At 43.4% G+C, this 62,584-nt stretch overlaps 1 protein-coding gene across 3 annotated transcripts; it reads right to left on the minus strand.

Annotated features, from left to right (window-relative positions):
- Positions 1-44,397: 44,397 nt before the first annotated feature.
- On the minus strand, positions 44,398-60,569 carry POLR1D (RNA polymerase I and III subunit D). Of its 3 annotated transcripts, none has more exons than XM_057399554.1 (3): positions 60,447-60,569; positions 53,190-53,264; positions 44,398-45,739 (listed from the first exon to the last, which is right to left on the minus strand). In XM_057399554.1, exons 1-3 carry the CDS (start codon positions 60,470-60,472, stop codon positions 45,454-45,456), a joined length of 387 nt encoding a protein of 128 aa, XP_057255537.1. In that variant the 5' UTR covers positions 60,473-60,569; the 3' UTR covers positions 44,398-45,453. The 3 variants fall into 3 exon arrangements, with proteins under 3 accessions (XP_057255537.1, XP_057255538.1, XP_057255539.1); XM_057399555.1 differs by having other exon boundaries at positions 53,190-53,260; positions 60,447-60,552; XM_057399556.1 differs by lacking the exon at positions 60,447-60,569 and adding an exon at positions 59,971-59,988.
- Positions 60,570-62,584: the final 2,015 nt, after the last annotated feature.

A 62,584-nucleotide genomic window follows, 5' to 3' on the forward strand; every position in this document is an offset into this window, starting at 1 on the left:
GCTGCCAGTGCCTGGCACTGGGCAAGGGCATTGCCTGGAAAGAGGTCCCTCAACATTTTGAGGGACCAGCCACTGCCTTTTGCGGCAAGGCCCTCACTTTCCGTAGCACTTGCCATTAATATCTGGGGGAGATGACACACACCATCAGTCCCTAAGGAGAGGTGCATTAGTTTGAGGGCAGCAGGAGGTGAGGATGGGATCGTGCTGGGCTGAAACAGAAACACCATTTCCACAGAGCCATGCCCTTGGTAGCTAAGAAGGGCTGATGATTTGTGAGTGACTATGATATACCCCAGCCTAACCTGAGAAACTATTTTCTAATGGCAAATAACAAAACGAGTCAATCAATTCTGAGCCACAAGCCACACTGTGTGTTAGGTTGTCCACAGAATGTGCCTTTTTACACTGGACAAACACACCCAGGAGTAAGCCTGTAAGGTACCTCTGCCCCCCCCTTTAAATAACTTGATCACAGAATGAATCTGAGTTTACTCAAATAACCAGAAATATTTTTTTTTTTTTAATCACTGTTTTATCAGCAAAATTGATTTTCATGGCTGCTGCACTTTCCTCATTGGTCTCTTGCTTCACTGAACAGGACCAACAGCATGAACAGATATAAAAAACATCTTATTTTTGGCTCCTGACTCAAACTGTATTCTGTACAGAATGAATGTTTCCTCGTGGGCTTATCTTGCACACAGACACAACAGTGCCTGCATCACCAGCCGTTTCTGCAGTGTTTATTTCTAGCATCTCAGAGGAGAGGTAGAGCAAGCTTTGTTCTGCTGATGGATCACCAATGTGAAGTGATGAGGGCTGGTACCAACCTGGAACCAATAGAAGATAATGCTTGTGGAGTGCTCATGTCACTCCATGCTTATGTGAAGCTCAGTGTCTGAAAACTGCAGTGTGTATTTCATGCTCTGACTTAGGTCAGGTGCTGGAAGAGTTTGGCAGCCTCAAAGCCAAGATTCAGGGAAGGAAAACAGTGAGATGGTGAGAAGAACACAGGTATTGAGTATTGGCAAGAAAACTCCCCACTTTTTATCACATGCTTAGTGATCTACTTCACATTGCCTGTGAATACCATCAGAGAAACAGAAATAAAACCCACTCTGAACACAGGCCACATCGCATCAGACCAGAAGCCCACCTACAGCCATAACTTCTCTGTAGCAGTGTCTGTAGTGGGAATATGAGGAAGTCTATGGGAAAAGGACAAGTGTAGAGTGATCCTTCCATGGTTTACTCCTGGCCTCTAGTGACCCACAATGCAAAGGCTCCCAAAAACATAGGTTATGTGTTTGTGTTTGATACCAGTTCTTCCAAAATAAAGGCAAAACCTCAGCTTGCTTCATTATGAAGTTGCCCTGTGTTTTCCTTCAGCTCTTGTTTTATCTATCAATCCCTTCCAAATTTATCATTATAAAAATTTGGCAGCCTACCAGCAATGGCCTTCACTATGCAGCCCTGCTACATTTTCACCGTGGTTCATCCAGTTTCATTTAATTTCCATCACAAGCTATCAAGGCGATAATTAAACTATGCCAGTAAAACCTGTGCCACAAGAGGACTAAATTAAAGCTGCTTGTTTGAGGACGTGTATTTTTTCTTTGGTCACTTTCAACAGCAGGTATCTAGGGTAGAGATTTGCTGTTTAGCTTTTCTTCAGTCCTATTGCTTGCTAACAGGATGGGTCCGTAAGGGAATCCTGGAATCATCTTCTAAGAAGATGACAGTTTGCTGCTGTTTCTCTTCCTTAATTTGACCTTTCACTCAAGAGGAGCTGTCAAAGAGTTAGCTGGACAGAAATGGTGAAAAGTAACAGGAAAAGCAGAAACATGTAAACCACACAATTTGAAATAGCCTTTTGCTTTTCTAGAGAGACCACACTTTAAATTGCTGGTGAACTTGAAGACAAAAGGGCATACAGGATGCAGAAGTCCTTGAGAGTAATGAAGATAAGGAACTGCAAAAAGAGCTGGGTATGAGTTCTGCAAATGCAGTTAAATTAATAAATTATTATAGATATTGTCCTTCAACCTCAGAATGCGCTAGATTTCCCAGTCATTTTTTGGTGTTGTCTTCTCCAGAGTTCTCACCTTTATGTATGCCAAGTCCTTTACAAACTGGAGATGTCTGAGGTTCATCTGCTCTTTGAGAACATCCAAAGGGAAATTCTACTATCTTGTATGGTAAGAGACTATATCATATCTGTTATTTAAATGAATTGTTTGAATAGTTTTCTGCAGCCTGATGAACTCCTTGCAGGTTTTAATCACGTTCGTGCCCCAAGTGCTCAACAAACTATATTGATATGCAGCATGTGTGCTTGGGATTATGGATGCAGTGGTTTCAGTGTTGGCTTCTTGTCCCCTGCCAGGCGGATTTGGAGAGTTCTGCAGTGATTGTGGCTATTGCTGAGTGAGACATCTGGTTAGTGCATTCTGCGATGGAAGAGATACAACTAAAGGTCTTTTACAGTTGCTGTTCAGGATCTTTTTTCAGCTTCTTCTAAGTGAAGTTCCACAGGGAACTGATAGGAAAAAAGGAAAATTTTCCTGTCATCTAAAAAAGAATGTCGAATTGCTGAAGGTGTTGAAGTCAATAAAGGCACTCAAGATCAAACTGCTTGAAAGACTCATCACGACTAAAACTTTCCAGAGTTCTCCAACACACAGAAGACATTTCCTAGATCGTTTTGCAATGCTGCTGTACAGCCACATGAAGAAACACACTGAGAGTTGCCAAAGGTGGACTAAGGCAAAAGAAGCGGGGTGTTTTGCACTGGATCAATGGCTGGTAGGTTGTGCATGGTGAGTGGCAAGGTTTGTGAGAAAAGAGGGAGGCTTGCTTGCTGCAGCAAGGTTTCCTGACAGCTGCTGGTGGCATCATCACAAAGACTGAAAGTTGCAGATCAGAACCATGCAGTTCGATTCCTTCTTTGATGTTGACAAATTCATGTTCCTTAAGTGTTTATCACATGTGAATATGATTATCTTAGATGTTTATTCAGCCTGTGCAAAGCAGACCTCACCAAGACATGTTAATTCCTCTAAGTTGCCAGTTCTGGCACCAGACTTAGAAGAAGAACATTCTGAACTGACAAAATGATTTTTGAATACAGTAGAGAATCCAGGACATATTATGTTACATGTGCTTGTATCTGATATCTGGATATAAACTTGTATGTTATATTATTAAATATATCAACCTATCTACCAAGTGTAGGATGGGAGTATACAGACATACACAACAATCTTGTAGTAATTTTACAGAAATTGTTTCCTGGAAGATGAGCACAGTCATTTGTTGAACCCCTTGTATTTGCATGGAAATCTTCCAGTACACAGCAGAACAATTTTAGATACACAAAACAATCATTAATTAACAAAACACCAGCAAGGATACCCATGTCAGTGCATGTCAAACATGTTGCTGGCATTGTATTTTTTGTGTATTTCAAATGCAAGTAAAGCCTGCAAACGTCATTCTTCCACTTCCTTGTTTTTGTAAGTGCAATAATCCAACACATACAAAGTTTAGATCTGCAGTTGTTATAGTCTGTCCTGGGCTAGTAACAGACATGGCAATTCTCCTACTGAAAATGTGAACCTCACAAATATGAATTCACTCCCTTTTGCCACTAGACCTTTATCTTCCGTGTATGGGGAGTGGTGTCAAAGGCTGTCCTCTCCTGTGGGCCTGTGTGCAGAATCACAGCTGAGCTACTGCTGGGGATGTGGACAAACAAGGAGGCTCTTCTCCCAAGTAACAAGTGATAGGACAAGAGGTAACGGCCTCAAGCTGTGCCAAGGGAGGTTTAGGCTGGATATTAGGAAAAATTTCTTACCCAAAGGGTGGTCAGGCATTGGAACAGGCTGCCCAGGGCAGTGGTGGAATCACTGTCCCTGGTAGTGTTCAAAACACGTGTAGTTGAGGCCCTTAGTGACATGGTTTAGTGGCAGTCTTGGCAGTCCTGGGGTAATGGTTGGACCTGATGATCTTAAAGGTCTTTTCCAACCTAGGTGATTCTATGATTCTCTCCCATCACTTGGTTCCCATGAGGGCTAAGTTGGTTCCCTCCACTGTGCTCAGCAATACTGTCTTTCACATGATACCAAGCAGAGTTGTCTTATGTTGTGAGAAGATAGCCCAGAGTTGTGTGCTCTGATAGCTCTGTGAAAAAGGCTATCGCAAGATACAGGCCTTATGCCAGTGAAGTTCAGTGGGAAGACAGCATATTCCAAAATGCAAGTTGGATATCATGGACTTATGGAATTCCACAGAGCTTCTCAGACCCTTGAACTTCAGCTCTTGCAGTTTGTGTGAAAAACTTACCTGTGAAAGGATAAATTTGTGGCAATATAAATGCTTATTGGCAGCCAGACAAAATATTCTTTATCCACTGTGAGCAACTAAGTAAACTTAGTGAAACTTTATTCTCCGTGTAGTGCTACTGTGGGTACATAAATTTTTCCCAGTGTGTTACCTTCCACTGTACCTGTTAAAGACATACAGGGAATGTGCTGTTTTAAGAGTAGGCAGTTTACGCAAGAGCTGGTCACCTTTGTAGGTGGGGAGAAACATGCATCTGCAGGGAGGAATTCATTTGGCTTGTTTCAGAAATTCTTAAAGATATGCCACCAGAAGCACCTATCTGGTGCTACAAGGTGTCCCGAAATGCCTAACCCAGATACATGTGTGCAGGGGAAGCCCACTCATGCTGTCTCTTTACGCTACTCTGTCTCAGCTGTTGCCTTTTCTCATGGATGAAGGCTTTAACTTTTTGGAGCATGATCTGTCTAGAAGCCATGGGCTATATGATGTGGTAGCCAGGAGCAGGCCTTGTGGGATCCCCTTATGCCATGGCTTCTCGCACTTTTGACTTCTGTGTTTGAATCATTGCTCTTCTGATACCTTTGGCAGTTTGTACAGGTGAGGTCAAGCTTTTTAACTCCACTCCTGACACACATTATGAAAACTAAGTTGAATTCTGTGTTAAAATAGTGTCCTGGGTGGCCAAAGTGATTTTCATCAGCTATTCCTCCTTACTCTGAATTTTCTAATTCTTCCCTCCATTTTTCCAACTTCACCTTTTCTTTGTATGGTCTCCTTTTCCTCCTCTTCTTCAGAACATTTATCACTTTTTTCCATCGCCATCTTCACTTACTGTCTGTGTTTTCTTCTATTGAGCCAGATCACTATCTCAGTAAATGGAACAATTCTAATAGCTTTCCTTCCAGAAGTGTGAGAGAAGAGGTCAGTCTGGATGAATGAAATCTTCCAATTATCTCTACCAAAAGGTCAAACTAGGAGTGAGGACAAGCAGGATTGTTGGCATCTTCTCCAAATTTTTCACATTGCCCAGACATCAGGGTTATTAAAAAAGAAAAAATAAAAATGTCATAAACAGACAGCATTTTGTTGGTCACAGGCACATAAAATGAAATGATAAATTAATCTTGCCACAAAGAACAGGCTGGGGGGTTGTGTGTGTGTGGGTGTGGAATCAATGTTGCAATCAAGAATCAAGTAAGACGAGGAGAGGAATTCCAGAAATTTCTACAGAAGTCAGGAGACTAACTGTGCCCAGAGATGAATAAATACGTAAACCCAACCTTCAGCATCAATTGAAAAGACTCGGCAATTGCAGAAACCATACCCTTTTCTTTGATAGAGATTTTAACCAAATCTCACTTGTTCTTTTTTCATGACCAAGCTTAGATTGAACAATGAAATAATGTCCTTCATGGTTAAAACCAGCTGGAAAGGGACTGGAAGTGGGGAGTGTGTGAGAACCCTCCAGATGCAGCCTGGCTTTTGGTGTGTTCGTCAATATGCTTAATGTACACACAAAGCATGTAGCTTTTCTTTACTAAGTGCAGTACTGGCCAGGTTGCCTAAGGAAAAGACAGGGGACTCTCTGCAGGTGGAACATCATTATTATGGCAATGTCTGAAGGGCAAACCTATGGCCAACACATGTCCTCCAGCTGTTTTGTTACTAAAATAGCCACAGATTTGGCTTTACCAATCAGAGAAATCAGAGGAATAAAATAAAAATAAAAGAACTTAAGCTTCCTGGCAAATGCTCACCAGTATCGTCATCACATAGACATCTCTGGTCCTTTCAGGAAGCATGCAGTACAGAGTCCTCTCTGCAGCCTTTCTGCTACCCACGAAGACTCTCCAATACTGACAAAGGCACAGCAAGGAAAAGTAGCACTAAACCTCCTACTTCCATTGTCAAAGTTTTATCCCCTTTAACAAACAGATGAGCTGTCCTACAGAAAGAAAGAAATAGACTGGAGTGTGTCTTCCATGAGTTTTCATCTCAGTTGTCCTATGGACACTGTCTTAAGATATTTAATCAAAAAACCCTTCTTCTCCAGCAGTCTTATCAACCTCATGTTATGAAATATCCTTCTCCCTTTCAGAAGGAATGGGAGTGTTTTTGCCACTGAAGGCCGCAAAACATCATCTTCCTTTCTGGAGCTGAGACAGAAAAGTGGGGCTTCTGAGCCCAATTTGATTTGCTGTTTAGGGTAGAATCCTGCAGCTTCTCTCAGTATAGGAAGCATTTTGCTCTTAAGTAAAGGCAGCAATGTTTTGGAGGAGGCTATGACCAGCCTGAGTACTGTTGGGCTTCTCTGTCTGGTTCTGTAATCATTTTGGTAGCTGTAGCTCGCAGGTCTTGCGTTTGCCATTATCCTCTTGATAAAGATGCTCTGCTCTATCTTCCCCTTGCTCCAGCTAATTGACTGGGCTGTTCTGTTTCTGAGTACCACCTATTTCATCAGCTGGTCCATTCCTGCTTTGGCCAGAGCCCTGGTTTTGGCTTAAGAAGGCTCAGTAGAGGTAACAACCAGATCATTTGCAATGTTGAGTGCTTCCACAGGGAGAAAGAAGTCCCATAGCTCTCCCTTAGTTTAGATGTTTTGGGGCACTTGCTTTTAGGTTTGATTGCTATTCATTTCACTTCCACCTACCTTTGGCTTCACTATAGTACTTCATGTGAAAAGTTACTTCAATATGCAGTCCCCTGTCCAGCCCTGCTCCCATCGCTCACCCTCCCATATGGCCAGGCAGGAATTTGTGCCCATGGTGGCTGGAGACACTCTCTGGGAGTTCCTGCTGTGCTTTCCCAAGCCATCTCTGGAGGGATCAGCAGTCCTGGAGCCAAGGATGAGGTCAGAGTCATTTGTTTCTCCCTGCAAGTTTGCAAAGAACAAGCTGTGCTTGGTGTTCCCCCAGCCCTGTGCTTGGCTGGGGGGTGCAGCCCTCTTGTTGCCCCTTGGCCTCTCCTGATGACCTTTTTCTCTGCTGTTGCCTTTTCTCACACAGGGGCTGCTTGTGTGTGGCTGTGAAAAGGGATCTTCTGTTTGTCCCGTTGCTGTCACCATGCAGCACACACTGAAGTGAGCTATGGCAGGGTGAGGGCATTGCTTCAGGACAGCCTCTGAGGCACCGGCTGGAGCCAGCAGCCCTCAAGCTTTGTGTCCATGGTGGCAACAGCTCCACAACGTCTGTGTTGCTGCGCATTTCAGGAAGAATTCTGCGTCCTCATAGAGTGACACAGTTCACATCAACAGTAAAATCTCCCTTTGAAGGGAGACCTGCTGAGTGAATTACTGTATTGGTTGCATGAGATGATAGGGAAAAAAGAGCATGAGAGTATACGTGCTGTTCCTGTCTCTTCAGGACTGTTCTGTCTGTAAATGAGATGCTCCTTTGAGGCAGGGGTTTGCAATCTCAAGTAGATGCCAAAAATACTTTGCAGACATGACAGATAATCCAGTGTAAAGCATGCTCAGAAGTAGACTGAATGCCTGATGAAGGCTGCTAATACAATGTCATGACAAATGTTTACCTCTCCCTGGAAAACAAAGTCAAAGGAATACCAAAGATGTCAGTAAAATATTTATGTAATTAAATAAAAATCCAAACCACAAACACACACACACAAAAATACAGTGCCTGAGGATGAAAACCACCATTCTGGGCCCCATGAAACCTACCAGCATGCAGAATTTAATTCAGCTTTTTGTTATATTATCTCAGTTTATTTGTCAAGGATGAATATAACATTCTAGCGCTCTTCTGAGCTTTGCTGCTGCCCTGTGAGAGGGACAAGCACAGACACTGTCTGCAAGAATGCAAAGGGAAAGGGTGAACAGCTGTGGTGGCTTGACCCTGGCTGGTCACAAGGTGCCCACCAAAGCTGCTCTATTACTGCCCTCCTCAGCTGCACAGGGGAGAGAAAATATAACAAAAGGATCGTGGGCTGAGATAAGGCCAGGGAGAGGTCACTCGGCAATTACCGTCACAGGCAAACCAGACTCCATTTGGGGAAATTAGCTTAATTTCTTAATTAATTAATTACTACCAATCAAATCAGAGTAGGAAAATGAGAAAAATAAAACCTAAATCTTAAAACAATTCACCACCCCTCCCTTCTTCCTGGGCTTGACTTAGCTCTCAATTTTCATTTCCTCCTCCCACCCAGAGCCACAGGGATCAGGGAATGGGAGTTGCAGTCAGTTCATCACACACTGTCTCTGTGCTGGAACCCCTGTTCCAGCATGGGGTTCCTCCCACAGAACTCAGTCCTCCATGAACTTCTCCAATGTGAGTCCTTCCCATGGCCTGCAGTTCTTCATTGACTGATGAACTGCTCCAGTGTGGGTCCCTTCCAAGGGTGCAGCCCTTCAGGAACAGACTGCTCTAGTGTGGGTCCCCTGTGGGATTACAGTCTTCTTCTGGCATCCCGCTGCTTTGACACGGGCCCCTCTCTGGGCTGCAGGTGGACAGCTGCTCCATCACGGACCTCCGTGGGCTGCAGGAGGACAGCCTGCCTCACCATGGTCTGCACCATGGGCTGCAGGGGAATCTCTGTTTCAGTGTTGTTTCTCTTGGGTATTCTCACGCCTCTCTCCAACTGCAATTGGTCTTGTGCAGTAACTTCTTCCCCTTCTTGAATATGTTATCCCAGGAGCCCTACCACCATCACTGAAACTTTAAGCAGCTTCTCACAGAAGCCACCTCTGTGGCTACTGTGCTACCAAAACCTTGCCACGCAAACCCAATACAGCAATGTCATACCCAAAGATGAGCATATCTGCCTGCCTGAGCACAACATCTCCTTGATAAACCACCTGCATGATGCCCCAAGGTCGCAGGTGGTGGCTTTCTTGGTACTCCAAGTAAAAGAGAGCTTGAGACTCCATTAATTGACTTCACAGCAACAGTAGGTGAACCTGTAAAGGCTGAGGTCTTAATCCATCAAGATTAAGGTCTAGCAAAATCAGCAGATGAGTACTAATAATTAAAATGTAATAATGAATATTATTGATCAAAATTAGACCAAATAATGAGAGCCAAACACTGTATGTTTCTGAGGCTTCCTTTATTGCTTCAGGTTGGCAGTGTCAGACAGCATAACAAGTGCCAAAAGTTGCTTTTTCTAGAGTTTTCACGTCTTAAAGTTCCTTTTTTCATTATAGCTTTACAATAACCCACCAAAAAAAAAAAAAAAAGCCAGCTAACACAAATCTCCCTTTTTCAAGCTGGCCATTGATCACTACTGTTTTCTATGTACCCAACATCACTTTCAAATGAAAACTGGCACTTTGGTAAATTGGACAGTGAGAGAGGAGTAACCATCGGTTTTATCCCATTGGAATTTATGGGTTATGCTTTCTTGCAGAAAAAAACAATGCTCTGAAGAGTTTAGTGGCAAATGAAAGTACTATCAAATATATTAAATCAAATAAAATTAATTAAATTAAATTAAATTAACGCATTCCTCACAGTTTCAACAAATACTATATTTACTATTGAAAATTTTAAGGTAAAAACATGGTAACGATCAAGAGAAATTCTTCCTTAGACATGGAAAAATGTCCCCAGCAAAGTCTCAGAGAATAGCTCAGGAGAGAGTGGCATATCTTTCATTAGAATTAAAAACTAGCAAAGGACACAGTGAACACCCAAACATGTGAAAGTTCAAACAAAAACATAACAAAACATACCCCATTCATTTGACATTTTGAAAGAAATGGTGCATCTGGAAAAAATAAAAAAATTTCCATGAAAATGTTGCTGTTCACAATGCTTATCCCACTCGTTTCTCTTTTCTCAGACCATCTTGTTGTACCTGCTCTGTCACTGCTCCTCTCTGTTGCCTCATCAGCCTCTGTGCAGCCGAGCATGGTGAATGGCTCCTGGCATTTCCCCACCTCTCAGCCTCCAAACAGGACCAGTGCTGAGAGACTGTGTATCTTACAATGGAAAAACCTATTACATCTGTGCTTCCTTGCTTACAATTAAAGTTTATTTCTTAACTATAACCATGTCTTCAGGTTCATGGTTGAATGTGCTTTGAAGTCAGTGGAAGAACAGCCATTGCTTTCAGTGGCTTTTGAATACCTATCACCTCGCAATGCTTTCCAGTGTTTTATTGTTGCCCACGCTCCAATGGACTTGTTTCATACTGTTCTCCACACCAGCACGAGGAATAAGGTTCAGAAGTCTTTTCTCCTTCCCCTCCATGGTGTATTTTCACAAAGCTTGATTTTGCATTCTGGCATCAGGGTGTCCCTGGAGCACAGACCAGCCATCCTCCCCATGTCCTGAAGGTGCCAACAACAGTAACAGCAGCTGCTGAGCACTTTAGGGGCCTCCAGACAAGGTGAAGTCTTGTGTGACTAAATCCAAGGTAGGAGCTCCTGTTAGGTGATCCATCTTGCTTAGGATGTGTTCACATTAGCATTTTTGTACAGAGCAATGGCATTATTTTGCAGTGAGCACATGACCATCTCCTCATATCACGCTTGGGCTTGGTCAACAGAACAGTCTGTGTGTGAGTCGGGTGCCTTCTGGAGAACAGCAAAACAGGAACCTCTGCCCAAGACACGCGTTGAGTGGGGGGGCTACAACCTGTAGAGGTGAACCCAAGGATCTGAACCAGTTACTGGCCCCTTGAGAAGCAGCAAAGCAGAGGCACGGTGGAGACATTAGATCCAGGGGACCGCTCCAAAGCTCATTCAGAAGGTAGCCCCTCATCTGAAAATGAATGTAGAAGAAGGGGTTGCAGCACCAGAGGCTTCAGGCTACAGACCTGCCTCTGGTACTCTGCATTACTGCTGGGGTGGGCATAGCCTCAGAAGGAGAGTGGTACATGGGGACAAACACATCTTCCATGTACCCAAGCCATCCAAATTCAGTGTGCTCAGTCTGTGAGTTGTTTCCAAGTTACCAAGTTGAGAAAAAAAGAGAAAGCTGAGCTACAATAGAAAAACAATGCATCTGAAACCTAAATACTATATTTTCTTACTCCTAATAATTGTCCAATGTTTGACTTTGCTGAACAAATAACAAGGATCTGAAACTCTAAACTCATCCTTCTCTGCTAGGAAATCAATGACAGCCATGAGTGTGATTGCACAATGCACACATCAGTCCTGGAGCAGAGGAAGCTGCAGTCGGTGCATGGCCTGTCCCCCTGTACTTGCACACTTGTGGTTATTTCCTGGAAAGACACTTTTCTGAAGACTGACCTCCAAAAGAAGAGCATGAAGCAGAGAACATACCCACCGCTATGTGCCATGGTTCTCCTAAAGGACAGTTACCTCACAAGCTGTGCACAATCCAGCATTTCTTCCACCACAGGAGGCTAAATAAACCCCATAGAAGGAATTCTGAGATGCGTCAGTCAAGTTTGCTACTTCCTCATCCATGAGAAAACAGTGAACCCAGAAGCGGGAAAGCACATAAACAATTTCTATGTTAAGTCCAGTAAAGTACATCCACCGTACTATACAGACTTGGTAAGGTAAATGGTTATTTTTGCCTCCAATGACACTAGTAGTAGAAGAAGGCTCTGAATTTACAGGGTTTGCATTGGCTGACATTTTACAGGTTTTGACTATTAGTTTTATCATTAGAATAGAATGAACAGGTTTGTGAGAGATAAGGACACGAGTGCAATGTAATTAATTAATACAATTAAGAAAAAAGAGACTTGTCTTTCTATCACACAAGAAAAAAACCCCAGACACAAACATATTCTTGAGCTTTTTTTCTGTATATGAAACTGACTCAAAGCTGGTTTTGCCTGCTCTCTAAATTTCTCTTAGAAATGCCTTTCTCAAGCTGTGATTATTCATGGTTTCACAATAAACACGGAGGTCACTATTAGAATCAAAAAAATTAAAACATCCAAATATTTCTTTTACCATTAACTTCAAATATGGAACAAAAAAGGTCTTTATTTCCATCAATAATAGATAAGGGTCAAAGGTTACACATTAAAATCCCCTCCATTAGGCACAGTCAATTGAATTTTGAAGTTTGGTTTTCTATTCTGGAGTCTTGGTTGGGAACTAAATGTAAGACGAAGCCACATTTCCTGGAAAAAAAAAAATGCCTGGGGACAAAGGGACCTGCTGATGAGTGTTCACACGGCTCTGGGCTATGGCAGCAATATGACCAGGTTCTGACTCCTAGCTCTTAGGAGGCAGTGATGGATGACATCCCAGTGTGAAGGCTGAGCAGTGATAAATGAGGCAGCCACACTGAGCACACTCAGGGCAGCATGGTAGGCTTACAACACATCATAAACCAATGCTGGCTGCTGCTTTAATGGACAATACTCATGGAGACCGGAGGGGAAATATCAGCTGTCTGTGATAAGGCCTTGGGAAGGTCTGGCTGGCAACTGAACGCCAACAAGAACACCTTTGCTGGTGCTTCTGCTGGGAGGGCAAGAACAGCCACTTGGTAGGTAAAGACAGCTTATGCCTCTGCTCTGTGGATGGCCATAGAAGAGCACTGAGCAACATGGGAGAGAAAACCTCTTAGGTATTTCGAGCTTTGGTCTCAGACACACAGGTAAGGTGGGACATTTGGTACCTTGCTCCTGGACTTTGAAAAGAGACGGATGCCAAAACAGGGTGGGAAACAAAATCAGAAGTAAATCGAGTGTTCATGTAGGCATCAGTCCTTTGAGTGGATTTGCCACATTGAAGATATAGTCCCTCAAGCCCGAATGAGAGGACAGTGGTCAGAGAGTACATCTCTGTGACCTGCAGCTCTGCAAAAGCATGCAGGGCCAGAGCTGGGTCTGGCTGAGACAGGGAGGTGGTGTGGTCAGTGGGAGGCAGGAGGGAAAGCGGTGTTGAAGAGGGTTGAGGTGAAATCAAAGTAACTGCCCTTTGCTATTGCCCATGCCATTGTCTCAGCTGTTGGCTATGAATGGCACAAAGCAGCACAGTAAGTAAGGAGCCCTGGCACAGTGAAAGCACCTCAGGCAGTGGGAGTTCAAGGCACTGAAGCACAGGCTTAGCAGAGCAAACACTGACTAGGTTTGTGGTGGAAAATGACACCAAACATAGAATCTCCAACAGATGGAGACTGGAAAGGGGAAGTGGGAGGAAGGGGAAGGCTGGCTGACCCTCACTGCTAAGCAAGAACCAGAAGTGGATATCCTCTGAAGGTGTCCCCTGCCGTTTCCTGGAACTACAGGAGCATTCTCCTCTGCTTGACCATTACTTAAACACAGCAGGTACGGACCTTCACAGACATCCAGAAACACCTGACATGTTGACTATGTAAGAGTGGAAATCATCACATCACCCGTGACTGCCCAGAATGTTGGAGTCAGGAGGAAGCAAGTCAGCTGGGCTCCTGCTGTAGCTGGTAGAGGGAATTAGGCATCTCCAATTGGCAACTAATCCCTGGCTAGGGCAACCTCATTTCCCTAAGACCCCACCCCAGAACTCAGCCACATACATAATGTCAGAACCACACTCCACCTTTGAGTAATGACTGTAACCATGCTGCAGTTACGTTTCAAGGCTGGAAACTCTCCTGAACATGCCTGGCCTTCCGTGTGTGAGCATGTGGTAACTTCCCCATGAAGTTAAGAACATACATCAGTCATTGCATTATCATCAAATCATAGAATAGTTAGGGTTGGAAAAGACCATAAGATCATCCAGTTCCAACCCCCCTGCCATGGTCAGGGACACCTGCCACTAAACTATGTCACACAAGGCTCTGTCCAACCTGGCCTTGAACACTGCCAGGGATGGAGCATTCACAACTTCCTTGGGCAGTTATCAATGACTAAGTTAATGATCCTGAATTATTAGTACAGATCCTATATAAAACCTATGAAAATAAACAGGATAATGCAATACAGAGGTCACATGCTGAGCCCTACAATGATCTTGAATGATTCTTTTTCATATTAATGTTACTTTTTTTTTTTGTTAATTTTGATATATATGACAATTTGCATACACTGCACAATCTAACAGGTAGGTCATAGATCACCTTGGGGGTTGGAACTAGATGATTTTAAGGTCCTTTCCAACCTTAACTATTCTACAATTCTATCTTCAGATTGTGGTTGAATATGCGGATCAGTGAAACGAATAAAATGAAACAAGTTTGGAGGAGGAGAGAAAAATCTTTATTTTTTTATAACTTTCTTTTTTGTTTTCTTTGATCCAAAATTGCCAATTCAGCAGCAGTTTTCAGAGAGAATACTGAAGAAATAAAGACTTTAAGACAACTTTCATTTCTTTTTGCTCTCTGCAAAGTCAAAGTGTCTTTAAAAAGGACTCATCCTTTATTCAACTGAATAATTCTATTTATCTTATTTGATTAAATTTACCCTGTGTAATGGGCTAGATAGATGACCTAAAGTATTCCCGGAATATTGGCCCTTTTTTTAATCCCTAACTTCCTTGATTCTGTAAATATATATATCATTAGGGTCCAGATCCAGCCTGAAGACAGCATACAGCTCAACTGAAAAAGCAAAATTTTCACCAGAAACAATATAGAGATGAGGAGCAATGCAGCAATTAACAGCGATCCAAGAGGATCAAATGTAAGTGTAAGTGTAAATGTAAGTGAGCTCAGAGGAAGACCCCTACCAGAAGTATCTCACCCTCCTGCCCAGTCCTACCCAGCCACCTACAGCAGCGTGGTCCTAAGAAACGTATGTCATACCTGAAAGGGGAAAGATTCAAAAGTTGTACCTAAAAGGGGAAAGATTCAAAAGTCGTATCTAAAAGGGGAAAAACCCCAGTGGTGGAATGTATCAGAAAACAAACTAAAAGCAGTGCTATGTCCTGTACACAGCCTGCTGTGCCTGCTGGCAGAAAAGTTCACTGATAGGCATGTCCGTATCACAGATTGCTTGGAACCTCTCCTTTGAAGAACTGTCAGTCCCACCTCTTATCAACCTGCTGTCCTGCAACCCTGAAGTTTGGACTACCCAAGCGTGTGTGACATGTGTGACTACACATTATCAAATAATAGCAAGTTGGACATTTCTGACAAAAATACATTTTTCTGCCCATGTCTGGTATTTTTATTCACTGTGAAGCTGTACCATGTGCATTGGAGACAGGACTTGGAGGAAGGAAAAAAGTGGTGTTATTTTGCCTTTATTCTTTCCATTAGCTATCACTTCATTTTGCCCCAGGCTCTTGGAGCACATTTTGGACATGCTCAGTAGGCACTGCAGGGTTGAATAACTCTTATTTACTGAACTGAACTCTGTCTCAGGGCCAGATGGGGCCACCCTGGGATACAAGTTCAAAGAGACTCAGTCATGTCTGTGAACTCACTGCTGCGCTCAAGGAGGACCAGGTAGAGAATGGATTGGGCAAGAGCTGGGCAGAAGGGTATGGATGGGAGGAGTACACTGAGCCAGCAATGCTGCGAAGGCAGGACTGGATGTATAGTGAGGATGTGAAGACTGTGAGCATGTGTACATGGGACAGCCTGGACAGCTACACAGTCTGGATCAGAGAGTCACAGACTGAGGCAGAAAGGCTGGAGAGGAGCCTGTGATGGAGACATTGTCACTAGCCTGTGACAATGACTGACAAAAGACTTGAAGAGAGGCAAAATGGAGAAAAAAATGGCCACAATATGAATCATCTTGGTAAAGAAAAATGGGATGAGGAGGATGGTCAGAAACAGTCAGACAAGAGCAAAAGAGCCTTATATCCCAGCACAGAAGGTGCACACATTGATGGGTGAAGCTGCCATGAACTCTGAGCATGCCTTAGTACCCTGGGCTCCCATGTATGCAGTGGAGAGCTTTCTCTGTACAAAGCAAGTGGAGAAAACCATACTTCAGACCCTTGAATTGTTAAATTGCAATTCACTGCAAACATTGCCCTATGGCTGTTGAAGCTGAATGCAGAGGAATAAGAAACCTGGATCCAGTCTCAGGCAGGGTATGTTTGGTCTGATGCAAACAAACGGGGTTGCATTGCTCTGGACCTCAAAAACACAACAGGATACAAAAACAATCCCCCCACACAAGGACATTAGCCTGCCTGATTCAAGACCAAGACATAAGAAATGCCGAAAGGGCATTTATAGTAGCAGCTTTCCTACTGCTGGTAGCAGTAGACCTCAGAGCTACAGCTGTTGGCCATTGCCTGCATCACATTCTGCATCTGTCCTGCTGCGGGTTTCTTAACCTGCCTCTACTATAGCTTTGCAGTGTACTCCTCTGTGTAACCCTGCAGTGTCCGCCATCAAGCTGGACCTTTTTCCCCCAGAATACTCAGACTGGCTTTGTAGTTTTCCTTTCTTTTTCCCTTGTATTTTGGGAGGCATTAAGGTCTCCTGTGGCACATTTCCTTTTGATCAGCACCACTGCAGTGAAGCATACACCTGCAAACTCCCTTCTTTGTGTTCTGGGGAGTTAGCTCAGGTTTCCCAACAAGACTGTTTTTGCAGATTCAGGATGCTCTTCAGGTTCAGAATTAGCATAGAGATCACTGCTGCATTTCGTCTCCAAGATAAGGAATGTAGGGAGCTCCAGGCCACCAGACCTGTGAACTATATGTACATCTCCCAGAAATTATTGAGAGAAATTTGAGTTTGTCTTTTTTGTTTCTGCTGTGTTTTATCCAGTAGTGGCCACCTTTTCAAACTCTACAATCTGGGCACCACACAACATGTTATAGTTGTTTCTTAGCCCAAGGTGAGAACACTGTGTAACTCAGAACTGTAGGAACTGGAGCTAAGAAGAAATAGACACCAAGAGACATCCATCAAGTCTGCCAAACCCGGTAAATGATGAAGTTCATTGTTTTACTTGCTGCTGCTGTCACATCAACCTGTCCCATTTGCTATGCTGATCTGGCAGAAAGTAATCCAGATGAGGACCTTCTGTCCCTTCTCAGACTCCCTGCACAGGGCTCTTCCCCCAGACTTCTTGTCCTCCCTGCTCCTTTTCATGTGGTCCCTCCTTCCTCTTACCTTGGACCCAACACCTGTGATTGTAGCTTCTTCTGCTTCTCATCTACAGGACAAGAACAGCAACTAATCATCAACCCTGAGTGAAGTCTATTTTTCTCTCCTCTTTTCTTTCTTTACTCTTTACTTTGTTTTTTCTGATGTGCTCTAAAAATTCTTTGGGCCTTTTTTCATAAAGAAATAAACTGACGCATTTAATTAAATTATGCCAGAATTAAAAAACACAACTATCACTGCTTTCACCTTCCCAAGTGCAACAGCCTCCAGATTTCCATATTCTGTTGAATGGATAACAGTGATAACTGAACCTGGATGAAAACTTCTAACAACGATTTTCTATCATAAAGACTGCTTTGGCAAAATCAAAAGGTATGTGAGGAAGATAGATAACTGAATCATACACAATCAGAAGAAGTGCTTTAGTTTTCCTGACTACATTATTCCATACTAATAATATTGTAAAATATTCCATGTCAATAAAGTCATAATATAATGGTTTGATATTTTTATCCCAGTACTGGTGCTATTGTAGTGCATATATTTTATAATTACACTTTATTATAACGCTTTCACTTTATTGAAGTCAAATGAATTGTAAAATTAAAATGTCCTGGATTACCAAAGCAAAATCTTTCCTAAAACACACTTTTTAAAAGTTGAATGTGCACTAAGCTAGAAATTTAAAGTGTTGTTTTGTGTTCGGATATAGTTCAATATGAAATGCTAACCAGTAACATGCCTTTTCTACCAGATTTACTAAATCTGTTTAAATCAGTGTAAACTGATTTCAGGCAAACAGTTCTGTCATTGATGAGGCCTGAGCTATATACAGAAGGGAGATGTCTCCAAGAGCCTGCAAAGCTGGAACATGAGTGGCCAAAACATGTTATGCTCCCACTGGTCTGCCAAACGTTTGCCTTCTTGACTTTAAAGTAGAAGCCTTTATAGTCAAGCCCTTGTTTACATGCCCTTAAAGAACCTGCTTGAACAGCACATCTGGGAGTGACAATACATTTGAGGGTTGTTCATCTATTCTGCAAACACTCACCTGGAGGAATAGGAAAGCCAAGCATTGAGTTCAGCCTCTGTCTAAACAACATGCTTATTTGTGGCAACAATTAACCAAGTCAAACTATCAAAGAACAGAATCAAACCCCAATGCAAGCTAACAGAGCATCTCTGACTTCCACAGGATTATAAGAAAAGATCCAAACCATTATTTTGATGTTTATAACACCTTGTGTCTCAGTGGAAAAGTATTAACGTACCATAAATATTAAAACCCCCTAATTTTGCTGCCCAAGCATTGTGCATCACTTCTCAGGTCAAGATAATGTTTTTCAAATCTGTCTTTATGAAGTAATGTGAACTTTTTAGCTGGTGAGATGGAAAGTCTAGGAAGGAGCCATGGGCAAATTACTATTGAATTTCTTATTCATGGGATAACCAAACAGAGATTGCCTGCAATATTCTCTGCTCCATGTGACCTGTGAATGGAGATGATGTGGCATTTTCCCTTTTTTTCCCCTCAGAGCCTGTGATGCCGGTCTGTGTTATGCACTAATTCCACATTTTAGCCCTGCACAGGTAAAAATCAGTTTCATGAAATGCTCACAGCCCTTTAACTTATTCTTGTGACCTCATCCGAAGAGTCAGCATCTGACTGAACCCCCTGCACTTGCTCACCAATATCTGCCTTGGCACAGTGGAAGCAAAAAAACCCTATTTTCCATAAGAAAAAAAAAACCCACATCCTCTCCTTCTCAATAAAATAAAATACATTGTGAGAAACTTGTCAGTGGCCCAGTGAAAATTCTCCCGTCCTCTTTTCCCAGTCCACCTGCCATGAGCAGTAGTATTTAACACTGAGGCTTTGACTCCAGTCAAATGCATTGGTGTCAGGGTTGGACCCTGCCTGACTCTTCTTCACAGTCTGGGAGCCCTGGAGGAGAGCAGTTACCATCCATGCCCCGCGGAGCCGAACAGTAGGGACAGCATGAGCATTTGGCTATTCCTTTTAAAAACCTGTAGTAGCTGTTCTTCCTTTCCATGCCTTCTGGAAACAGTCCATCTACCTTAGTTCACACCTGGCCCTCAGACATTACAGCAGAGAAAATACACTGCCCAGCAGACCTATCCACCCTAAAGCTTCAGCGGCAGTGTCTTAGCTGTGCCACTGCTGCCATCCAGCTAGGATGCTAGTGAGGATGATCAAGAGAAAGGTGAAAGGACCATCCTTGTGATGCTCATTTCCACCAGACTTTGGTTCCGCAGTATTTTCCTTTCTTTCATGGGGAGTTGTGACAGGACATGAAATACTGGGCAGCTGGAAGGTGTATTTCTCCCTGTTGTGCATCTGTGACTCTCAGAGACCATAAATTGCTGAAGATGTTGCCTTCTTGAATCTTATATCCTTCTCCTTGCTGATGGATGTGAGGATAAGTATAATACCCCGCTGTCTGCAGTCCTACACGATACAGGCACTTGCTCGCTACTGTATTTGGCTGGATTGTCTCCTCATGAGTGCGATTAATATACACAACTGCCATCATCAGAATGGAACTTGTTTATATTCTTAACATTTTAAGTGACTAAGTTGTTAAAATGTTTGGAGTATAGGTTTACGTTTTTTAATGGAACTTCAACTTGTGAATCTAACATTTTGGGAGAAAGCTCAGATTGTTAAGGAATCAGCAGGACACATCACCAAGCTACAATAGGTTCACTTTCATGTGGATGCTGTAGCAGGCAAGCCTTCATGGAAAAACTCTGAATGTGAATTTAGCTAGTTTTGGATAAAGACGCCTTTCAGCGTCAATAAACACCATGAATGCAGCCACGGTAGAGTTACAACTTAATGAGATGAGGGGAAGTGCACAGGGTCAGGCCTCATCTCCCGGCCTCTGTCATGCTAATCAGCTGGGCAGCCTGCAGCTGAAAAACTGCTGGAATTTTTATTTGCATTTCATTTAGTTGGAAGGAAATTGACCCAGATGGTCCACAAAGGCAATAGAAGGCTGGCAAGCAGTCTAGTGCTGCACACTTTTCCGAGGGGCTGCACTTGTCCGCCCGTCCCTCTTGGAGCCCAAAACATAAAAGATTAAAACAGCGTAAGGGAATTGATTTCATGATTTTTAGATAATTTCCCTAAGATTTCAGAAAAGACCTAAAAACCCCTAATTTAATCAGCCAGGAGCTCAATAGTAATTAAATGGAAGAAAAGCTGAGATAATGAAAGAGGTGGTAGGGATTTTTGCTGTTGCTGGTGGGAACCTTTCTTAATTAGAAAAAGTCTAAAATCTAAATGATGTTAATGATGACAAGCATGAACATTTATTGCAAAGACACTGTATCCTTGGTTAGCTTCAATGATTGATTGCCAAATCTGATAAACTTCCTTAGAAAAAGCTAAAATGATTTGTTCTGTATTCGTCCCAGCTAAATATTTCCATGTGTTTGCTCAAATGAACAATATTGGTGTCACTGTTAGTCATGTGGCCAAAGCTTTGATATTTGCACAAGTGATGTGCAATTCCATACCATCTGCTCATGGTTTCACCTATTTTGCTTTGAAAGCTTAGCTAAAACTCTAACAAAAATACAGGCGCTCCAGATTCCACCCACTTTTGCATTGTAATCTTAAAGATTATAACATTTCAAAACAAGTGCAGCATGGTGGGCCAGTTGATGGCATATCTACTTAATTGGAAGATATAAACCATAACTGTAATCACATTATATAAAGAATTTCATAACGGCAAACTTTCAGCCATAAATTGCCATGACACCCCAGAAGCGCATGGAGCTGGAGTAAATGGCTGGGGATCCCTGATCTGCCGGTTGCACCCATCAAAGTGCTGCCCTTTACCTCCACCCTGCCCTGAAAAGGGTGGAACTGACCTGTCTTTCATTTCTACCAGCATTACCTCAGTCAGGGTGAAGCTTCATCTGCTTCTATCAGCTGTCTTCCTAGATAGTTCTGTTGCCTCAAACAGCAATGTGATAGCCCCTCTGTTCTGTGTAGCTATTGACCATGTGCAAACAAGTCTTCCCAGTGCAAGTCCTGCAGAATTAAATCCAGCAACTTCAATGGAATTGCTTCCAATTTCCACTTGTATAAAGTGTCTGGAAATCTGGATTGACTCCCTTGAATTCATGGGCTCACACAGGCTTTCGTTTTCATGACAGGAATTCTGTCTTTGGGGAAATGTGATAAAAAGAGCCTGAGGTAACCACAAAGCCGCACAGCAGTGTGGGCACTCTGACAGCTTGTGCATAAACAGAATGATCTGGGATTTTTCAGCTCCTCCTGGTTCTCTGAGGACTTGCAGTCGGTTCAACTTGTGGCAGCTCAGCTGCTTAGCAGTTGTGTGAATATACCAAGTCGACCCAAACATATCACCCAGACCCTGCTGCAAGCCAGAGACCTGGTCTGTGTCTTCAAAGGACTCAGCCATGAGTTATCTCGAGGTTTGCTCCTTCTGACAGTTGTGACAGTCACATTTGAGCTTTGATTTTGCAAAGCTTACATAAAGCACTTGTCCACAGTCCTCTATGCAACGCAAATTGGGACAATTTACATTTCCAGCACAGTCAGAAGTCTCATACTGCTCCTAATGTCACTGTTAGAAGTTCAGTAGCTAAGAAAGAATGGAAGAAAGGTAGGAAGTCATTAATTCTTTTTTTTTTTTTTTGATCTGGCAGTGGCCTCTTTAGTAGCCTAGAGTGACTTATAGGAGAAATGTTTATCATGGAGCCAAGATTTCTGTGGTTCTGAAGACCAAATACTCAAGATGTAACACCTAAAAATTGTACCTGAGCAGCTTGCATAGCCACTGTCCACACCAAAGGTTGCTGAAAGAGCTTTTGGCACTGCAAGCCCTCAAACTATCGTCTCTGAAAGACAGGAAGAGATCAGTACTTCCAATGTAGTTTTCAATACCCCTGCTTGCCCTCCACTGTAGAAGGGAAAGATGCTGACTGTGAGCAACACCTGCATCACAGGGCTGGAGCACACTGTGCAGGTGTGGTCTTGGTTTTCTTGAATGAACAAACTGGTTAAGAAACCATACATGCATGGTTCTCCCTTTGCATGCATCCTCCTATCTACTTAGGAGCCTGGAGGTGAGAGGACTTGATAGAAAATACAGAGGGATGAAGCATTCACCTGATGTGCTAACTGCATGAAACCCAAAAGCACATGAGAAGCCCCGGATGAAGTTTAAAGCAGCTCTTTCCAGTAGGGGTAGCAATGGCTTCTCTGCAGGATGCTCCCTTAGAAATAGCAGCCGATTCAGCAATGAAGATGGATAAAGGACTTACAGATGGACATTCAACATCACTTGTGCAAACTTACGTGCAGATAAGGGTTTCCTCTGGAGTATCCTCAGTGCAGATACAATTCAACTTTGCAAATGAAGGGAGGCTCAGTGCTAGAACTGAATATGACAGGCACTGTTTAAGATACATTTCGGCTAGTGACTGAAATCTGCATATAAAATTCAAATTGCCTCTTCTTCGTACGGACAAGGCAGAAGATAAAAAATTAGAGGTAAACCTGGAGCTTTTTTATTTCAGCTGTGCCACTGCTGACCCAGTGCTGTCCCACCTGCAGTGTGGGTGGGATGCTCACAGCAAAGTTGCCCATTTTATCTTTCAGTGTTTCATGAAATCTCCTTGTTGCCACTGTCTGTCTGGAGTAGCTGTGTTGTGCAAATAGACTAAATCCAGAAGAGCATATATGAGGGCAGCAGTAGGCTGTGCCTCATGAGTCCCACTCATTAACCCTGCAGGATGCTCATAGCCACATCAGGGCAGATGACGGACAGAGCTGGCTTTCTTTCCCATCATGCTGCTGAAGCTTATGGATGAAGGAGTTTGGATGAGCAAAAGTAAACATGGAAGTTAAAAACTGAAAAAAAAAAAAAAATTAAAACACATGAGAAAACTGTCAATTTCTTTAGGAATCATTCATTGTGGTTAAAAAGGCTTGTTATCTTCTTGGCATGCATTTCAGCAGCAAGGATTACCAGAGCACGAGCTGTAACTGCTAGAGGAAATGGAAAGACTGATTTCAAAGTACAAAGTGTAGCCCTCAGAAGAACAGTTAGGAATAAAACTAAGCTGTCAGATAAACTAGATGCAGTTCTAGGACTGGTGAATCCAGTTGGAAATCGCTGCAGGCCGCTGAATGCTGCTGGTTTCTCAGATAGTTTGTTTTAAAGCATTTTCATGTCCACACCACATTTTACTTGAAGACTACAAAAGCCAAAATTTGCTGCTTATGCTGAAATCCTGAGAAGGTCTCAGCAAAACAGGAAATGTTTATTCAAACATCTGGCAAGGGAGCGTACAGGCTGAACTGGACCCTGGCTAACTCTGCTTCCCTGCTCAGCACTGGTCCATGCTGTGCTGAGACTCAGCTTAGGACTTGCATGTCTGGGAATCTGCAGGCAAAACAGAGAGCCCAGATGAGGTTAAGGAGTATGACAGTAAGTCCAGAGAGTGTAATATACTATGAAAGAACAGGGGTTGCTCTAGTATATGCCAGGGATTTCCTGATAATGTTTTTCAAATACTACAAGAGCTGTTGCAAAGAAGGAGCAACATGCTTTTCATGCCCATATAGGACAAGAATTAAGGTATTTAGGTGCAGTGAAGAGGTTCCAATAAGGCACTAGAAATACTTGCTAATGGTATGGACAGTGAAGGAGTGGAGCTGTGCTAAAGAGGTGTGTGTTGTCCATCATGGGAAATCTTTATGAACAGCTTGGAGAAACCTCTGTCCATGTGGTAAGGGTGATCATGTCTTGTGGCTATGGTATTGATTAAAAGGGCTTGAAAACCTCTCCAGTCTTATTCTGATATTTTGCTTTTCTTGTAACCTTTCAGAGTGAATCTTCTTTGATGACTTAAGCTCTCTGAGCTCTCTAGATACTTCTGGTTTGATGATGTAGAGTCACCTTACATGACATGTAAGGTTGTCTGCACTTGTTCATCCCTCTAAAAAACAAAATAATGTCAAATATAGGGCTATTGTATGTGGACACAACTCAGCTAAATACAATAGTTTGCAAATTCTTGTCCTAAGTCTCAATTCAATCTCAGTGAACCCAATAGAAAAACTGTCATAGAATTAGTAGACTAAAGGGAAATAATTCCAGAAAGTTAAATGATTTTAACAGAAGAAAAATTGTGCTACAGAACTCTGTAGTTTAGCTTAAAATGCAACAGAAAGTTAATTCATTAGTAAAATCACTCAAGCTTGACTAATAACAGCCTGAGCCAGAAAATCTAGCAATTTAAAGTAAACCTTTAGTTGCAAGCATAACTTGATGCATGTGATCAGATGCTGCAGAAATTGCCATTTCAAACCTCACTCTGGTTGGCACAATGGGAACAAATAGCTCTCAGCTGCAGGTGAAGCCTACCAGACCTTTCTCCTCAATCTCTGTATAGTCTCAGTTCTTCTTAAGAAACAGCCATTAAATTATCACTATTGTCTTGGGGGAATGGTGATTGATGCCTCTTCTTTTATGCTAACTCAGCTTGTCTCTCTGCTCTAAATGGCCTTGTCTTTGGCATGGATGTTGGTAGTGCATCATTAGGTTTTGGTGAGCGTCGTGCCGCTTGCTGCTCTCAGCTTGGCAAACAAGGCTGTAAGATGTGGCCCTTCAGAGGATTAATACAGCTCTCCTGAACTCCTGAATACAGAGAGCCACAGGGTCCCACCTGTTGGAGCTTGAGCAGGGCGTTGTGCAGCAAGTGCCTTCCTCCTGTGAATGCTAAGGTGGCAAGGTAAAGTAACTGGGATTTGTGCTTCTGTGGTATCTGTTGGGCTTCATCCCAGCTGCTGCAGACGGCATGGGAGGACGTGCGCAGGAACTCCCACAATGGCAGCAGAACCCACAGAATTCATTTCAGATGCTTGCGCTGGTATTTAAGCACGTTTGCTTTGCTGTTGCACTGAAAATGTGAGATACTCTCTCATGTGTTCGTACACTGCAAAGGAGGGCTCTTTTTTGTACACAGCTGATCACTGTTCATAGATATGCGACATAGATCTCTGGAGAGGAACCAAAAAGAGAAGTGAAAACAAGGAAAAAGAGAAAGCTCTAAGAAAGTGCTAGAAGTCTGTTCTGCTAACACTGGTACAAGCCCACAGTGAGCCCAGGGACATTGTGCAGTTATCCCTGCGGCCATGGTGGGGGGATTAGAATTAGATGATCTTTAAGGTTCCTTTCAAACCAAATCATTCTATGATTATATGACTCTTCAAGGAGGGAAAGTGTCCTGCCATGTGTTTGAATCAGCATACCATGTCTAGTGGTGACTGGTTTGTCAGAGTAAAGCGAACTTTAAACGCTTTATTTTTTCCCTTTCTGCCCTTCAAACAGCCATAGTTTGAATTAGCTGTAATCTTCACAGCTTGTAGATGTCAAACTTCCAAGTAAAGACAGCAAGTAGTAAAATAAACAGATACATCAAAATTGTTATCTCAAATGGATCAAAAAAGCTTAACTTATACATCCTGCCTGGGGAGTGTGTAAGGCTTACCCATGCATCTGTACTTCAGAGGTGGGTGATCTGAGCTCAGGGGTTGTTACTCAGGTCTGTATTTTTAAGCAGCCTCTGCCTTGGGAGCCTCTGCTTATGTATAGCTTCTATGTACCTCCAGTGCCACAGCCAGCAGAGCACTGGCAGGCTTTGCGTGGACAAAACCTCTTCCACTGGTAGCCTTGTTTGAACCAAGTCTACTCACAGGACACTATTTGTGAGATTACTGTGATGTTCATAGCACAACAGAACCCTCTATTTAGTGCATAATGTGGTTTACATTCAACTGATTTTGTATTCTTCCTCATTTTCTTTTTAGAATTAAGAGAGGCTAAAAACTATTTCTCCCATACATTGAGTACTGAGCGCAGTTCAGGTCTTTTCATCTCAAGAAGGACGTAGTAAATTCAGAAGACATAGAAAAAGAATTAAAATGACTGTGGGATGAATCGGCCACTTTATGTGGAGACACTAAAAAGACTTCTCAGTTTAGAGGAGGAAAGGCTGAGGTGATACACTCACAAAACCATGAAGGTGATGGATAAGGTGAACACAGGACTGCTGTTGGGATTTGTTCACCAAGTCCTGTAACCCGAGCACTGGAGAGCATTTGAGAAACTCAGAGAGACTGGTTTAAAACAGACACAGCCCAGTGCATTGTAGGTAGCAAACATCTGGAAATCACACCCATAGGATGCCACAAAGGTGAATGGTATCAGCAGGCTCACAAGGGGATTAGACACATGTGTGGACAGCAGTCTCATGCAGTGGTACTCAGGAGCCTAGGCAGGTATCTCCCACTAACATCCCATCACTACCCACTGCTCTCCCTCATAGCAGCTCCTACTGCCACCAACACAGTCCGGCAGCTGGGGACCACTGCTCTGACCTAGCAGGGTGTTTTTCAAGCTCACCTTCTGCAGTTTCTGCCCCAACAGCTTGTTGCTCTCCCCAGAGCCCAAAGAAAGCTCTCTCTGCAAAGGGACCACCATGGGCTGGCAGGAGAGTGTGCCATGGACTAGATGGTTTCCACATCTCTGAATGTGGTCCTGGAGTTACTTTTATTCTGCTTTGGTGGCCGGGAACAATACCCCTGTAACAGAGACACTGTTTTAAAGGGACTGTTTACAGCCAACTCCAAACAGAGTTTTGCAAATATTTTCCCAAGTACAAAATAATCAGTCTGCTTTGGTGGCATTCAACTCCTTCTTCATCTGATTCCTTTCCAGAGATGTGAGGGGAACATGGTCTGCTAGGATGTTCATGGACATAGAGCCTCTGGCAAACATGCTCCTCCATGAAGTGTCACAGTAGGAAAGGATCGTCTGGTAAATCTTCAAAGCTCCAGGAATTGCCCAATTGGACATTAAAAAAAAAGAAAGTGTCTCTAAGTTACCAATTATGGTCCAGTCACAAAACATAGGAAAAAAAATCATTTTAGGAATGCACAAAACAATAGACAAGGAGTCTGCGGACAATCCAGACACCGCGCAACTGCTGAGCAAATTGCTACAGGTGAACAATAAATAAGACAAAATCCTTTTACAGATGATTTTTCAAACAAAAAAGTGTCAAATGAACTGGCCTTGTCTAGGGGTCCTGTCCTAGCTTATAGAATCTTGATTTGGTACCAAATTGGAATCATAGAAAATAATGGCTCAAAGGGCTGGTTTAGATATGAGTTGTTTGTCTGTTTGTTTGTTTTTCCTTAAGTTTGCGTTTGCTTCCTTCGAGTGAATGCTGTGCCCTTGGGAGATGTCACACTGACCTTTCTGAGAACCACAGAATTCATCCAACAGCTAAAGAAACTTCATTTTTTTTCAGTCAGCCTTTCTATAAAGGTGACATTCTGCCACTACCTAACACCAAAGGATTTCCATGTGTTGTTTCTGCTGCTTCCTCACCTCTACATCTTTTAGGTGGCAGGATCTGTAAAATAATACTTCAGTGAACCTAGAATAGAAGTAGAACCTACTGCTAGATGAAGAAGATTCTACCTGTTCCTGGACTTCCTTTTGAGCATTTAAACTCATCAGTGATCCCTGTGTGAGCTGCTGCATTTACTGAGTTCATTTGTTTCATGGATTAAAGCACTTGGTTTGCCCTGGTTCTGCATCAGCTCAGAGCTGGATGTAGTCTGCTGGAAGCATCTGAGAAAGCATTTTAACCACTTTATTGCTGCTTCAAGGGGACCAGGAGCAGATAAGTACATATGGGGAGGAAGAGGAGAAAGGGTAGGCTGGACAAACTTTCGCTGAGCAGGAATCTGAACATAGCACTGGCCCACGCCTCTTCCCTGCACTCATTCCTTCTGCTGTCTTTCCACCACCATGTCTCTGGATTCTGCTCTGCCTTAGCCTCCCTTAATTTCATAGTTGCTCATGCTGGTAAGCAGCTCTAAAGATTCAAGTGGGTGTAATGTGAGAAAGGAATGGTCAGATCTCTAGAAAAGAAAATCAGCTTCTCCAGATCCTGTTGGGATATAACCAAGAGCCACCCTCTTCAGGCTCCAGCCGATTTCTTCAGCAGAAGGGATCACCCACGTTTCTGAAACACATTCATCCCTGCGCATCCTGCTTGTAAGCCCCTCTGTGTGCAGGGCAGTGAGCGATCTGGAAGTGTAAGCCACCCCAGCTGCTGGGAGTTGGAAGGTCAGTGAGCCACTCCAATGGCTGCAAGGAGGTTTGCCTCCACTATTTGGCACAACACTCAGATAGCAAAAGGATGCCATCTGAATGCCTGACTCAGGTGTCCAGGACTATCTATCTGAGAGGCCGTTGCCAACACATGGGCTTCGAGCCTCACAGCTCTGCTCCAGTTGCTGGAGCTCAGACCTCCATGCACAGAGCCCTCATGCCCAGGAAAGTAGATAAAAATGGAGTTTAATGAGAAGATGGGACAGACGGGATAAATGAAACCCCCAGGTTTCAAGATTTTTGATGTCTGAGTCCTAGTTGAAAACTAAATTAAGGCTTAAACCTCTGTTTTTAATCTAAAGCCCTTGGGTTTCACGCCATATTCCCAGGAAGAGTGAACACTAGTTCTGAAATTTGGTCTCCAAATGCAGAAGACAGGCAGTTTATTTCTTGACACATAAAAACTGATTGCTTCTTTTTCCCTGATACTGCAGTTGACCATGAGCACACCAAGAATCCAATGTAAAGCAACAAACCTCATCCACGCCTGTCCATCTGCTAAAGAGATTTAAATAATATTTATCTACCCCTGAACTCTGCTATGCCCTGTTGAACAGATGACTTGGAGCAAGAAAAAAACCATCAGTGGGACTGTCTCCAAGCTTCAACTTTTTTGTTCTCATTTAAGACAGGGAAAGCTCTGATGAATCCCTTCAATGGTCGTGAAAAAACTGGACAAAACTGCCACTCCAGCTATAGGCCACACTTCAAATGGCCGTGAGATGGCCTTTTCTGAATGTTACATAGTTCAAGGAGGCAGTGAAGTGCTCAGTGGAAGATTTTGTATGGGAACTTTAACTTCCCATTCCATTTGACTTTTGGTCTTTAAAATACAGGTCAAATCAATGAATTTAATGAAGGCCGTGGAACACAAAGGCTTCGCCTTGCATTTTGACCTAGATAAAGGAGAGTCAGTCCAGGTCAAAAGGCTTTAGCAGCACTTTAAGTGGTTAGTACACAAATGTGACAGAGTGTTTAGACTCTTGGAGACTTGCAAGACCCAGTGACAAGCCATTAAAAGTATTTGAAATAGCTGCTTGAATGAACTTTGATAAGGTACTGCTATTGTCTTCCATTGTCTCTTTCTTTTCATACCAAAACACCCCCAAAAGAACAAGAGTCAATGAATGTATAATGCAGTCCCACTTTTACTGGATTTGGGGCTTCTTTTGCCCCTTTGGACTTTTTTTTGTGAACTGTTTATGCCATTTTCATTCATTTCCCCACATTAAGCCTTTCTCAGATGCTAGTGATTAATGTGACTTGTCAGCAAGAGCTTTTAAAGTGCAATGATACTTTCAGAAGCTATAGCTTGTCAATCGAGCCTAAGATTAAGAACAAATTAAGAGTAAATTTACTCTTACTGAACCTTCTTGAGAGATGGAGATACCATACGTGGAGGTGGTGGTGGCACTTTCTAGCTCCCATACCACAGATCAGACATCTGAGACAAAACTAGCTCAGAATAGCAGACCTCTATATTAAATTCTGGGTTCATACCTTTCCTCTTACTGGGATTAAATAGGCTGGTGAAACCATGAAGCACATAGCACACATTCGCATACTCTACACAGGCATCTAAACTTTGTGGTTGAAATCAGCTTGTTGGTAAAGGTAAGTTTCTATTATCAGCAATAAATATATTTTAATGGTGGAAAGCTTACTGTCAGGAAGCTTACGATGATGAGATCTGCCAGAAAGCAAATCTCCATTTAAATACATAATTATTCTCCATTACCAGAAAGCATTTGTCCAAGGAAAACTGGTAAAATGTGTAACAGTTCATTATGCAGGACCAAATTTGTCTAGAAAGACCCAAATCCTAGTTAATTTGTACAAGGCAGAAAGGTTCAGTTTTGTTTTGCTTTTCAATTTTGTTGAAAAAGTCTGCTTCTTGAAAGCTTTCCAGGCCAGAGATCAGGTTCCCCCTTTATAATGGGAGCTATTAATGCCTGAAATGGGCCGCTCTAAAGAACCACATGTCCGTTTCACATGGTTTGATAGCTCCAAGATTTTGCTCACTGTGCTTTTGGGACTTTTCTCAGTATTCTCTATAGTGAGATTTTTATTGTATTTTACTCTTTTGTCTGGTTTTTGTGTTTGAGATTTTTCCCTTATTCATTGACCAGCAACTTTCTGTCACCCATCTTTGACTTTTCTTCTTACATCTGCATTAAAGCTGTCATTTACTTCTGCTTTTTCCCCTCTCTCCATATTTGACAGCAAAAGCCTTCATCAGCTTTTATCCCTTTTTGTTTGCATTATGACATAACCTGCGCAAAGTGGCACAGCTCCCCAATTCTTGTATATAAAATTTGCAACATTTTTTGAGACGGGTCAATGCCCATTTTTGGGATCCTTTTCTTTATCTGAGTACCGTGTTAAAACTTTTTGCAGATGTGAGCTATTCAGGAGCAGCCTGCGGCTGCATGCAGAGATGGGGAAAAGAAGAAAAGGCCTTCCTATTTTGTGATTGCCATAGTAACTCAAACATTGCCAGGGCGTTTGTCGGTTTGGTAGGGCACAGCCGGGGAATTTTATTTCCTGTGCAATCAAGCCCTCTACTGGAGATCATGGCTTGTATGACACAGGGTTACAGAGAGGACAGTGGGCTTGTTAGGCCTGGGATTAAGCATTTCACTTTAAAATAATACCCATTTGTATCCATTTTGTTCAACATAACAACAGCTGCTGGCCTTGGGATGACAGGCTTGCCTTTTTAACCGAAGTCTCGTATGTCATTTATGAATGAGGCAGACTCCATTCATTTTTGCTTTGAGTTCACATTCCTTATTTTTGGTTGTTTGACTCTTTTTTTTTCTTTTTAAAGCGTGTGGTGATAGTCAACATTGTTCCTGCAGTTATATTCATGGTTTATGACAGGGTAAAATCCAGCTTTATTTGGGATGTCAAATTATAACTTCCATTCAGGGGCAAACGGGTTAAAAAGAAAGGAGACATAAGCAAAGAAAACATCTGAGGTCAGTATAGTGGAAGCTTTTTATTAGACTAATACATAGAGATGGAGAAAGACACTTTCAGGCACAAGAGCTTTTCTTCAGGCCTGAAACAGGAGCCATAGACTTCAGGTTGAGAAGGTTCTGTCTTCCTTCTAGGTCAGAAGAAGGACTTTCTGATCCAGCAGCTTCCCGTGTTTCCAGGCTGTGGCAGACACCACTGCTCCCTGCAAAATGTGCTTTGTGTGTACTCACCCCAAGCCACCCTTTAGCCATGGCTGCTGCCACTCCAAAGCACCTCTGCTTTCACCTGACTGTGGCTTAACTGAGTGGCAATGGCTCTGCTGACCTCAGCTGCTGGTCACCTTCTATGGTGGGTCCCAGCAGAAGACTGGGGACAGATGCACTGATGCAGGCGTGAGCAGGGAAAAGCAGCTTATGAGGAGGCTCCTTCAGTCTATCAGCTTCAAAGAGAGTTCAATTTTCATGCCTTCTGCTAACCTTAGCACTGTAGTGAAAGGACTCACCCACCCAAGCAATAGTGATAGGAAGAGGGACAAATTTCATCCCTCATTCCATCATCTCCCCAAAAAAGCCTGTCGTATTGCTTCACGTTTTTAACTTGAAGCAAGTAAAAAAGTGTTGGACCTGGCAGCAAGAAGCATGGTCCGGGGCAGCAAGAGGAGGTCTGCAGCTGTCTGTTTCATGGCTTTAGCCCTGGTGAGTGCCAGCTGAGCACAGGACATTCCCGTTTCAGCAACTGCACTCCTGCTTTAGACAATACAAAGGAGGGTGAATCACACACAGGGCAGCAGTTTGCTACCATGGCCCTGAGCAGGGGAGATCATTAGCCCTCCTTCCCCATCCCCACCCTCACACAGTAGTCCTGAGGCCAGGGCTGTCCTGAAGTCTCTGCAGAACTCAGGACATGAGCACAAGTCCCATGTTCCCACCAGCTCCCCTCCTGACTTTATTGCTCCTGCAGTAGGACTTCGAGAGACCCCCAGACCTATCTTGATGCATCAATCCAATCTAGGACTCCACATTCACTGAAGACATCCAACTCCACTTAAATACCGGCCAAAGTACTTGAAATCTGGTACATTGGGAAAGCTGTAAGGGAAGACTCCCTTCCATAAAGCCTGAGGTTAAATTTGGCTTTTCTTATCCTGAGGTATTTCCTAGAGAAGACAGTCACACTGATCTCTCCCTGACACTGAAGCTCATATTATGGGCTTCCCCAGCCCAGGAGAGCAGTATGAAGCAGTGTGGTGCAGGTGATCTTCTGTAATGCCTCGCAGCTGCTTGGAGAAGAAGCAAGATGGGGTGAGAAGCAGGTGATAGCAGCACAGCAAAGACCTGGAGCTCAGTATCAGATCCTGCCTGAAGGACAGAAGCTGCCTCGTGCAGTATCAGATCATTAAAAAAGCTCCCTCCCTCTCAATCTTCCTCCTCTACCCCCAAGGTCCAAACACTTCATTCCTAAATCATAGAAGAGGTTTCAAGGTAGACAGGAGCAGAAAGCTTCCTTTAGTGCTTGTGACTGAGGGAATAGAGAGGAGAACTACTTTGATGATACCAGAAGGGCTTCAGTCTGCCTTAGACATGTGAAGTACTGGGAAACGTTTAATTCATCATGCACTCCACCTTGTAAACCTGACATCTGTGTAAACCTGACATTTGTGTATATATATAATATCTTCAGTGTCAGTTTCTGGCTTCCCAGTGAGATGTAGGAAAAGCCAATGAAGACTCTTTCTACCAACTTTGGAAGTGAAATAAAATAATTTGCTTTCATACAGATAATATTCAAAACCATCCCTAACCAAATCTGGTGGTTCAAAGAAGGATCTTTCCTGTAGCTAGTATGCTGCTATTCAACTTGGAGTCCGGTTTGTTTCACCTTTCCCTGCCATAGTAGATTCACAGCTGTGAGATTGGTGGGCAATGTCCCATACTGCCAAATGGATTCATCCTTAGCCAGGGTGGAGTGCAACCACAGCCATGACCCATTTGAGCTGTTTGACCATGGAAGTACCTGGAGGGCTGCACCTGCAGTTACTTACCCAGCCAAGCCCCAGGAAGGGCAGCACCCTGTGCCAGGGGAGCTCGCCAGCTCACCCCATGGCCTTGCCCTCCTCGTCTCTGGTACTTACAGGTCACATCACTAAGAAGCAGGATGGGGTTTAGGGTCACTGGCCACACCAAGTTCATAGATAAGACACTGCAAAAATCTCTTTGGTTGCATTTGCTGCAGATCAGCCTTTTTCGCCTCTCTGAAATAAATGAATTAAGCTGATGTGGAATGAAGAGAAAAGAAAATCACATACATCATGATGATGGAGTGGCTGCTCTTCTTAAGTCTCTATGTTCCATGAAGCACTTGCTTTCAGATTGAAAAGGTTAAGATTAACATTTAGCTATCCCTCTGAAGCAAACAGAATTGTAGGCCATGACTACTTCCCTGGAGGTATTTAGAAGGGGTGTACATGTGGCACTGGGGGACATGGTTTAGTGGTGGGCATGGTAGTGTTATGTTATGGTTGGACTCGATGATCTTAAAGGTCTTTTCCAATCTAAATGATTTTTTGATTCTATGATTCTTTAAATATGGTTAAGGATTTGGATCCAGGCAATTCAGGTCACAATCTTAGGAGAAGCCTGAGCATGCACGACTCATTAACCCGTGTAAAATCTTCCTCAAGGCCAGCTCTCCCCTGTACTGCCTCCTCACTTCGTGAACAGAGGTAGCAAAGCTAATGTGGAGACTTCTGAAGTGGTTGCACATGTGTACCTCTTCTGTATGTGCTGCCCACCAGGTGGGTGGCAGGACACAAAGCCACATTAGGCTGGATTGCAGCAACCCTGCATCCTTTGCCCACTGCATGGGCTTGCTCAAGAACCAAATCACATGAATGTAGAAACTAAATGCATCCTCCTAAATGGAACCACATCCTCCTGCTCCATGCAAGAGCCCTACTGCCATGCACAGACAGCTGGCTTCGAGCAGCCATGGCTGGTCACTCTGCTCTGGAACTGGATGGGGCAGCAGCCCCATGGCCTGCTTTCTTAGTGCCCACGGCCATGCAAACCAATACTGTAACCAATTGTACCTAACAGCATCCCACACAATAAGGCAGCAGCATCTGGAAATACCACCAAGCTCACCACTCTGACTGAGGGCAGGATCTCCCCATCCTAAAATCCCAGTTCTGCCCTTAGATGTCAAAAAGTCTCATATGCAACCTAGAGGAAGACTGTCTTCATTAATGCAAAACTGTCTTCCTCTTGCATTCTTGTGACCTCTCTACTTTGCCAATAAGTCAATTTTCCCTTTTTATCTCTTCCTTTGTCCCAGACATACAACACCACTGGGAAAGCCACCATTTAGAAAATAAACTTCATCATGTTAGCATAGTTAACATTACCACATTCTTTAAATTCTTCTCTGTTTCCACTACCAGGAATTCTTCCTCTCCCCCTAGAGCAGGTAAAAAACTCTAGGGAGTTGGCTTGCTTTTATGGTGTCCATTGTCTACATACAGTGAAGTCAGTCCCAATACAAGTTGCACCTATAATAGATCATCACAGTATGATAACATAATGCTATGATGCTATTCATAACTCCTTGGAGATAATCAGAAGCCATCTGGACATGGCCCTGGACAACCAGTAGGTGAGCCTACTTGAGAAGGAAAGTTGGACCAGGTGTCCTCCAGAGATGCCCTCCAACTTCAACCCCTCTGTGATGCTAAGTTGAGTGCTGGCCATTAAAACATTGCTAAAATCTCATTGTGACATTGGTATACTATGGTAAACAGCTTTCAGAAGGTAATGATAGCAAGAATCAACAAAGGATGTTGAGATTTAAGGATAAAAGGGGCTACAAAACAGTTTCACTGCTAATTTTCACCACCATGAATTCACAGTAACTCTTCTGGTGTCTATGGATTTGCACAGATGTAAGAAGGGAATCTGGCCCAAGTCCTGTATTTCTGAAGTAAGGTGTTTTAAAGTTCAATCAAATACAGCAATACACGAAAACTCGTTGTTGTAGGAGACTCCACTTGCAAGCCATATCACGTCTTGCCTACTTACTTGCAGAGGAATGCAACTTCCCCCTCCCCCATGGCACTTAATTTGTAAGTTTTATATGCCCAACTAATTAAAAATGCTTTATCTGAAAGCAGGTGTTTTCATCATGGTCATACCTAGGAACACAGCTCAGGTCTGGTGAGATCATTGTCTTTCCTGTGACACATGATCCACTGGGCAGCAGTGGGTGCTGGGCTCTGGCCTCACCCTTCCTGGAGCATAGGAATTAGGATGATACATTTACTTTTCGGTTAGAAATATTAAAATTCAGAGGGTGATGGCCTTTGAAATAGGGAGCTAATACGTATTTTATATAAAATCCCAAATTTACTGTGGAATTTTATATAAATTCCCAAATTAATGTATACAAAAAACCTCCTCAGTTCCCAGAAACAAGTGAAAGGAAAACCTTATTAAAATAGTGCACCACATGCTGTAATCTGCTTCTAGGGAGAACACTGATGTGGCTCAGAGCTTGTCTTCAAGGTGAGCACTCCTAAAATGCCAGTGGAATCTTAGTCATCTTCACTACAGCTGTCTTGTGAAACTTATTGTGACACCTAAAGTACACAGATATACGGAGAAAATCTGCTATTTTGTCTCACAGATTCTGAGCTTGACAGATCTTAGAAGATATTTCCATAACTTTTCTCTTTGCAGAGAGAAGGCTGCAGTGGGACTTAACTAAACCTCAGTACAATTCTTCACTGTGTTAATGCCTCACCAGGTACTTTAACATGATACAAATAAAAAAAGCCAAAATAAAACCTGCAGCCAGCTCCTCCCCAGTAAGGTACTCAGGATACAGGTTTATTGCCACTGCTGATGGAGAAAAATGGTCAGGCCAGATGCCTAACAGCACAGGGAGAGAGGAGGAAAGAGTCTGTGCTAGCCATGGCATGTTTGTAGCTGGCTGTGGCCTGGGAAGGGTTAAATGCTTTGTGGTGAGGTGGGACAAACTTCACTTAAACTCAATTCTGTGGTCAGCCCGATTGTTTTGACACCTGCACTATACGAGGGATGGCATGGTCTCCTTTGTGGCGCATAATGGCACATCTTCATTATTGTTCTGGTACTCTGCAAAAAAAAAGGGGGAAAAAATCCCTAATCTTTCTGTGGTGCCAGTGACTGTAACAATGCCGGGAGGTTTTCTTTTCCTCCTTGCTCTCTTTCCCTTAACCCGCTATTGTTGCCATAGCCACGATGGTGCAGTACTGCTGGTTCGGGGAAGTTTCTGTACTGTACCGCCCTGAGCTTATTGTTTAAATCTTTATTATTCAACTGTTCTGAAGATTTACATTTTTAATGGCTCATTTATGTAATCCCATAAATAAAGTAGCAGAAAAGCATCCCACACAAATGAGTGAATTGGGGTTTGGAAAAAGCTGCTGAAGCAGGTCACTCAGGGTCTCAGCTGCGGGGCCTTGATTGGTATCAGCGATATAACCACTGTGGCAATGGACTTAAGACCACCCAGTCAGCCCCAAAATGGTGTATTACCAGGGAATAGTGGAATGGTGCTATAGTTCAATCTCCCCTATTTAGCAGGGAGCAGAGTTCTGCTGCAAAAACCATTTCAGGCTCAGACTCATTTACCTTATTGCTTTGACAGCTGCACCTCTCCCGCCGTAAAGTTTAGATGATTAGCTTTTCCCTCCTAGCAGCTGATGGCGATAGGTCTTTTTTTTCTTAACCAGTATATTCCTGGGGCTGATAAATTCCCTCTAAAGAGGCTGTGAATTCAAGCACCTGCCTGAAGAATTTGTTTTACAAACTGAGCCCTGAGATGGAGACATGTTCTAACAATTCACTTGTAAGCTTCTCCCCAGTGTTTCCCTTGCCAGCTCCCTCCCCACACACAATCCTTCAGGAACTGTAAATCCTTTAAACAGGGTGAGTGCATTCGCATCTGCAGCCATGCTTATGGAAGTCGGGGAAGATACTCTGTTTCTGGTCAGTTCTCACCCTTGATAGTCAATTTTTAGTTGTTAACTCAAAGAACAGTCAGCCGTGGTGCATCTCAGGGACTCTGTCTTGGGGCATCCACCACATCTCCCAAGTCATCCTGCTCTTGAGGACAGGTACACAGCTACCAGGCCAGCTGTGTGCCCCACGCTTTGCACTCACTACTCCTCTAAGCTAGAAACCCACCTAACCCCAATCTTGTCTCTTTGGGTCAGTGCCACCCTGGCATGGCTTTGGCTCCACCAGCTAGCATCACCCTAGAGCACAGGCAGCTTGCTTGGGGCTGTCCTGCTTCAGGGACTGCACCCAGGCAGATGTGAGCTGGCAGTGCCAGACAAACACAACTGTGAAGAGCTGGTCCTCAGCACAAGCCCTCATCAGCTGGACCACTTGGTGCTCCATGGGCACTAGGGTCTCAGTAAGATGGGAGCAGCTGGGGCATGGGACAAGTGGTGCTGCCTGAGAAGTGAACACAGGACTGGCTGCTCCTTCTCCTCACCCACAGGAGGTCTTCTGGGGACCCCAGTTAGTGCAGCACGTTTGGAGAACAGTTTGCCCTCCTATAAAATGGGAGGTGGATGCAGACGCAGAGGGGGAGCTTGGTGGTGGCACAAGCTGAGGCGCCACCACTGTGAACACCTACCCTGGGAGCCAGCAGTGGCCCATCCTTGCCAGTTCCCACGTCCCAGATGATGCTGACAAGTAACATCAGCACCAGCCTCGCCCTGCCACAAGACAGTCAGGACAGGTCCTCACAGCACTGTCCCATGCACCTCCCCTTGTCCTTGTCTTGGAGAGCTGTGGCAGCACACAGCCATGGAAACAGCCCCATCCATCCTTCCCAACTCTTGCCAACACTGCCAGGACAAGCTTCAGCCAGGGCACCGGCTGACAGAGACAACAACCATGCAGCCAGAGCCAAAACGATGCAACCTGCAGTCAGCACCAAAACCATGATATGGGGCCTGCTGTTACCAAGACACATGGGTGCTGCCTTCTCTGTGGACACATATTTTAAGTGCAAAGGAACAACGCATTTTCCCCTAACTGAAAAGCAAAGCAGGTTTTTACAGGGCTACATCAGCATGAAGCTCTGCCAGCAGATACACCGCAGCAGGGCACAGGCAAGGGGTGGCAGGACAATAGCCCTTCCTCAGTTTACCTGCTGGATCTTGTTCTGCCTGGCTGCATGGAGTGGAGTCAAAGGAAGCTGCTCAGAGGAAGGGAGCAGGCAGCAAAACAAAGGCAGGGAGAATACCAGCCAGCCCAAAGGAACAGTGGGGAAGCTGGTAATTGGGCTGTGTGTGTTTGGCTTTCGCCAGGCTAGCAGGTTTGTTTTTCCCAGGCTGGAGCCTAGGCTGAAAGAGACACGAAATTATTAAAGACCTAAACCTAGAAAGGAGAAGAAAGGAGAAAAAGTTGGCAGCAGTGGCTGGAGGTGAATCTCAAGTAACGAGAGCACGGTGGGGGCTCTCTGCTCCCCCCCCAAGGGCGGAGATGCCTGAGAAATCATTTTCAATGGGCAAAGAAAAGTGAAGTTTAAGTAAAATCCATTCCTGTGGATGTTTATTGCTAGTTTAACTCATTTCTCAGGCAGCAGGGAGCCTACTGGACAGGATGCAACAGGGCCTGCTATGGAAAGGTAGAGCTGTGGCTTCCTGGTCCCTCTGTAGCTGCAAGATTCCCAGAGTGATCCAAGACCAAACGGGACCCATTGGTGAGGCAGAACCAGAGACACCCTCAGAAGGGATTCCCCCATAGTGGGGCTGATCTTCAGTCCTTTCGCGAGGCTGGAAATGCAAGGAGCTGTATGTCTGCCTGCAGGTCTGTAGTACCGCTTGCAGGCAGGATGTACACAGGGCAGACCAAAAGCCGTGCTAGTGTAGCACAGAGCTGAGCTGCTTCCCCCTGCTCTGGCTGAACACCCTGCTAATGCTTGGAGGACTGCTATGTATTTGCAAAGCACACTATAGATATGAAATCTTCAATAAGGCAACCAATCGTAGGGCTGGTCATAGGGAGGAAAAATATATTTGCAGCTCCTTTCCCCTTTAGTTCAAGTGAGAACCTGTATTGAGCGTCACAGTCTTCATCTGCAAGATGGACAGGCAGTCATGAGGGCTGTGGAAAGCAGTACCCAAATCATGAGTCCCAGGGGAAAAATGGGATTGGTGGGAGCTGCTGGTGATCCCACACTGCTCTTCTGGTTTCAGTTCCCCTTTAACCTACACATCAGTGCTTGATGGAGACAGAGCAAGGTGCTTAGCTGTGCAGTGGCTGATGGCAGCACAAATTCATGATTCACACCAGATGATGGTACCACTGACATGGTACCAGCCACTTTCCTAGGAGGCTATGCTTTCTCCCATAGATCTATCTAATGAGAGCAGTTTCAGGTGTTTGATGTGATGGGGGTCTTCACAACAGCCAGCACCTTGCTGTGGTCCGCAGGAAGGGAGGTGCAGGGCCAGACTATGGGAAACTTCACCTGCCTCTCCTTAAGGCACCCCCCAGGTTAGTAAATCAGGACCAGGAGAGAAAGGAGGTAACAGTCAAACTCTTTCCTAGACAAAACATTCCATCCTCCAAGGACTTTGCAAGTGCCTTTTCTGCATGGAGAGGTTCAGAGGCACTAACCTCCCAGCAACAGCTGGATGAGCATTAGAGACTGAACCAGCAATGCCATGAAATCCGAGCCACATTACCTCTCTGCTGCTTTAGCAATTCAGTGGACTACACTGAAGAGTGATGTTTTAATTAAAGGGTCTGTTGTGGGCAGAGTTTAGACATTCAGATTGACACCAGCAACTACTTTGCTTACCTTCCTTTTGGCTTTTGCTATTACTCTGGTGTCTGCTAATATAGTAGAGAGAGAAAACTGTGTTTGCGTATTATATACAGAATTAACACAAAGCAATAGCTCACATAGAGGCTTGGTTTTCTTCATGTGCTATACTCCTTTCTTAATATCATTGAACCTAAGTGATGGCTCATTATCAAGAACTCTGTCACTGTTGTTCCTCATGGATTGCTGGCACTTTTCTCTCTCTGAGGCATTTTGAATGACTAGTGTTGGGGAAACTTTCCCATCTTCATGGGATGTTTTAAAAGACACAGCCTTCCCTCTCCAGGAAAGGCTAGAGAACTCAGAAGACAAAGTCTCATGCAAAATTTCTATCCATATTTTCCAAAACCAGACTTTGGTTGCATTTACACAAGTGATATTAAGCTGTGTGTAATATTGCTCCTGTAGCACTTTCTGCAGTCTTTCCCCAGGAATACACAGGCAGCCTGGCTGGGCCATGGGCTTCATGGCCAGTAGAGGACCAGGGACATGCCTGGCAGGAGGGAGAAGGGAGACTGCACTGAAGACTGCTCCAGCTGCCAACCGCCCAAGTGAACACCAGGCCACGTCCCTGCACTCTCCCTTTCATACTGTGATCTTATGTTCATGCTTCACTTTCAGATCCTCCAGGCTGTACCTCTGCAGTGGCCAACCCACTGTAGCTGTGACCACACAGGAACAATCCAAGGAGGGATCTCCACGAAGTGAACTTTACTAAACATACAATTTAAAAGGATCAATGATTAAGTAGCTACAGCATATGTTAGCTTTTCTTTTATTATTCTAATTACTGCATATTTGTGATGAGTGAGTCACTGTACCAACTCACAGGGCTTGTGCCTTTAGCCTTAAAGATGACAAACATTAAAGACCTTTGCCATCTCAGCACAGACCTGGGATGGGTCAGGACCAATGAGAGACCAGGGAAGACTCCCACTGTACTGCATCTGCCACTCAAGGGAACAGGAACTGTGTGCAATGGGGTAGCCATGGCTCCTCCCATCAAAGCCAAACTGGTTTTGGTGGGAGGGTGGCAGGAAGCAGCAGGATTTCCTTTCTACTCGCTAACAAGAATCTTCATTGGCTCGCTGGGGTTGTACTTTCAGACTTAAAAGTCTAACTAAATCCTCAGTTACACTGGTTTTCTACTGTGGTCTAGACAGCCTTTTCTCAACCACACTGTTAAAAATGCCATTACCTTCACTTTCTGACAAGTTTTGATTTTTGCCTTTCTGACTGTGTCATACCCTTGTAGCACTTTTTGTGACCATGTTCCAGTCTGTGACGACACTGAGATGGCAGAACATGCGTCTGTTTGTCATGCCATACTTTATACCGTAACAGTGCTTCACAGGATGCAGAATGCCTGAGGTTGTGATGTTTAAGCATTAGCTTAGAGTGTAAGCAATATGGAACCAATGTAAAATCAGTAAGGAAGATGCATCACAGTGTTCACTTGAGACTTAAAAGAGGCTGCTAAATTTCTGGCATAAAAGTATTTGATTTTTTTTAAAGACTACTGTATCTGGAAATGAGGGTGTGAATATAGTTTGCAAAATGCTTAAGGCTTTTTCTTTTTAATTGGAGCTGTGCCTTCTAACACTTACTCTTGATTATCTCCCACTGTCACTAAAACAAAGAGTGTATATTAATGCAGACAAGAGTTTCATTCATAGATGGTGAGCTACACCAGGATTATTTGCAAGTGCAAAGATCACTTGCATGAATAAAGATTTGGTGGATCAGTGATTCTACTGATAAAATGAGTAAAATCCTTCTCCAAACACAATCCAAGTATGTTTTCTTGTTACTTATCCAAGCAAGTCTACTTTTGTGTTGTTCCAATTTAATTAACTGAAAGCACATAATTATTAATGAGAGGCCTGATAGGGCAGGAGAGGAAACATGCTCCTCAGTGATCAACTTGCAGCCACCACACAAAACCCAGTTCTGTTTGTGCAGGAAAAGCAACCCCCTCCTGCTACATTATTCCATTGATCTACAAACATTTACATCTCCTTTGTTAACTAGTCTTCTGTAGAAATTTCATAATCACTAAGGAAAGCTCTTACAACTCTACCTCAAAAACCTTCTGGTTTAGACTGGATCAGTCTCAAACCCAGGGTCTATTTTTGCTTTTAAGTCATAGTATACATGAAATCTGTTGTGATTTTCTTGGATGTTCATGATTCATTGTAAATAATTCAAATTGGATTTACAAAAGAGAAGAGGCTGTACAATGAATGTAAGAACCGCATGTTACTGTATCACTGGCAGTCAAAACTAACACAAGTATTTAATAAAGCACAATCACAAAATGTTTCCTCCTCCTCTTTCACATTCTTTTGTGATCTATAGTCAGCATAAGGTTGATGAAAATGAACATTGTTGATGATTTCTCTTCAATAATAAAGTCTAATTAGCACGTTCTTCTGGCTATGGCAAGAGAATAGCCTCACCTGAATAAACTCTGTTATCTGTACAGTGTGCACTGAAACTAAACAAAGACAACATTAGTAGCTCACAGATAAACAAAAAGTACTTTTGAAGTATCACTGCAGCAACATTAACATAAGGTGCATTCCTCCCCATGTGAGTAATCAGGTTGCAATGCACTACTATGGGAAGCTGAGACCAAGAACATACTATTTATTTATGTATTTATTTACTTTAAGGGCAAGGCACCTCAAGCAACAAGTATTCTGAGTTACAGCAATTGAAAACATTTTGAAAAGTCATGTTCAAGCTTTAGCTTCAGGGCTTAAGTCCTACCTTTAAGATACCTTATAAATGTGATGCTGGTGCTGCGCAGTATGAACAACTGCAGATACAACGCAAACCTGGCTTTACGCACCCATTTTTTTAATTAAATAAAGTAGTCAGCAGCTGAACACTTGCCTTAAGAACAGTTAATGAGCAGCAGGTTTGTGGTTTTATTACATTTATAAAATACAGCAATAAAATACAGAATCAACCAATGAAAGAGAAGTAACTTGCATATGTTCTGTAAGTCATAAAAAACCAGAATTAGATCTGAACTTACCACCACTAATTAAGACAGGCTTTCTCCAGCTATCTGCTTTAGGTCATGTCAGATCCTCTAGTTGAGCATTTCTAGGACAGAAGCACTCTCTAGCAACCATGCAGACTAATGCTGAAAGCATGTTCTGCTCATTTCCCCTACCTAAAAGCCTGGCTTAAATCAATGTAGAATCAACAGCAGCACTTATCCTAGAGGGGTGTTTGAAGGCCTGAGTGTCTCAGGGCATTGTAATATCACAAGCCAAACAAGCAAGAATTCATGGGGATTTGTTCTGCAGAACATCTCCAGTCCTGATCCTGACCAATGGTGAGATGAACTCTGCTGCAAAGCCACATCTATCCTGTCACTGTAGCAGAGCCCAGACAGTATTACAGGTGCTGTCCTTCAAAAAACGATTATTAAGAACACAACCAGTGACCAGGAAAGGAAGGACTACAAACAACATTTGATTATTTAAAGCAAAGATAGTCCTACATCTCCAAAAATACTACTTTTTTTTTTTTCATGGATCACAATTAAATCGTTGGAAATTTCTGGGGCTTCTATTCTAGTGCTACGGTTCCTGCAGGGAAACAGAGAAATTGTTCACAACTCCTCAGTGGAACTGTAGCAATATCCCACTTTATTGGCTATTGTGACCCTGGCAGCCACTGGTGGGCTCAGCACCACTTCAATTAACTTCACGTTACTTAGAAGAGTAATTCCCAGCTCATGCATCAAAATCCAGCCCCAAAAGATCTCTGCCTTGGTCTCCCCACCTCCTAGCTAATGTGATCTTTCCAAGAGAGTTAAGTACAGCACGAAGAGACAAGCCTATAGGTGGCACTCTTGTCCCGACACAACACTGAAGGACCACGAAGCGCTGGTCCTCCTTTCCGTTAGAGGAGGCTCACTCATTTCAGTGAAGAAACCCATTAGAAGCATTAACTCCACAAAGCACTTTCAGTGAACATTTTCACTTTATTGTCCCATACACTTAAAACCGGAAACCTATGTTCAAAACACCTACTTTTGAGAATACTGAAATACAAAATATTTCACAAAGAAGTTTGTTACTGGATCACAAACAGAAGTGAGACATAGAATATGCTGATGTGTGCTCCAAGTCACAAGTTTAAGAACTGTACCACTACAGAATTGTCACACAGGCTTGGAAAGTGACCATTTGACTGTTTTTAAGTATCACCTCTGCACTTCTAGTATTACACATTTACTTGGAAACTACTAGCAGTGGACAGAGAACATGGTAATTTTGACTTCAAGGTTTGTTTTGAAAGCACCATGACAACAGACTGTTCAAACTATTTCCTTCCAGAGGGAAGTCTAAACAGAGACAATTATTGCAGTTATGGCTTTTTACTGGTAATGTTTAATACCTTTGATAGGTTTGTCAATATACAAAACCAAGCAAATCAGTATTTCTTGGCAGTTGCTTCTGGAGAGCAAAACAAGCACTGCCCGTTTTAAATTTGTCCTTTTTAACTCTTATATTCTATACAAAAATCCATGTGCTTGGCCAGGCACTGACCAGCTTTCCCTCCCTCTAGATTCTGTAATACTAAACTAACTCAAACAGGCAAAACTTCTTTATTGGTCAGCAGCAAAGAAGTTCCGCCAGCTTTACACAATAAATAGATCTCTGCTTAATTGATTTTTTTTCCCAAAGGGTGACATGACTAAATGAGTTTTATCAGTGACACACGTACCACACTCCATCACCAAGACTCTAAGCTTAGCCAGAAAGAGAAAGAGGAATGAAGCAAAGGGAAAGGAATGTCTGTTCTAAAACAACTGAAGATTTATGCTGCACTCTGCTTTTCTCTTACAGATCTCAAGGAAACGTTTTCTAATGCTACCTCAAGGTTACTTCTCACACAAGCATCTTGGTTCAAAATTCAGTTTTGAACAGTATCTTTTCCTGAAAAACTGAGACATCCCTGCAGTCCGACACTTAATGATATTCCTAGCTTGTAACAACACATGTTCATCACTCTCCTCATCGCTTGCTTGATCGCTTTTCGTGCTTATCCTTTGTGTGCTGGTTCCTGCTTTGGTGCCTTGGAGGAGAGTAGCTGACTCTCCTTCTGGACTGAAGGCCGGGTGTGTATGGGTGAATTCTGCGTTTCTTTGGTTTTTCTTCTCTCCTACTTTTGTTCGGCTCAGGCTCTTTACTGTCTTCCTTTTGCTCGCGTTCTTGGTCTTGTTCTTTTTGAGACGGTAATGTGTTTTTGATGGTATTAATAAGAAATCTTTTATTTGTACCAGCAAGAGGACATTTCAACCTGTAAAGACATTTAAAAGTCATCAAAAGACAAGATAAAACCATCATGAAACAAGTCTGAGATTTTAACTTCAAATATTTTTAAGACAGGTTTGTGCTTTTGGCTTTCCTTGCATGCCACCTAGTGTAAACTCTCAGTACAGAAAGATATGCTCAAGGTAGTCTCCATTCTCCTTTTATCTCACCCTTTATAGGATGAAAATTATTCTACTTCAACACAGTGAAATCCACATGAATTTCACAGGGTAGTGTGTGCAGGGGGAAGCAGAGGATGGCGATATATTTAAGGTTGATGGTGCTTAACTTAGACATTCAGGAATCAAATATTTAGTATCATATTCTAAGTCAAATTGGAACAGTTTATAAAATGATAATCTACTAAAGTCAGCATTATGTAACAAATTGAGATATTCAGAAATTAAGATATATACTTGCATTAAGAACCCAAACAGCTGTAGCGATAAAACATACACAAGGCATACCAATTTTAACTTGTATCTGGCAACCACCAAATATTTTTTCTTTTTCTTAAACAGAAGAGATACTTATCCAACCCTTTCCCACTGTTTCCGACTTTCTCCTCTTACAGCTTATCACTTTTGCACATAGTTTATCATCTATATTTAGTATAAGTATTGTACAATAAGTATTGTACTAATAAGTATTGTATATTTCATTTATCTTGTGGTATCAGCTGTATTCCAAATTCATAAGCTCTTAAAGAATGGAATGAGAAAAAACAAGTTTGAAAATATTCCTGCAGTCAGCAGAAATCACTCTGAAGACTTGGTTTTTGGTAGGAGTCACCGTGATGTTTGTCTTCACAACATTTTTGAGTTTTGGAGAAGTTACTGATTACCCTAAAAAAGCAGAGCTGTTGGAGATCACAGTGCCACTTACTGGATCCACTATGGAGTCAATGAATCCTAACACCACAATGTTAGGATCACCTATTCTACCTGAATATTTTGTTTAAATGTAGAAACTATTCCTGACCATTTAAAAATCTTTGACACCTCTGAATAATCAGAACAACAAAGTGTAACAGAGATCACATCTGATTATTTCACATACTTCATGACTTTGAACTGGACATAGCATTTACAGTGGTGTTTTCCTTCAGGTCTGCCTACTAAGTATTACTGATAAGTTCTTTAGGGATTTAGGATAAGAACAATCATGAGAATAATTTCAGAAGTATACATTAAACAGCCACACTGTCTTATTTCCGCTAGGTATCTCATGACCTATTTCCACAGCATAGCTAGTTTTAGAGTCTTCTAAGCTTTCTGCATATAAATCTACACTGGTTTGCTCCAATCCTAGTTAAAAAAAAATCATTAAAAAATTCTAGATCTGCACCTAGTACAGATGTTTTGTAAATTAGGGAGACAGTATTTATCCATTAACTGTATTAATGAGTAAAAAAAACAAGACTAACATATGTCAGTAGAATACGGTTTCTACTTCAAGCTATATTACCTACAAACATGGTGCTGAACATGCCATGGCACAGGTTACACTCAAGACATACCACAAAACAGCCAACACTTACATTCTCGGTATGGCTTATGCCAGCACTAAACTGTTGCACCTCAACATTTCTGCCAACGAGGGCAGCTTTCTCTAGGCTGCACTCAGGCAAAAGCTATTTCACATTTGTCCCCTTCCCCTTGCTTTTTCTTAGGAGCTAATGCATTGATTAAGTAGTAAATATATAGCACCAGAATGAGACAATCTGCCCTAAATAAATTCACCTTCCTGAAGTATTTATTTCTTTCTGGCACTATGAGTGTTGTTTGAGCTATATTAAGAATGAAAACTGATAAGAAATGCAGGGCTTCAGTGTTGGCTAAGAGATGCTATTAGTTAAACCTCCTACAGTGACAAAAGCGAGCCACTGGGCTTTCACAGATCAGCAGTAAGTTATGCCACTGAAGAGAATTATTAGTCCTTGATTTTAGTGACCTCAGACTTTAACAAAGCAAATTCTGCTTTTAACTCTTAAAGGAAACAAGATGAATAGCACATGCTACATTACACATGCACAAAAGCCCATAATGTTTACATATATCCATGGTTATATGGAGCTGTGAAGATTAAAAGTGAACGATATTAATCCACTGATCTCTTTGAGAGCATTTCTAATAGTGAGAAAACCGACTCCAATGACAAGCCTTTGGCTTGCTGTAGGTCTGATCCTGCAACACTCAATTCAATGACAGTTTTGCCTTCAATATAAATTTTGAAGGGCTGGGAGGCAAGCTGAGCCTATGCAAAGTGGAACATGATACTGCTACCTAGTAAACAGGGCCACAGATCAGATTTTTAAAGCTTTTATTAAACAAAAGCATGTTAAAAAAACATTAAAGTTGAAACTGAAGTGTGCCTGAAGCAGGGTTGCAGGAGTGACCAAAGCAAGCATGCAACCTGCAATTCTTGAGCAGTCTGGTCTACAAAATTAACTCCAGCTCTGTAGCACCGTATTCACTCAGGGTTCATTTGTTACACTGCATGCTCCAAGAAGCTAAACCAAACTATTCTTACACACGGAACATTGTCCCCCTCTACAGGTAAGTCCCCCACACCCCAAAATCTCCCTCCCCACTGTGCAGTGACAAAAAGTCAACACCACATTTTGAGCAACAAAAAAAGATTAAATTCATTATTGCCACACAGGTCAAATCTTAACTCTACTTTTGATATTTTAAGGCAACTTCTGTGCAATAATACAGAATTTCCTGCCAAAACCTGTCATCAAGTATAGCACTGCAGTTCAGCTGTACACAGAAGTGTACTGTGCAAGCTCTTAACAGTGATACATGCTGACACCATTTAAGAAACCAGAATGCCATGAGCTAGTCTTTGTCTCTGCTGAGTAACTGGACGTATCAGACAGGTTTGGCACAGCCAGTCTCAGCATATGCAGCAGATCACATCTTTCCAGGGAAGATACAGTGACTGAAGGCAAAAGAAAAAAAAAAAACAACAGGCAGCTAGGGGTTGTTTTGCCAAACCAACTTATCTGGCTGTTATCCTTTCACAAGGATCTCATAAAAGAGGAAGCCTGGGAGGACACTGCAAGCTTTTATGGTCTTGGTAGCCAGATACAGCTGGCAGGACTTTGGATGGGAACCTGTACTCTGATCACAAGATTTTAACGCATTTACTCTCAATTGCTGTCTGCACTCTGTTTCTCCTCTTTACATTCAAATGAAAGAGATCTAGAGGAATCACACTGCAGTGTTTCTGCACAGTCATGCAACACCCATTCAAAGACAAGATGCAATACAGCATTTCACAGTTCTGGTGCCCTTAAACACTTCAGCCAAATCTTCATGATTTTGTATTCTGCAGTACCTCTAACACATTTGGTATTGAACAGAAAGTTGTCTATATGAATGAAAGCAATTTTAGGATTGCCTTACAAGAAATGGAGTTAAAAGTAATTCAGTGCCTCCACACTTTATCTTCTTTTTGTAATTTCATCTGCTCTTACAATGTAGAGCAGAACAACCCATCCCAAAACATCCTGTTTTCCATATCTTATTTTAGGTAAGCTTTTCAAGTAAGCCAAGAAGACTGTATTCAGTTCAGCCTTTGCTTACTTGCTACTAGCATCTTTGAAGATAAGACCTATATGTTGGAGGAAAAACAACTAAAAAAGCCTCTAGACCTTTCCCAAGAAGTAGCTTTTGTGGCATTTCAACTGCCTTTCTGAATTAAAGCAGAACAACCCCTTAAAACAGGACCTAACTTCACTGCTATAAGGAAGCTTATGAATTATGTACATAGGACCAACAAAACCACTCAAGGAAAGATGAGCTTTTAGCTTCATTTTACCTAGAAACAAAACAGAAAACCTCCAACATCCTATAGCTTTATTCCACCTGTGTCCAATACTATCTGATGAAGCAAGGATAAATCTATCTAATGATTTCAAGTGTTTTTACACTATTTGCCCACAACTTCTCACCCAGGATCCAGCTGGCCCTTCAAATGCTAACTTCCAAACAGTTGTTTTGCTGTCTTTTCTCTTCCCAGAAGTTCTAGCATCACAGCAGCATCACTGAGATTCAACCACATATTCTGCTCCCTTTTGCTCAACGTTTCTGGCATGAAGACACCTTCAGAAGAGAACCGTCCCTTCTCTTAAACCTTTTCTTGTTTGTGATTAGTTCCACAAATGCTTGACCCAGATACATCAGCAGCAGAATCAACATCATGTAGATGTCATAAGGATGTAGGAGACCTCTCACAAGAATCACTATGGCCACAGAGTACATACAAAAGGAGCACTGCAGGAACTAGAAATGCTGCAGTGCTGAGAACAAGAATCTTGAGGAGATACAAGGAACAAGTTAACACTCAAGAGCCAATAATGCAAAACCTACAAATGTGAATACCCAGTATTTCTTGGATTAATTTGCCAAGGATCTAGATACTACCAACCTGAGCAGTTCTGAGAGCATGGTGGCCAGACAGACAAGATTCTTAACCAGCTCAGACTTTAATACTGACAGATGCTCCATGGCCAGAGAGTCTCAGATAACTTCCCCTCTCACATAAGCTCTTTTCCATTATCACCAACAACCTCCCTGCTGGGGACAAGCCTTTATTCTACTAACATCTAACCCCTACAGGTTGTAGCACCTACCAATGTTATCCACAGCACTTATAAGACAATGTAACACTAAAGTAAAGCAATTCCAAACTGGAATAAATATTAGCAACGCTGGCCCATATTTAAAGGTGAGTCTTTGTATCAGAGACTGTGGACTACAGGATGACTGCTTGGTACATTTTTCCTATACCTGTCAGCTATGCTAGCTTGATGCCTGCAGTTTAGGCTTAAATAGCAGCTGACTATCCATCTCACATGAGGACACAGCAAAAAGTTAAGTAGGTGTGCTTGGGGAACCTTCTTCAAACAGAGCACTTGAACTATGGAGAACTTACCACTCTGGACAGCAACAGAGCAGTGCCTTGAACCTGAAAGCAGTCCCAAAACAGTGTTCAGAGGCTTGTGGACTAAGCTTTCGCTGCAATCAGCACCCACCAGGAGACACTACTCCTTTGTAATGGCATGCACAATATAGATCCCCCCAGGAATGCCACCTCCCCACACACCGCCCTTTAACCAATTCCTGTCAAATGCCACTGACTCCAGAAATGCATTTCCCAGTATTCACCAGGTGCTGGAGAGCAACATAAACTGGAATCAGAGAAGTATGAGCAGTAGCAGCCTCTGCTTCTCCTTACCCAAAGACAGGTGGCAGAACAAATCTTTTCTTCATAGGCAGAGTGGCTTCAACTATCCAGTATCAATGCAGGACTGATGGCCTTAAACTAGATGTCTCCAGGGTTTGTGCATCTCTTCTTCAGGACTCCTCTGACAAAGGGCTGAGGAAATCCCAGAAGTCCTCATGAAACACACCTGTAAGCATTTTGAGTTTGGCAAGGAAGGAAGGTTTTGCGTTTTACCTGCTAAGACCATGCTTTTAGACACGCTGGTGATGACATATGGTCACATACACCAGTTGTACACTAGCCTATGCCAGACTCTATGGCAGCAGATCTGTGACAAACGGGATTACTGCCATTCTAAGGACAAATTTAGGGAGGCAAAAGTCCCTGGAGAAGCATCATTAAAAAAAAACCCAAACAACCCCACCATGTCAGTGCAGGATATCCTGAGCTGCAGACTGCCCAAAGCTGAGATTGCACCTTGAGGAAGTACTGCTACCTTACTGTACTTTTCTTGCTGCATTTCCTAGGCACCAGGTATCGACTGCCAAAGGAGACAGGCACTGCAGAGACTGATCCTTTGTTTCACCCAGTATAGCTATCTTCATGTTCCTCTGCAGTTGCAAGAATCCTTACTTCAACAGTTTCAGTTTAGGGTATCACCACACCAGCCCTTACGTCAACAGTCTTCCTCTGCCTGAAGCCTTCTTAACTATCCTCTCTTCCACCTTTCATGCAAGCCTGGCATAGCCAGACATTATTTCACTCTAGTGGAATCTGCAGCTGTTCTGAAGAACAGGTCACCCTTATCTATCCCCTCTGGCAGGTCTTGGGCATCAGACTTTAGTAAACTGCGTGCTACCCCAAGCTGATCATCATAGCCAGCTGAGCAGGACTATTTTACAGATAAGGAATAACAAGCAGCCAGGAACAGAAGCCTATACATAGTCCTGGCAGGTATTCCAGACTGCACAAGGGGCAGGCAGCACAGTTGCACAGTGACACTTGGCTATCTCCCAACAGAAATCTTTAGTCTCCATGCCTGGAATTAACTTGCAAACTCACAGTAACTGGATGCATGCAACACTTCACTGCTGATTCTCAGCACTGGTTTACCTGGCCATCTGGCAAGGCTGACAGCAAAAGCATGCTGTGTCAGTATAGCGACAGCCACCCTAGGGAATTAAATCAATTGAACTACTTTAATAAAAAGGATATAAACACTAGCAGAAATACTGGGTAAAATACACGAAAACACCCCAAAACGTGTTTAGAAAACATAAAAGATTCACTTTTTTTTTTTCAGCAGGACACTATTTTGATGTCTTCAGAGCTACCAAAACAAACATAACCAAGAATCCAGCTAAGAACTTGATTAACAGTGCAGGCTTATCTCAGGTTGGTGAAGAAAGCCAAACTGTATCTACAAATGAGATTAAGTCAACTGGTGCACTACTTGCATGGTCATCCCTAGATCAAATAGTTTCTTATCAAAGTTATATACACTACTTTAGAGATGAATGACCCTTCTCAGCATGTTATTACCTCTTTAATTATAATTACATTCCATGATAATCTAGCTGTAAAAACTGAAATACTGCACTGAAGAATTAATACTGAATTTCACTTAAGATTTAAATACTGTGATTCTTTTCTGACTGGCTATACAAATTAGCCCCTGGGTTACTGGAATATACTTTGAGTTCATTTTTTGCTGCAGTTTACATGTGAATTTTCTGCTAGAGGATGATTTCTTATTTTCACTGTATTAATGGTTTAGATTTCTTTGTTAGGTTGTGAATTCAGGCTAAAATTCCTTTAACTTAAACAGAATGTAACCCAGTAAAATGTGGCCAGTATGTGCATGCACACTGAAGCTACTCGGTATTTTCAAGACTCACAAGGTTCCAATCTCAACATCACAATTCCATCAATTATACAGAAATGCTATTATAGAAGCTATTCCCAGTTTTCCAGTTGCTTTGACTTCAACATATTCAGACAAGCAATTTAATGCAAGCAGAATTTACTTGAACTTCCTTCTTATCTGGACTCAAATTTTTGCCCAGACAAACTAATACCTGGATGAAGACAAATTATTTAAATATGAAGCACATTAAAGGTAAGAGACTTCTATCACATGTTAAATGTAAGACTTATTTTGGCATCGATCATAGCATTCATTTCCTCTTGGCACAACTTACCAACCCATAGCTCCCATTGTCTCAGCTCTGGTTCTCCCACGTTTTGCCTCTTTAAGTAACTCTTCCACAGCCTTCCTAAATATGAGGAGAAAAAAAAGTCACCACTTGCACAACACAAGCACTTGCCACTTTATGTACTTAGGTAAATAAATTGGATAGCTGTTTCATGGAAATGAAGAAAGAAATAAAGAGGCTACCAAAACAATCTTGATTTTTATTAAGATAATTCACATTCCTATGCGCCAAAATGAAAAGAAACGTTCTAAGATATTAAAAGCGATTAAAACTGTTGCAAATACAATAGTTGCAACACTAACTGAAGAACAGAAATAAAAGTGTACAAAATTGATGTCCTACACTGAAAAGCAAGTCCCTGTCACTTCACTTTAGGAATGCTCTTCCCTGCTGTCACTTCACATAGGTTTCTCCTGAAGTCTCTCAACCACAGCAGACCTGTTTTGAGCACAGTTCACCACCACCAGTAGAACAGCAAGCAGCCAGATGATAATCAAATCACTGCAACTATCAGCTCTCAAACTGCAGTAGCTTCATGTAAAAGTGGAAGAAAAGAGACCATCATTGTGACTACGATCCACCACTACCCAAAACAACCAACCTTTACATTCAGTACCTTCTAAAACAAACTGGCCAGGCTAGCACTATAGCAATTAGGTAACTATGCTCACATAAAAAGTCATCAGATTCTAAATTATGCAAATTATAGAGAACTCCTGCAATATCAGTCTTTCAGCTCTCTTTACAAATCAATTTCAACTGCTTTACAGTACATGCTTGAAGTTAATGGGAAAACCAATGAATGGATAATGTGAGCCATTTATTTTATAAATTGAATGCATAAACTAACAATTTGGTTAGTTAACTGTAAGCAACTATTTATCTTAACCAAAGTATCTGAGACCTTTTTTTCCTCTGGTTATATCAAAGATCAGACTGACTTGGCATCCATCTTAGTAGCCTTATAAGTTGACACCCTCCTTTGTAATCAAACACTGTTTCCTAATATTGGTCTTTCAACATCACTCTTACTCACTGCACCTTTACAAAGCCCTTTCGACTTGCACAGACAAATGAAAGAAACCAAGCTCAGATCCTCTTTGAAAGAATGTGTTTCCACTCACTGAACTTATACCCTCTACAGAAGCAAGCCAAAAGCTTAAAAGCTATGCAAACAAGGTTTTTACATTTGCTTTTAGAGGCCTCTTGGGACTCTGCATTCTTTGTTCTCTTCATTTTTACAGCTTGGTTATAATACAAACAGCCCTGTGGCTGCCAGCTTCAACTCCAACAGTGGCAGCATGAGCAAAGGGAATGCAGCACGCAGCTTTCACATGAGAGCCACCCAAAGACCATGGGACTGATAGGAGGGAAAATTAGGGTCAGAGACATATTTAAGAACATTTTCATCATTCTGGCATGTTTTATAGCAAATACCACTTAAAACTTGCTGTGGCAATCCTTTTTGAGCAGTCAAGCTTAGCTGCAGAATTACAGTAACACAAAGGTACAAGCAATGGTATTTTTATCTTCCAGAGCATGTTCCCAAGACCTAGTTACATTTCGGAGGGATTACACTTTTTCCTCTATATTCTAAGGTTACAGGCAAAGCTCCTGTTAAATAAATCCTAACCACCTGCACCACAAATGAATGTGCCCAAAGAACAGGAAAATGTTTAAGGCTCTGAAGTCAGGCAATACCGGAGATATTTACTATTCCTCACTCAGGGAAAGAGCTTCAGTTTTTTTTTCTTTTTCCCCAAAAGATCAAACAGGCTGAAAAATTAACAATTGGTAATAAAGAGTTATGTCTGATACAGTTACAGGCAATGAAAACACCATGTCATTACAAAGACCACCCAATGCTTGAAACTACAGACCACTCTGCTAGCAGAAGACACATCATGCTGGATCTGATGGCTGAGAGGCCAGGCAGCCACAGCTCTATACCCAGGTCCAACCAGCAGCAAGGTTGAAAATCTATTCCCAGCAGGCAAAGTGTAGACAAGTGAACCAATCAGCAGCCTATTCACACACAAACACACCTCACGATTCCCTTATTCCTCTATTTTCCCCACTGTTGCTTCTCTGCAGGTCACCTGAACCTACCCCTTTCCCCACCTTTGGTTCCTCCCCTGCACATCCCATAAAAAGCCACAGGCAACCTCAAAATGCTGTTCTCACACATCCCATAATGCGTCACACAACCTGAGGCAGCAACACCCATAAGTCTCAAAGGCACCCCAGCATTGACTCATCTTGATGGGTGTCATGCCTGGAAGCTGAGGCTGGCTCCTGGAGTCAGTCCTAGGAGAGACCTAGAGAAGACATTCATTCCTCCTCGTCTTTACTGTGGGGCTCCCATCTGCCACTGTGCCCTGTGCTCCTCTGGGCTTGTGAAGATGAACTTCTGATGGGCTGGTGGCTCTCAGGATGGGCTTGGGAGCAGTCAGGGGTGGGTATTATTTGGGATCCCACATCCGCCATGGTCTTTCTTTAGTCACCACAGAATGGCTTGAGTTGGAAGGGTTCTTAAAGACTGCTTAGTTGCAACTCCCCTGCCACAGGCAGGGACACCTTTCACTAGACCAGGCTGCTCCAAGCCCCATCCAAATTGGCCTTGAACACTGCCACAGATGGGGCAGCCACAACTTTTCTGGGCAACCTGTGCCAGTGCCTCACCACCCTCACAGTAAGCATTTCTTCCTAATATCTAACATAAATCTACCATTTTCAGTTTGAAGCCATTCCCCCTTGACCTGTCCCTACATGCCCTTGTAAAAAGTCCCTCTCCTCTGTGGACATGCCTGGCAGCTTCCAGCACATAACCTAACAAACTGCCATCTCCACCCATGCCATCTTCTCATGTATCTACTGGAATTGCTTCACAGCACACAATTGGCTACGGAAGTACACAGACCTGGAGCAGGAGGGCAGCCTTCATATTCAACACCTCCCAAAGTCAGAGAAGGGTCATCTTTATTACACATTTTCATGAAAGACCTTCATAGCATTAATAACTGCTTGCAGTCTACACCATTACTATTCAATTCAAAGGCCAGGCTGCTCGGCTACTGCAATCCCCAAAAATCACACTTATACCTACTTCCTGAGGCACTCTAGGTCCTAACAGCAAGCTGCAAGCCCAGGAAGGAAAACAGCAGGGTTTTTTAATCAGTTTTCTTAAAGTAGTTTTATGCTGACTACACAACTTCTTTTCAACCATGCATGGGACTGGAAATAGAAGTGATGTTGGTATTCTGATTACATCTGAATAATTAATCTCAAGACCTTCAGTCAAGTAAAGGACTGAAAATACCGCCTTTCACAATAAAGGAATGGTAATGAAGGCCAGTGTTATCTATAATTAACTCCTGTGAGCTGATTTGGCCTATCTGTCAAAAATACAGCCTAACCCACAATATTAAGAGCAAGAATGGGAAAAAAATGGACAAATATGCCACAAACTTGCTAACACTTGTTCAAGGGCAAAGACACACCACACTGGGCATGTGAATGCTCTCATTCTCTGTCGATCAGGTTTCTACCTACTTAAACATTCTATTTGTCAGTTCCATGAATTCTATTTGCAGCACATTTCTGTGCTGATATTCTGACCAGCTTGAGTAGTGAATATACCACTCCATTTAAGACTCTGATTTTAATTTGCAGACCACTTTTTTTTTTGGCCATGAATATGAGAAAGAATGGCATACCAAATCCTGAAACTTTGATTTTAACTGTTAAAAACAATAGTAAGAACTATCAATTAATGTCTCCAAGGCACAAAGCTTGCTTGCTGGAAAGTGTAATTGGGATGCCTGTGCAGCAAAAATATTAGACTACAGATTCTCAGCTACAGTCCTCTTGTTACAGAATTAAAGCAATCCTCGTGATTCAGAACAGCATCTCCTTAGGAAACACTTAATTCCAAGTAAATGGTGCTCCAAACAAGCTTGGTAGGCACCTCTAATAAAGTATGGTATCCAAGGTTATGAAATATTTATAGTTGTTGAAAGAATGGATTATAGAAGGATTTAGACACATAGTGTAACAAAGCTACTTTTACATTCACAGAGAAATGACATATTTGCTGGCTTCAAACACACAAAACCACCATGAAAATTTAGGAAAGAGACAGGGAAGAAACAAGTTAGTTTTTTTTTTTTTTTTAGGTAGGGATATAAAGTATTATCCCTGTAATGTCTCAATGGATATTTACTTGAAATAAACTAGGAAAAGGACATGCACTTGCTTGCAAGGGAAACAAACTAAACAGTTCCTAGTAGCTGATTGTAACCTTCCCCCCCCCCCCCCATTCTTGGGTCCTATCTTCACAATAACATTAATTATGTATTAACAGAATTTAGCCTAGAATTTTCTTAGAATCACACGGTATCTCAAGACTCTGGGCCTTCACTGATGTACCGGTATGTTCACAGGAAAAAACAATCAGTTCATACTTCTAGCAAAGGTTACTGCGTGAAATGGAGCAGAGGAAGTAAGTAAGTCAGCAGAATGTAGCAAATATTACTATTTCACACACCTGTGGTATTTACAGCATTTACAGTTTGAAAACCCAGAGTATGGAACAGTCACATGGTAACTTGTGAGTCAGTATTCAGCTTTGGTAGCAACTATCACTTCCTATTAAAGTGAGAAAAACATCAAACACAAGGTCAAGCAAGAGTCAGACACAGTGAAACTGAAAAATAACAGCAGGAAAATGTGTCAGTAAGGACAAAATAGAACAAGCAAGATGACAAGACCTCTCCTTAGATAACAACAAAGAAATAGGACTTATTTGTCTTAACAGATCACTATTTGGAATGCTGGGGCACAAAATTTGCTTCAGACCTGAGAAAACATGCACAAAAAAATTTATACTTCTTTTTCTGCCATGGTAAATAAAATAAACCCCTTACATCTGTTAGTTAAGACCTGCACATGCAAGACAAGCATAAATTCAGAGACAGACTACTGAAAATATTCCAAATAAGCCCATTTTTAAACACTCAAAATATACCTAAAATAGTTAACACTGTGTCTGGAGAAGAGAAATGCCATTATTTGTATGCAAAAGCCATACTACCAAAAGCCTAAAAATTATAAACCTTAACTACCACCACTGTACTACTCACAGGAGAGTATGGTCAACAGGTCACTGAATATGAAACTAAGGAGTAGTCTGTAAAACCAAAGGATAAAAAGGTCTGTATTAAACTCCTGAAGATTGGGTAAGGAAGCATATTTGGAGTAAGAAATATCCAAGCATGACATCTACATGCATACAACACAAGCTGAATTCAGGGTGCTACTAGCAAAGTGAGCTGTTACGAAAGCTGATGGTAGAAAACGTAACTGATCATAGAATGGTTTGGGTTGGAAGGGACCTTAAAGACCACCTAGCTCCAACCACCCTGCCATGGGCAGGGACATCTTCCACCAGACTAGATTGCCCAAAGCCCTATCCCATAATAGGAGGATCCAGCCCAGAAAGTGATAATCAATTATTGTACAATAATTTGTACAATAAATTGTACTTATACAATAATTTGCACAATAATTTGTTTGTGTTCAGAGACAGATGGCAGCATGGATCGAAGACACTGGACAGCTAAACTCTACTGTGTACCACATGATAAGTAATACTGAGCTTCATCTTCACTATCTACCATAATGCCACAGCAAAGGAATAGCAAACCCCAATTCCAACTGAAGCTATGAGGCTGGATAAAACTTTGAATCTGGTTCCTGGGAAGGAGAGCATCAGAACAAGACTGGAGCAGGCAGCCACAGTGACTGACTGGCTATACCCTGAACTGCCTGGGGGACCTCAAGTCCCAAGCACAGTCACAGCAGTCAGAAGACAGGCAGCAAGAAAGAACAGCGAGACGGTTTCAACTTGCTATGAATGAAAAAGGTTTAAGTGTGGAATGCCACTAATAAAAATAACATTCATGCATATAAAGAAAGAAACTTTTAAGTGATGATCTGAGAGCAGAAGTAGCTTACTAAGAATTAAAGGCCTCTTAGACAGCATTATGCACTTGAGGCCTTCCACCACTGCAGTGCTATCAATTTTGGCTCGTTTAAAATACTTTACAGATATAAGCAGAGAGAAGTTATTTCCTATAAGCACTCTCAGACATAGTTTCTTTAAGGTTAAGGGAGAGACCCATGAGGAGAACAGTTCAGAAAGCTTCTAGTCACCAAGTCACTGTAATGGGTTTTTTAAACATCCATAATAAAATTGCAGTCACAAAGAAGCATGTTTAAAAAAAATAAATTCCAATAACTACAAATAAGATTATTACTCCAAAATTTGTGATATAAACACCTAAAGTCTACTCCTTAAAGCAAAAGTAAGAGGCCTGCTGTGACTGAGATTCCAAATACAGAAATCTACGTTTAAACCCTAAGCGTTTGCTTGGAAATACAGTAACTCAGTATGTACAGAGAGGTGCATCTTCTCATACCAAGAAAACACACAGCAGAAAGCAATTTTATTATTTTGTGGAAAATAACTGCCAAACACTTTGTATTATTCCATACAAGGAATAGAACAATTTTAACAGTTAGTCAACAGCCAGATCTCCAGTACTGAACCTTGAAATTTGTAAGAAAACAAAGTCTGGGCTTTATTTATTTTACCATTTACAAGAAAATAAAGTTTGGGTTTTATTTATTTCACCAAGTATCACCAAATGATAACTGATGAAAGATGAGCCAGCTAAGCCTTCTCAAGCTTGTTTCTAAATGGTACGTGCATGCCTCACAAGAACAACTGTTTTTTGTAATGGATTTCCTCCTGATGCACGAAGATTTGGCTAATTTTCTACTGCAGCTCCCCCAGCGAGGCCTCCAAGGGTTTGTCGTGAGGACTCGGAGCAGCTCGGCTACAGGGGCGCACCCCCTGGCGCGCACCCACCGCTACCCAGGGGCCGGGGCGATGTAGGTCAGAGCAAAGCCGAGCTCGAGGTCTCCTCCCAGCCGTGGGCCAGCAGCCGCCTCCCGCCCCGAGAGCCGGGCCGGGCGCCGGGAGGGGCCGTCCCAAGGCCGCAGCCAGCTCGGAGCACACCGGCAAACTGCGCAGAGCCCCGGGGCCCGCTCTAGACCACCACCGCCTAGGCCCTGCGGGGCAGAAGATCAGGCCGGGCCCTGTTCGGGTGAGAAATCCCGCTGAGGCCGAGAACTCCGGCAGCCGCTCAGCGGTCCCCACCGCAGCCGCTCGCCCCTCACCTCTCCAGGTCTGGGTCCTCCTCCATGTCGGCGCCCACTTTCCCCGCTACGGCCCAGCTCCTTAAGCGAATGCCAACGCCATTCCCCCTTCGCAGACCAGAGCGACAGGGGCAGGCGCAGAGGACGGTGAGGACCCCGGCGGGGAGGAGTCAGGGCGGGGCGAGCCGGGCCGCCGCCACACCCGCAAGGTACCTACGGCCACAGGCGGTCGCGACCGGCTTCTCAGGAGGGGAGAGCGGTGTCCCAGCGGGCCCTGTGGGCTCCTGCCCGCCCTGCTGCATGCCAGCGGGACGCACCGGACACCTCCTTCCCGGCGGCAGGAGCGATGCGGGCCCCGCACCAGGAGAAGCCGGTGTGGGGCGTTTACCGCTCGGTCGTCCGTGTCTGAGTGGAGACGGGCGGGAGTGGGCTCGGCGGCAGCTCCCGGGGAGGCGGGAGTGGGGCTGCGCCTCCTGTCAGCGGCGGAGTCCCCAGGGACTTGGCATTCAGCGGGGCCGCAGGACTGGGGCGGACAGGGACAAGCCTCCTCTCAGTGCTCTGTGCGAGGCAGTTTCCCGGCCGGCCCCTCCTCCGCCGGGGTCCCGCCCCACGAGGCGGGCTGCGATCAGGCGAGTGGTGGGGACACCCCGGCCTAGGGCTCCGCCGCGGCCCGCCCCGGCCGCCCTCCTATAGGCTGCTGCGCGCCCGGCCGACCGGCCCCGCGCCCCAGGCTGCTGCTGGAGTGGCGGAGCGCGGCTGTCACTTGGGGTGCGCCGTTGCCCAGGGTGGGGGGCGGGAGTACCGGCCCGGTCCAGCGGAGAGGCGCTCCGCCAAGTGCTGCGCGGAGTTTGCCTCCCGCCGTGCGGAGCGGGTGGGCACGGCCGGCTCGGCTGAGGGGCGCGGCAGAGGAGAGCGTGGTGCGGAACGGCGGCGGTGAGTAACTTCCCTGCCCCACCGCGGTGCCGACTGGCTCAGCCGCCCTCCCCTCGGCCGGCGGCGGCCGCACCCCCGCTCTTCCTCGGCCGCGGCTCTGGGGGCTCCCCGCGGAGGTGGTGGGGCTGGGCCTGCTGCGGCTGCCGGGTTGCGCCGCCCTGTAGGGGTGACAAGTAGGGGAGAGGAGCCGGGGCTGAGGTGTGTGAGCAGGGTCTCTGCCCCGGGGCTCTGGCGGGAGCGGCTCTGCTCGGGGAGAGCGGGGATTCCAGCCGGCCTTCGCGGGAGAGCGGGTGCGGTTGTGAGCGGGTCTGCGCCCAGAGCCGCGACGAACGCGGGCGGTGGGACTGCTTCACAGGCGCCTGTACTCCGAGTCCCCAAGCGCACCTCCGTTGCTCCCGGGCAGCTCGGTTAACGGAGCGGCTGCCTGCGAGGGAGTCAGGTTACTGCGGGTGGGGGAGGCAGAGGAACAGCTGCGAGCGAGCCCCTGCTGCAGGAGCTGGTTTCACGTTGTGTGTCTTACAGCTGCGCCCGAGCAGCCCGGCGCTGCCTGTGAGATGTCTCTGAGCCCTGTGTAGTTAGTTGGCAGCTATTTCGAAATATTAACTCCGGTCCTCGCTGTTCTGACCCAGGCGGTCTGGATTTTTCCCCCGTTTGTTAGATCTCATCCCTGAAAACGTGGTTAAAAAATTTAAAGCCTCGTGTCTTTTCAACTTTAGCAAGGCATACTTTTACATTGTCATTGCTCGTCGGTCAACTAATTGAGAAAGCAGTTGCTGGAGCGGTGGTAGTGAGGAATCTGACAGTCCCTTGTGACTCTTCTGACTGCTCCTGATGCAGAGAGCTGATTGTTTACTTCTGTAGAAATCCACTATTAAGTACTTCTGAGCTTCGTTTAATTCCTTTTTTAATTACATGATATTGTGGGTTTGTGTTTGTCTCCGTGTGCAAAGTAAAAAATTTCTATTGGGGATTAGCTTTGGGGTATGTTTGAAAGTCTCTGGAAATAAATTTCAAATTATAAATGCTTTTGAGCTTCTGTTAGAAGGGATACTGGTCTGAGCTCGGCTCTCATTGAACAAACACTTTGGATTACTTTGTTTTTTATTTTTCCTCTGCCCAGTTCCTTTTGGCTTCACGATGCTTTAGTCTAAGCTGCAATCCAGCAGCAGATCAAGGAGGCTTAGGGAGAAACATCAGATGGTTTTGGTTAGTGTCTCTACCACTTG

This window comes from Pezoporus wallicus, unplaced genomic scaffold (assembly GCF_028554395.1).
Source record: "Pezoporus wallicus isolate ANWC-B61680 ecotype Strahan unplaced genomic scaffold, APGP_CSIRO_Pwel_v1 scaffold_6446, whole genome shotgun sequence".
NCBI lineage: Eukaryota > Metazoa > Chordata > Aves > Psittaciformes > Psittacidae > Pezoporus > Pezoporus wallicus.

Excerpts from the sequence above, each read along its gene's own strand:
- POLR1D (XM_057399554.1), bottom strand. The coding sequence starts at position 60,472 with ATGGAGGAGGACCCAGACCTGGAGAG. Across the intron at positions 53,265-60,446 it reads GAGGACCCAGACCTGGAGAG|GAAGGCTGTGGAAGAGTTAC; the intron begins GTGAGGGGCGAG and ends CCTCATATTTAG. Across the intron at positions 45,740-53,189 it reads ACAATGGGAGCTATGGGTTG|GTTGAAATGTCCTCTTGCTG; the intron begins GTAAGTTGTGCC and ends ATGTCTTTACAG.